The 71,524-nt window shown below is 46.3% G+C and overlaps 2 protein-coding genes across 2 annotated transcripts; one reads left to right on the forward strand and one right to left on the reverse strand.

The window, feature by feature from the left end:
* Positions 1–44,726: 44,726 nt before the first annotated feature.
* ZIC2 (Zic family member 2) lies at positions 44,727–49,293 on the reverse strand. The gene is given in 4 exon segments (XM_070943186.1): positions 44,727–45,411; positions 45,995–46,158; positions 48,221–49,277; positions 49,279–49,293. Coding segments are annotated over 4 exon segments (1,533 nt in total). The 3' UTR covers positions 44,727–45,114.
* A 12,136-nt stretch (positions 49,294–61,429) lies between these two features.
* On the forward strand, positions 61,430–67,625 carry ZIC5 (Zic family member 5). Its single transcript, XM_070943398.1, has 2 exons — positions 61,430–62,903; positions 67,174–67,625. Exons 1-2 carry the CDS (start codon positions 61,430–61,432, stop codon positions 67,623–67,625), a joined length of 1,926 nt encoding a protein of 641 aa, XP_070799499.1.
* Positions 67,626–71,524: the final 3,899 nt, after the last annotated feature.

The following is a 71,524-nucleotide window of genomic DNA, read 5'->3' on the forward strand; positions in this document are numbered from 1 at the left end:
CATGGAAGGAGCTAATTAAGACAGAAAGGAGGAGGAAAATATTATACCCCAATCTTCCCAACAATCATAGCCCTTTTAGTCCACACCATTTTGCTTCCAGTTAGAGCCCCTAAATTCCACTGAAAACAGTAGGAGATGTTAAATTGGCTTAAGCAGAAGCAAGACTGTAGCCAAAGACATAATGTTGCATTGCATAGCAAATTAAAATATTTATTTACATAGTCATAAGCTGCAAATATTTGGGAAAGCACAGAAATTAACGATTTTAAAATCAATTTTATTGTTATTTGCTTTTGCTGTATTATTTAATTATAATATTTCTCTACCAACTTTCTATGAAAATCTTCTAGGTTCAAGTGCTCAATAAACAAAACAATAAAATAACAGTTATGGAACAACATTGAGCAAACTATAATCAACATGAAATAAATAACAGCACTGATTTAGCATTGATAAAAGATAAATTGAAGGATTTTGGTGAGGTGTGCTTAATGGGGATGGGAGAAAGGAAGGAGCAGACTTGCTGATCTTCATTTACTATTTATTTTATCCAAAGATCACTTCTAAGAATATGCCGTCCCTGAGCATTATCTAAAAAAACTTTTTTAGCAAAAGAAAAAAAAATATTGCAGTGGAATAGGGAAGACCAATTACAATGTTTGTCAGTACCAGTAATCCTCAATTTACTATCATCCATTTACTGACCATTTGAAATTACATCAGCGCTGAAAAAAGTAACTTATGACTGGTTTTCACACTTAATAATCGTTGTAGCCTCCCCATGGTCACATGATCAAAATTTAGGTGCTTGGCAACTGGGATGTATTTATGACAGCTGCATTGTCCCTGGGTCCTGTGATCACCATTTGTAACCTTCCCAGCCAGCTTCTGACAAAGTCAGTAGAAACCAGATTTAGTTAATGACCGCATGATTCACTTAACAACTGTGGCAAAAAAAGGTCATAAAATGGGGCAAAATTCACTGAACAATTGTGTTGCTTAGCAACAGAAATGTTGGCCTCAATTGTCACAATTCAAAGACTACCTGTATGATGATATAAATACCATCTAACGATTTCCTACATTGCTTGCAAAACCATAATTCACATAAATCTCCTGAAAGCACAGCGTTGGAGATTGGGTGGGTAAAGAAAGTAATGTTTTGTTTCATTGCTCTGGCAATATAGCCTTTCCCAAATATGTTGGAGGAAGGCATCTGGAACCTACCTAACAACTCTGTAATGGATGCACTGTGTTAAAAGAGTTTTCATCTGGAAGAGACCTGGTCTTCTGTGGCCTTAGAAACAATGAGAACTGTATCTAGTATATACCGTACTTCACAACTAATACTGCTTGGTTCAATTTACCAGCTATGCTTCCCTGCCTGCATTCTGATGGAATTCTGTCTTATGCTCACCTTTCCTCTCTTGCAATGCCATATGTTTAATCAATAGAATTGAGGGAACATGCAAATAGAATCTATGTTGATACCGGAACATAAAATTGAGGCATCCATAGTATGTTATCTTTTAATTAGAAGCAAACTACTTTAGCCAACTCTAGTTGTTTAAAATGCATTTGGGTTCATAATATATAGGTTTTTATTGTATTATTTAGGCTAATTCTTCACTAGTATGTTCTAAAGGCTTTTAATAGTTATTCAGCACTCTTATGGAGGTAGTCCTCAATTTACAGCCACAATTGACCCCAAAATTTATGTTACTAAGTGAGAAATTTGTTAAGTAAGTTTTGCACCATTTTGACTTTTCTTGCCATGTTTGATAAGTGAATCACTGCAGTTGTTAAATTAGTAATATGGTTGTTGGGGTGTATGGGGTATTCAGGGAGGGGTAGCACTTTTGGTGTAGGGGCATGTTGTGTCCTTTTAGGGCAGTTTGTTTTAGGGCAGCTTTTAGGGCAGCTCGTCCACCTTTGGTCCCCACCTGTCACTCAGCCCTCACCTGTGGCTCCTAGTAGCTATAGCATGCACAATGGCCACACCCTAGGCAACAGGCTTGTCAAACCAGATTGAGAGTAGCCATTGGGTCATCGACCTTCGGTGAGATAGGGTCTATCCCGAACATGTGAAGACAGATTCTGGTGGATTGAGCGGATGAAACCTACTAGAATAGGATAACAGTCATAAAGGCAGTCTCCGCAAGCGAAGTGGTATGCTAAGAGCAAAGCAAGACATGAAAGATGCCCTAGTCAACCACTGCACCCAGCCCATCTCCAACTATCTCAACTCTTCTGCTATTGGAGCAAGATGGAATCTGGGAAGAGAGAGTGAAGCTGACTATGCGCACCTCTCCCTCACTTTAATCCAAGTCACATGCAAGTCGACAGCCCCCAATTCACCTGAACCTTCAAAGTCCTGTGGCGATGGGCGAGTGGCAAAGCAGCAGGTGTGCATACACTGGGAGCTGTAGCCACAGACCTGCACACAGGCAGCTCAGGTCTAATGGTCATCTTTTTGCTGACCAAAGCAACAGCTGGATTCGGTGTCTACCTGAGTGACTGAGCAGCCCTCTTTAGGATCGCACTCCTCACCTCCATAGTAAGAGGAAGGGGCTAGAAAACAATGAAACATTGTTGCTTCATAGAACCCTGGCCAACTTACTGCGGCTGGAGGGGATCCCATTGGGTGGGCATGGCTTGGTAGGCATGGCAGGGGAAGGATACTGCAAAATCTCCATTCCCACCCCACTCCAGGGGAAGGATACTGCAAAATCTCCATTCCCACCCCACTCCAGGGGAAGGATATGGCAAAATCCCCATTCCCTCCCCACTCTGGGGCCAGCCAGAGGTGGTAAATGCCAATTCTCTGAACTACTCAAAATTTCTGCTACTGGTTCTCCGAACTGCTCAATATTTCCGCTACCGGTTCTCCAGAACCTGTCAGAACCTGCTGGATTTCACCCCTGGTATGTACACTTCAAGACAACCTCTTAGCAAATCAACCAGAAAGAAGAACAGCCCTGGTCTCCAGAGAGGTTGCAAGATTTAACATCGATATTGCGGCCCTGTGTGAAACTTGTCTAGCCAACGAAGGTCAGCTCAGAGAAACAGGAGGTGGTTATACATTCTTCTGGTGTGGATGCAGCAGTAACAAATGCCGTGAATCTGGAGTTGGCTTTGCAGTTAAGAATCATCTTGTCCGCAAACTTGCCAATCTTCCCAAGGGTATGAACAACTGACTCATGACACTGCATCTTCCACTACCAAGAGGAAAACAAGCCACACTGATCAGTGCCTACACACCCACAATGACGAATCCGGATGAAGTAAAAGACAAGTTTTATGTTTTCAGTCATGCTGTCAGATGCCTTCCAGAGCAGTTCCTTGGGAGTTAGCCTGAGATACAGGACCGATGGGAAACTGTTCAACCTGTGAAGACTCCAGGCTGTCACCAAGATAAAGGAGACTGTGCTAAGTGACCTCCTCTTTGCTGACTACTGTGCCCTGAATGCTGGATCAAAGCAGGAAATTCAAGCCAGTGTGGACAAATTCGCAGGAGCATGCGACAACTTCGGCCTCCTCATCAACATAAAGACCGAAGTGATGCATCAGCCAGCTCCGAAACCCAACACCAAGAGCCCACCTTCACAGTGCAGGGACAAAATCTGCAAGCAATGGACCAATTTACATACCTTGGCAGCACCCTCTTCTGTGCAGTGACAATTGACACCGAGGTCAACTGCAGAATCGCCAAGGCAAGCTCTGCATTTGGCAGACTACTGACCAATATGTGGGACCGGTGTGGAATAAGCCTTGCTACAAAGCTCAAAGTCTATTGAGCAGTAGCGCTAACTACCCTGATTTATGCTAATGAGATTTGGACTGTATACCGGAGGCACACTAGGCAATTGAAACACTTCCACACGACCTGCCTCCATAGAATTCTGAGGATCTGGTGGCAGGACAAGGTGCCAGACACAGAAGTCCTCTCCAGAGCAGGCCTGCCATCAGTTCACACTATGCTGATGAAAGCCCAGACACCCTGGGCAGGCCATGTTGCAAGGATGCCAGACTTCCACATCCCCAAACAGCTCCTCTATGGTGAGCTGTCTCAAGGAAAGTGATCACGCGGGGGACAAAGGAAGAGACACAAAGACACATTGAAAGCCTCCTTCAAGTCCCTGGATATTGACACCACTTCCTGGGAAACCCTTTGCGTGTGCCATTGATCAACATGGCACACGCTGATCCACCAAGGCTGCCAGACATCTGAGGACAGAAGAACAACTATAGCACAAGAGAAGTGAGCACTTCACAAAGCCAGAGCTGCAAATGTTGCAACAATGGTGCCCACACATATCTGCCTGACATGTGTCAAAACATTTCATGCCGGTATAGGCCTTATCGGACACCTGCGGACAGGACGCTTCATGGACAGGCCACAGCCTGTTAGATGGTCCTCTTCGAATATGATGGATCAACACGGTTGTTAAGTGAATCTGGTTTCCCCATTGACTTTGCTTATCAGAAGCAAAAGGTGATCATATGACCTTGAGACACAGCAGCCATCATAAATGTGAGTCAGTTTTCAAGCATCCAAATGTAAATCATGTGACTATGGGGATTCTGCAACAGTCACAAGTTCAAACTGGTGTAAGTCGAGGACCACCTGTATTGGAACAAAATAGTTAGGAAACACTATAAATCACTGATTAGGAGATATTATACTGTAGCAATGTATATCAAGCAATTATTTTAATGACAAAGATACCAGTTTTATTGGAATGAACAAAAGCAAGATATACTTTCTAATGAACGGAAAACTACACATTTAACCAAGAAAAGTAGATCCAATGCACTAAAATACATTTAAATATTCACGATTTTTCCAAGAAAAAAAATGGAAAATACATATCCTAAAGAATAACAAGATTAGAGACTGATACTATGCTGATAACAGCATACCTGAAAAAATGCTGGTCATGTAAGCTTGGCGATCATTACTTAATTTGTTTAAGAAAAAAAGTTCTATTTCTACAGCAGAATACAAATTAGGGTAATTAAGTTGTGAGGGGGTGCTGCATGTTTAAGATGAAAGGTTTTCTTTACAAAAGCTCTAGCTTCACTTCAATTGAGGAATATAAAATCCTCCTTAAACAACATGGCATTTTCCATATTTCAAACTCATCAAAAACCTTGCCAATTTGTGATTTTTTAAAATGTATAGTAAACTGATTTTTTTTCTTCCCTTAAGACTCTTTCTTTATCCTTTAAACAATTAATACAGATGCAAATGTGTATACAAGTATAGGCAGGAATCAACATTGTAAATTGTTAGTTGGATAATGTGTAATAAAATGCAGAAAGGCTTTTATATTGCATACATCAAAGTGCTTTGAAGAACAATCTAGAGAGTTGCAAGCAAACTGGCAGGAAAAAAAAACATTTGTTGAATTCAACACATTAGGTACACAAAGCTTTGCACCACCTAAATGCAAAACAGCTGCAAGGAACTAACTTTTGTAGTTTAAAAAAAGAATGTAGATACCACTTAATTTTCCCATACAAAAGGGAAGGTAACCATTCCTTAAGTTTGGGCATTTAGATAATCTTATTTATGAGGTGGACACTTATCCCAGACCCAGGCTTCCTTCAAGGGAGGTGGGACAATTTCATTTGATTAACACCCAATATCCATGGTCACTATCTCTTCCCCTCAACAAAAAAGCCCAGCAACAAACCGGTGGAGGTAATATACTGAGGCAGAATTTAAACCTTTCATTCAAATGGGACTCTATCTGAAAAAAGTAAAATCCTTTGTGTAATTAATTACCTTGGCTAGAAGATTAATTATTGCTACAAAAATGAAATTGGTTGAAGAAAAGTTTGTGCCGTGGGTGCCTGGTCATGTTGTAATCCCTGTTTAAAGTGCCGAGTGTACTTCCCTGAGAGACGGGACCAGCAACTTCTCCACATAGTAGGGGAACAGCTGTCACCTTGGGGTCCGACAGTGCCATGCAGCATGTGACCGAGTCTACAAATAGCTTAGCTCCGCCCTCCAATCCCAGTGTTTCGACTCGGTCTGTGCTGACCAGTCGTGTCTCCCTGTGCAGCCATTTCAAATTGACCTTGCTTCAGCCTATTTCCTCTGGTTTTTTGGACCATCGGGTAAGCGATTCTGCAGTTTGTTTGCCTATTTACTGTTAGTGCGGCTTCCTAGCCGACGGAAAGAGACAGAGAGAGACTTTTCTGAGATCGCGAATCGGCCAGTTGGTCTGCGATCAACCTCCGTGCTTCTGGAGTGGCTCCTTGCTAATTGCCGCTTTAACAGCCGTTTGACCTGGCGGCTCTGCCTTACTTTACTGTCAGCCTGTGACTGCTTGGAATAATTGCCTGAGATCGCAATACTAGCCCTTGAGCTAGCGATCCCCTATTTGCCACCTGAATTAATTTCATTCAGTTTAACGGCGGAGGCTCGCTCTTCTGTCACCCTTTGAGCCGGCGGCCATTTTCTGCTGTTTTTTACTCATTCTGTCCCAGTCAAAATGGCGGCTAGGCAACAAGCTACTCATTCTATCTCGGCTACCTCAAAAAAGAGACCTGCCCTGGACGATCCATTGGAGGGCCCTTCTTCTGTTCAGCCTAAGGCCAAACGAGCGAAAGGCAGTAAGCCTCGTTCTGCCACTGTGAATGTGCCCTCGAAGAAGGAACAACGTCGCAATAAGGCTATTGAGAAGGCTTTTCGCAAAGCCCAATCACAGGTGGTGCAATCCACAACCCCAGCTCCAGTTGTCTCCTCAAGGGATCGCTCTCCAGTTCCCTCACTGACCGCGAATTCTATTAGGGAACTTTCTCCTGACGGTTCGGTCTTGGTGGAACCACGTCTTCAACCCAGTTCTGAGCCTCTTTTTCAGACTCTGTCTGCTCCAGAGGCCCCCCAAGAGCTCACCAGGGAGGATCCCGCCCCTGTGGCCTCTTCTGCTCCGTCTGCCCCAGCCATTCCAGAGGGTTTTGAATTCATGTTGGCCAGGTTCATTAAGCAAGGCCTGGCTCAGTGCCTCCAACAGGGCTCCACTGCTTCTGATCCCCCTGATCTTCATTTTCAACATCTGGATCAGGCTGGGGACTCGTTTTCAGAGCAAGATCTGAATGAGTCCATTGTGTCGGCGGACCAAGCCTCTCTCTCTGGACTGGATGAGGCTCCTGATACAGCCCTCTCTGATGATGAAGGGATGGTCCCTGATCAGACTCCTTTTATTGGCTTCTTTAAACCGCAGCTTTTTCGATCTTTATTGCGTAAGGCCATTGTGACTACTCGTTTGGGCACGGTCTCTTCCACTCCATCTGATTCCGTTGTTCCGGATCCAGCTTCAGCAGTTTTCGCAGAACCTACTATTGAACCGGAGACTATCCCGGCTCCCAAGCTTTTCTTGGATGTCCTTCATCGCCAGTGGAATCTTCCAGGGGCTGGTCCAAGTCCTAACAGCCTTGACAAGAAGCTTTATAATTCTGCTCTGGCTCTGTCAGATCTGTTGCAACCTCCATCGGTGGATGCCCCCATCGTTGCCCTCTGCAATTCTTCTCATCCTGCGGGTCCCCCGGAGGACTCGTTGCGTCCTGAGGATCGCAGAGCTGAAAAGACCTTGCTCAAGGGCCATCAAGCTGCCGCCTGGGCCATCAGAGCATCTTCTTCGGCCTCGTTCTTCAACAGAGCCGCTCTTTTGTGGCTTAAACAGCTCCAAGATCGTCTTCCGCCTTCTGATTCGCGCTCTCGGCAAGATCTGAATAAAATCTCCGCTGCTCTGGAGTATTCCGCGGATGCCACCCTAAATGCCACAAGATTTGCAGCCAAAGCTCTTAGTGCCAATGTGACTTCGCGTCGTCTGTTATGGCTACGCAACTGGAACGCCGATATGCGGAGCAAGTGGCAGTTAGCCTCTTCTGCCTACACTGCGGGATCCTTGTTCGGGCCTCCGTTGGAACCTCTCCTGGTGGAGACTAGAGACCGTCATAAGATCCTTCCCTCGGTTTCTAGACGTGCTGACTCTCGCTTTTCCGCTCTTCCCCGGAATCAGTCCTTTCGTGCTCCCGATTCTGGCTCCTACCAGCACTGCTATCACCGTTCCTTTCCGGCGAGATCCCAGTCCCAGGATGCTCAGGTTAGACAGGCGAGTAGATTCTTTCCAAAACGTTCCTTTCGGGGGGGAAGGGGTCGCTTCCAACGAAGATCCCGCTAGTTCGGCCCCTATAGGTGGACGTTTGTCCCTTTTTTTCCATCAGTGGGAACTTTCTATTTCTGATGCCTGGGTTCTTTCGACCATTAGGTCTGGGCTTTATTTGGAGTTTCTTTCCCCTCCTCCTTCAGTTTTTCTCCCTTGCCCTGTTCCCTGGGATGTCACTAGGAGGGCCTTGGTTTCTTCGGCTATAGCCCACCTTTTACAAATTAGGGCCATTCAGAGGGTCCCTCAAGGGCAGTGGGGCAAGGGGTTTTATTCCCATTTATTTCTAGTTAAGAAGTCCTCGGGGGGTTGGCGTCCCATTTTGGACTTAAAGGCTTTGAACCGGTACGTTATTTACCGCCGGTTCAAAATGAACTCCTTATCCACCATCCTGGAGTGCATCCGCCCGGGGGATTTGCTATCCTCTATCGATTTAACTGAGGCTTACCTCCACATTCTCATCGCCCCTTCCCACCATCAGTATCTACGCTTTAGTTTTTTGGGACACCATTATCAGTACAGGGCCCTTCCCTTCGGACTTTCATCTGTTCCGAGGGTCTTCACGAAGGTTATGGCCGCCCTCATTGGGCGTATCCAGACCCTTGCTATACGTTTGCAATTTTACTTGGACGACATTTTGGTTCAGTCTTCGTCCCTACCTTCCTCTCAGCAGGATTTGTCTATTGTGTTATCCACCTTGCAGGCTCATGGCTTCTCGATTAATTGGGCCAAGAGCCAGCTTATTCCTAGTTCCCGTATTGTCCACTTAGGGGCTACTATAGACTCTGGGTCATCGTCAGTCTTCCTTTCCCCAGAACGCCAAGTTAGCCTTTCTTCGCTAGCCTCTCAGTGTTTAGCAGAGGGTTCTTGTTCAGTTCTTAAGTTGTCCCGTTTGTTAGGGAAAATGGTTTCAACTTTTGGAATAGTTCCCTGGTCTCAATTGCACAGCAAACAACTCCAGTGGTTCCTGCTTCCTCATCAACGGGCCGGCCACAGCTCCTCACTCGTCCGCCTTTGGTTATCGCCTCAAGTGTCCTCGTCCCTGCGGTGGTGGACTTCCGACATCATTGCTCGGGGCAGTTTATTTCGCGAACCCCATCGTCTGTCCCTGGTGACCGATGCCAGTCTTCAGGGTTGGGGGGGGCGCATCTTCTTCAGCATCAAGCTCAGGGCCTCTGGACTGTGCAAGAACGTCGGAACAACATCAATTTTCTGGAACTGCGGGCCGTCCGTCTGGCCCTCCTTCGATTTCAGCCCCTTGTGGAAGGCAAGGACGTTCTAGTCCTAATGGACAACATCTCCACGAAAGCCCATCTGAACAGCCAGGGGGGGACTCATTCCAGACTACTTCTGACAGAGTCTCTGCGCCTTGGCTTCTGGGCCAAACGTCACCTGCGCTCTCTCAAGGCGGACTACATCTCGGGAACTTCAAACGTTCAGGCGGACGCCCTCAGTCGCCATATCCTAGATCCCGGAGAGTGGAGCATTCCTCAGTCCCTTTTCCAGGAAATCACGGACAGGTTTGGGATTCCTGTTGTCGATTTATTCGCCACCTCTTCAAACCACCGGGTCCCCCGGTTCTTCTCACGTTATCCGGATCCTCGAGCGGAGGCCACGAACGCCCTCCGCAGCCCGTGGCCGCCCGGTCTGCTATACGCATTCCCCCATCTGCCTCTTCTGGCGTGGGTGGTTCGGAAGCTCCTGGACGAGAGGGCGGAGCTCATTCTCATTGCCCCGCACTGGCCCTGGCAACCATGGTACGCAGATCTTTGTTCCCTGTCTGTGACGACTCCCTGGCGCATTCCTCGAAACCTTCTATCTCTCTCCCAGGGACCTCTTCTACATCCGAACCCTTTGAGCCTCCAGTTGACCGCTTGGAGGCTGAGCGGCACCGTCTAACCGAGGCCTCAGTCCCTCCGCGGGTCATTTCCATTATGCAAGCGGCCCGCCGCGGTTCTACTACGCATATATATGGGGCTACTTGGACCACGTTCTCCTCCTGGTGTAGTTGCTCTGGTTTAAACCCTATGACAGCCTCTGTAATTACGGTCCTGTCTTTCCTTTTGGAGGGATTTGACTCTGGATTGGCGCCTTCCACTCTGCGTCGCCAGGTGGCGGCGCTGTCGACGATTTTGACTTGTGGCTCCAAGGAATCTCTTGCCCATCATCCTCTCATCAAGACCTTCTTGCGAGGAGCGTCTAATTTACAGCCTCCGGTGGTCCATCGATTTCCGACATGGAATTTGAATTCAGTTCTCAGAGCTCTAACTGACTCTCCATTTGAGCCCCTCCGGGAGGTTTCTCTGCGTTTTCTGTCCTTCAAAGTTTTGTTTTTGGTGGCAATCACCTCGGCTCGTCGTATTTCCGAGTTGGGAGCCCTGTCTATACGCCAGGACCTTTGTATATTCCACAAGGACAGAGTGGTGCTCCGCCTTGACCCGGCCTTCCTACCCAAAGTCAATTCCCTTTTTCATGGGTCTCAGGAACTGGTCCTTCCCAACTTTTGTCCTCGTCCTTCTCATCCCCTTGAGAGCTCCTGGCATTCTCTAGATGTACGACGAGCTCTCCGCATCTACATTTCTCGGACAAGTTCCTTCCGTAAAACGGAGGCGCTGTTCGTGTCTTTCCAGTTGGAGTCCATTGGATCCCGGGTTTCTGGATCTACCCTGGGTCGTTGGATTTGGGCCATGATTGCAACTGCTTACCAACGGCTCCATCTGCCGGTGCCTCCTCGGATTACAGCTCATTCGACTCGGAGTGCGGCGACCTCGGCGGCCTGGGCCACCCACGCTTCGGTGGATGAGGTGTGCCAGGCAGCCACCTGGTCGTCCATCACGCCCTTTATCCGGCATTACAGAGTTGATGCGTTTGCTTCCTCGGATGCTGCTTTCGGACGTCGAGTCTTACAGGCGGTTCATCGTTCCTGACTCCTTCTTCCTCGGCCTGCGCAACTCCTTTCCCACCCGGGAGGACATTCAGCTCTGGTATGTCCCCAAGGTGACAGCCGTTCCCCTACTATGCGGAGAATGGACGTTGGACTTACCTGATACGTCCGTTCTCGTTGTAGGGGAATGGCTGTCACGCCCTCCCTTCTGGTCCCATGGGGTGGGAGGTGTACTAACTCTTTTTCGTTCCAGGGAGACACGTCAGTCTACATCAACGCCCTCGCCGAAACACTGGGATTGGAGGGCAGAGCTAAGCTATTTGTAGACTCGGTCACATGCTGCATGGCACTGTCGGACCCCAAGGTGACAGCCGTTCCCCTACAACGAGAACAGACGTATCAGGTAAGTCCAACGTCCAATCTCTCTTGATAGATCTGATGGGACAAGCTGGTGTAATTGGGGGAGAGGCAATTCCGCAAATAACTTGGTCCCACGCCATGAAGGTCTCTAAAGATCAAAACCACCATTTTGAATTGGACCTGGAAGCAGACTGGCAACCAATGCAGCTTGTGGAGCAGAAGCATACTACATGCTTTTTTTAGAACACACATAACTTGCCTGCGCCTCTGCATTTTGCACCAGCTTCCAGATACTCTTCAAGATACATAACATAAATATCTGATTTGAATTACGGTTTGTCAATGTTAATCTGTTGAAATTTAGCTACCCAAGTTCATTTTATTAGTCAATTTAGACTTGAAATGTTAGTTGCAATGGCCTTTAGTGTTTCATTAGCATGTGAAGGAGATTTATTTATTTATTTATTTATATATTATATTTTTTATTTTACCTTCTTTCCAAGCTGTTCAGAGCGATGCATCTTCCTCCTGTCCATGTTATCATTTAATAAAGTTGTATCTAATTACTCTGATTAGTCTGAGAAAGGAACATGGTTTAATATCAGCCACTAGAGTTCATGATAGACAAAATTTTAAATCCACATTCATGACCAGGTTCCATGATCAAGTCCCGTAATCAAGACCAATTGCTAACAGAGCAGGATGAATCCTGAAAATAAAAGCCAACACAATCAATGGGAAACAATATAGTTTGGAGATTTTTCTTCTGAAAAAGCTGTACTGGGGAAACTGTTGAGTTTTTAGAATTATATTTATAAGGAAGACACTAACTTGCTCTATCAGATGTCTATGAATTTATTTTCCCTCCACCATTAATTATAGTTAGTGAAGAAAATAAGCCAATGCAATATTTTTCAGTCTTTTTCCCCATGTGTCAATTATCCATCTATCAAAGAACCATGTTTGTCTTTTACAGATATTGTGTTGTAATAATTACCCTTGATGGTAAGTTTACAAACATAATTAAAAGTTCTGTGATTATTTGCAGAACACTGTTTGGACCCTGCTGATTCAAGGACACCACCCCTAGATTGGCTGGTTGCAATTGGTATGATCTGAAATGTTCTGGCCCCTGAAGTGAGTCAAGAAAATAAGTTTTTAGTTTGAGGTAAGTTGGATTTAAGTAATTGAACTCTTTTTTCCTTGACATGATTTTTTTTCAGATTAACATTGAAAGCTTGGAGCAAAATGGTCTTAATAAAATTATGAAAATGTGAAAGAGCAATTTAATTACCAAGGAAATACCTAAAAACACATTATAGAAACTGGCAAACCTATACTAAATTATTCACTTTTTAAAAAGTAAATATGAAAATATATTTACCTTCTACTTTTTAAGAGATTAAAAGCCTCTTTTATTATATATGTCCCTTCTCCATTCCTACATAGACATATGTAAAAATCCAAAACAGATATAAGCAAAAAATTATTCTGTTAGCTTCTATGGGGTTTTTTCCAAGTTTTTTCTGACTTACACGTTTGTTTTAGCTTTACATAATAGCAGCCAGATAACTAATAATTAATGTAATTAATTGTTATCAACTTAGAACACCACAAAGTATTACATCAATACTAATAGGCTGAGCTGGTAGATGAGGGAATTTCATATGACTGTTTCTTTGCATAATAGATCTCCCTTTTTCAGTGTCCTTAGGAAGCTTACAATGAAAAACATTAGATATAATGAACAAGCTGCACACAAAGCAATCTTCGCCATCAGTAAAAACATCCTCAAATGTGAAGATTGAGTTGATTAATATTTTTAATAGAAGAGGTGGTTATATGGCAGCCATGGTGACCATATTACCTTTTGCCTTCATAGGGATGATGGCAGCCAATATTTCTAAATAACAATTAAATGTTTGAAGTATTTTAGCAGTTATTAAGAAATACAGGTAAAGATGGTACAGTTAAATGTAGGTCATAAGTTATTGTGTAAGTCACATTCATTTTTAAATCTTTCATTTAAAAAGTGCTATACTATATGCTATCTAGTTAGATATATTTTACTTCAATATGTGCAAAAATTAAGTTTCATGGTTTTAATTAAAAACAAACAAAAAACCATTGCTGATATTTCATAATTTGAGGTTTAATATTTGAAAAATTACTAATTTAGGAATAAATATTAAATTTAGAATATTAGAGTACAACCCCAAGCCTGGTTAGGCTGTTTCAGTCCCATTTATTTAGATCTCAAGTACTCAAAACAAGAATTTGCTAGAAACTGACAAAACACCCATGAAACTGATGAAAAACAATACAAGCAATTAAAATGTTAGATAGAAGACAAACAGAAAAAGGACATTCAAAGGGTGACAGAATGAACAAATATGCAAATGTTAGCTGTCTACAGCCCAGGTGAATTAGAGTGCTTGCTATTAAAAGTGAATATGAAAATAAACATATGAAGCACCTGGAACAATGGCAGCCAGTAGCATATTGTCAGATCTACAATATGGCTATAAAAAAAAGATTTGATAGAACTCAGGGAAATTTAATACTGTACATTAAAGATGATCTACAATAAAATGTCAGATATCTGAAAGAAATAATCATAGCATAGAATCGCTATAAGTTAAAATCATTGAAAAGAATGTTATTAAATAATAATACCTGCTAATGGATGAAGCTAACATGAAACACGTATTGCATCCAATGAATATGTTTCAATATTTTTTATAACAGCAAAGGCCAACCTTCTTAGGAACGGGCAAACTTTTGAAGCCAAAGTATGAAGGATGGTGTTCCAGGATATTTTAGGAAGAAGTGATTTCATTGTGCTAGATTACTGGGACAAAGTCACCCAAAGTACAAGGCTGACTATGTTCCTGGCTGTATGTCATAACTAAGTCCAAGAGGACTATAGACTGCAACTCCCTTACCAGCTGAAACAACCAAATCACTGACTGGACTTTGGAAGAAAGAAAAAATCAGAGACACTGTGATCAGTCTCAACTAAACTTAATTTCACATACATTATAAACTGTAACATGAACCTTAAAAAAAAAAAAGAAATATGTTAAATACTGTTCAGGGATGGAGATTCTGCCAGACTTGCTTCTGATGTCAATCCATCTGAAAATGATTACGATGCTTCAAATGTAGCTATGATGAAGCCATGATGCTTCAATTCAGATGTATTGGGGTAGGACATGTTGTAGAAATTAGATGAAAAAAAGAAGGTAAAGGGGAGTGAAATTTAGTTTGTGAAGAATTGTGAGCATCAATGCAAGCCTTGTTTCCTGGGGGCTGTGGGAAAGTTAAAAATTGGAAGCTAGATGTCTAAAGCTGCGGGAAAATGCTTGCCAAGCCACTGAAAGATAAGAGTTGAGTAAGTATTTTTCTATTTTGAAAGGAGAGGGCTGTAAAATTTAGAGATGGACTAACTTTCCTGAAGACATTTTGGGCATATTTACTGTTCTCTTACAACTTGCAGCCACATGGAAACCCTGAATTCTTGCAGTGGCCTGATACATTCTCACAATTCATTTCTTCATCAAACCAGATTGAAAACAAATCATAGCATGTTGTGATCTGTGAACACAGTCTCTATGTAGATACCCAGTTACTATCATATCAAGCTATCTATGAAGCCTAAAGTTGCAGATAATAGCTTTGTCCAAATTTAAAATATGATAAGAGGAGTACAATACTGGTTGAAATAACAGTACTGTACATCCAAAAACACCAGCATTTAATAGGTAATGAGAAACAGATTTACAGTATAGTGGCAACTAAGTCTATCTGTACCATAGTATAAGTAACAAAACAATAACCAAAGGAAAGTCAGCAACTAGATCAATTCCTCTCTAAGTGGCCAGAGCTATAAACTAAAATATGTGTTTCCTGCTATAATAGGAGATAGTATATTATATAAATATCTATGATTGGGAGGCCATTTGAGCAAATCATATTTAGTTAAAAACCTTCAAGGTGAACTAAATCATTCATTTGGCCTCTGATTTGCCTGAATATTTTAACCATGGAAGCTGAATTGAGGGAGGTAACGTTGATTCTCTAAATACTAAAAAAAAAGGTGTATGTAGCATGAATAAATGGCTAATCAGTAAAGGCTGAGGTGCTCCATCAATATTCACATCACTTGACAGGAAATCCCATCCATAGCCATGAGGCTAATTATTTTGAAACCTAAGGGAAATGCAGTCCAAATAAGAGAGTGATCTGCAGTTAAGGATCAGTGAGCCAACTAATGACTAGTTAGGAGATCGCTCTAGAATGTTAATCAAAGAGACTTCGGGCTCAGACCTGAAGCACTAGAGTCATACTTTGCAGTGAATGGATGAAGCAATGTTACTTTCTTTGGCAGCAAAATTGGGAACTCTTCTGAGATTACTTCACTTACAATATCACATTTGCAAAACACTGAAACTAGGTTTAGGGTATCCCCCCCCTAAAAAAAACCTTATTGGCAAAATTTTCCCTTGCATGTTTCATATTCCTGCCTTTTCATCCTCTCCCAAAACTGTCGTGGGAACAAGGAAATGACCAAATTAATGTCTTTATCCTTAAAATTTACAGAAAATGATATCCAGGTAGGATGCTTAGCAAATTAACATGGTGGAAGAAAAAGACTACATTTCAGTAGCAATGTACATAATTCTTTAAGAAGTGTCTGCTGTAGCTTTACATTTTGCTCTATTCCAATGTTTTTCTCTCAGGAGCCCTTCCCACTCTTAAAAATTACAGAGGATCCCAAAGGAGCTTTGTATTTGTTACATGTATGAAACATTTATGCTATTATAAGATAAGGAGAATCCAAGACCTCGGTGCCTTCCGCCGTGCCCTTAAAACCTTCCTTTTCCAGCAAGCCGGGCTGGCCTAATTTTTTAAGTGTTTTTAAGTGTTTTGTTTATTGTTTTTAATTAATGGGGCCAAATTTATATATGTATATTTTAACTGTATTTTAATATTTGTACTTGATGTTTTTACTTGGCTGTTCACCGCCCTGAGTCCTCAGGGAGAAGGGCGGTATACAAATTCAAAATAAAATAAAAAAAAATAAATTAAAAATGAAAATTGACACACTCATTGTTGCTACCGCTTCTCAAATTGTTTGGTGGAATTTCAATATTGTATCATTTTTCAATAGAGGCTGGCAAATAATTTTAATTTTGCAGACCCCTGAAAGGGCTTTGGAAGGTCCCCATGAGTCCTAAAAACACTGCTCTATTCCAACAAGAGTTCAAAAACAAGCAGACAATGTCAATGGTTACCTCAGCATGCCCAATGTGCATTTCATCTAGTATATCTTTGTAAGCATGCATCAGAGTTGTGGCTCTTTCCATTTATAGTAATCACAAGCTTATGTGCTGGTCTGAATAGGTACCATTTTCTATCCCTACCTTACTTAGCTACAGAAATATGGACTACCTCTATGTAGTAACAAAGAGGCAGAGATTCCAGTGTCAAACCATTGAGTGTTTTTCTGGACATTTGCAGCCCATACTGTATATGGTAGGACATATTTGCAGATGATTAAATCTCTAATCACTAACGGAAATAATATGCGAAATTAATATTTCATTTATTATTGACACAAAAGATCTCAGTCTTTGTCTCTTCTTCCTTCCTGCTGTCTGTCTAAATGCCACTTGTTATGCTTTAATACTTGCAAACATAAAGGCATTAATCTTTAATTGGCAGAGTAATCAGTTCAATCTGAGTAATCAATTATAATTGCTGAAGCTGAAGGCTAAAGACCATTTTGTTTCATGAATAATGTTGCCTGAGGAATAGAAAAGAAAACATATTTAAAAGTCTATAAAAATAGAGCTAGCTTTCATTATGTTTTACTTCATTTAGTTTCTAAGCAAAAGAAACGGTTTTGAGATTTGTTCGTATACAAACATATTTAAATACAATTTCTTAATTGTATAATTAGTTTAAACATTATCAATTAAGTATAATTATTTAATTGATTAGAAGCCCTTGTTAGCATTCATGCTTCAGCAAATGAATTAGAAAGATATCATACTTGTATTATTCTCCATCTGGTAAAGTGTCAGCTTTGAGTGTTTCATGAAATAGGCTGTTGCCAAACTCATGATAACTCATGCCAAAGAAACCAGTTAATCCCTCTCTGGTGACACTTAAAACTTTTCTGTCCTTGCAGACTACTGTGGCTCTTGGTTTATATTAGTATTCTCGTTGTCTTTCAGAGAACTGCCTGGCCCTTTAGGGTGTGAAAAGTAGGGATGGAACAAAGGGACTTTTAATGTGGTCCTCCTCTCTAGCCATAGATATCTCTGGTCTAAATGATCCCAAGTTCACAGTGAAGCAGTTTTGCCTCTGTCCACTCAGGCACAGATGCTCTCAAATCGGTCACAACCTGACTCCTGCATGACCTCCATCTGGTCCAGTGGTTCAGCTGCAGTGCAAAAGAGACTTCCAATGTGGTTTGCTTGTCCTTAGTCAAAGATCCAGGAACTGAGTGACAAATAAAAATGAAATACTATTCTTTCTACTGAAAGTTTGCAATAAAGAGAAATGATTCAGTATTCTATTCCTGTATTTAAAGCTTGCAGAATTCCATCAAAGCTGTGTTGTTGTATCTTTGAAATATTCCAGGACCTCATTTGGCATTAAAAATAACCTTTGAATATAACACATTCTAATAGAAGAGAATGTATGTAGCTCAGATTGAATTGGGAAGTAAGAGTTCATTCTGAGCTTAATTCTTTGTTTGCAGACATTTCTTTACCAACTAGGTAACATCATCAGTTCAAGTGAGTGGGGGTTTGGTCCCTATTTATGTACAAAAACTTGCTCCATCTGTTTTGGTTGGGGGCATGTCTTCTTAATAGTTCTTTCATTAGGGTATTGCTTTCTTATTGACTGGTGACTGTTTGCCTGGTGTTAATCCCCACTTAACTGGATGTTGCCTGCTGCAGAGGATGTGTCCTGGTCTTTTTGTTTCCTTCTTAGCATTTTTATTCTCTCTTTTGAATGGTGGGTAAATATGTTTATTTTATGCTTCTATTGATGGCTGATTTGTCTGAAAGTCAAACTTCCAGGCATTCTCTAGCAGTTTTGGATTTAGCTTGGTTGAGGATGCTCCCACTTTCCCAGTTGAAACTATGGTTGAGTCTTCCCATGAGCTGTGAGATTAAGGAGTTTTTATTATGTCTTCTGACAGCTAGTTGATGTCCATAGATGCACTCTGCTAGTTTTCTGCCCGTCTGCTCTACATAGTGGCTATTACAATCCTTAAGAGTCTTAGACTGTATGTTGTAATTAGATGACTCCTGTTTTTCTTGGATTTCTGGGCCTCTTGATTTATTTAAGAGGTTTTGGAGACCTTTAGTTGGTTTATGTGCTAAAGTAATTCCATCCAATTGTAATAGTCTGTTGGTTGTTTCTGATTTGTTTTTGATGTATGGTTAGTGTATCAGTACAAACTCAGGAATTATTATTATTATTATTATTTATTGAATTTATATACCGCCCTACTCCCAAAGGACTCAGGGCGGTGAACAGCCAAAAGATAAAATACATATAATACAAACTTTAAAAAACCATTTAAAATACAATTCAATAATTTGGCCCAGAAAACAAATTTAAAACACCCCAATTTATAAGACAAATTTAAAATTTAAAAAACAGTTTAAAAGAAAAGTTAGGCCAGGCCAGCCTGCTGGAATAGGAATGTTTTGAGGGCACAGCGGAAAGCGCGCAGCTCCGGGATCCTCCGTATCTCTGGGGGGGAGCTTGTCCAAATGGCAGGTGTCCCCACAGAGAAGTTCTCCCCCTGGGGGCCGCCAGTCGACACTGTTTGACTGACGGCACCCTGAGAAGCCCCTCTCTATGGGAGCGTACTGGTCGGTGAGAGGCTACTGGTGGCAGAAGGCAGTCTCGTAAATACCCTGGTCCTAAGCCAAGGAGCGCTCTAAAGGTGATAACCAAAACCTTGAAGCGCACCCGGAAGACTACTGGGAGCCAGTGCAGCTCGCGCAGGAGGAGGGGTCACATGGGAGAGCCACGTCGCTCCCATAACCACCCGCGCGGCCACATTCTGGACCAGCTGGAGCCTCCAGGTGCTCCTCAAGGGGAGCCCCATGTAGAGAGCATTGCAGTAGTCCAGGCAGGAAGTGACGAGAGCATGAGTGACCGTATTTAACGAGACCCGATCCAGAAAGGGACGCAACTGGCGAATCAGGCGAACCTGATAAAAAGCCCTCCCGGCCACAGCCATCAAGTGCTCTTCTAAAGACAGCTGTGAGTCCAGGAGGACACCCAAGTTGCGAGCCCTCTCCGTGGGGGCCAACGAATGTTAAAGAAGTACTTGTAGATTTTGCATAAAACAGCAGGAATAATTTGGATTCACCCAGAAATTCTATCTCATATAATCATTTCTGTTCTCACAAGTAAGAGACAAGATTTTTGTTGATATCATTTAAAAACAATTGGGAAGTCAAAACACTGATCTACTATACATTATCTGGAGATCTACCAGCAAACCTTCTACTCACTGCTAGCATAACAGATGGCAGTATGGAAAATGTCACATTGGCAGATATACAGTCTTAGTTGTTGGTGAAAAATACTTTTTCTCTGTCTACCAAGGACTGTAGATGATAATGCTTACCCCTGCTTTATATAATTGGTGTTGGATTAATTAGACTTTTAATTCTCAGTCATTTAACTATGGTATGTGCTTTTTAAGCCACCGACATTAAGAAAACTTGGAGCACAACTGAAATGGGATGTACAGGTATATCTCTGAAAGTATTTCCATTCATCCTTCAGTTCTGGTCATGAAAAGAAATTCCTGGATTAAGCATGTGCTAAACCATCAGATTATTTAGAAAGTATCTACTTTCCTGAATCTTATTTTGCTCTACATACTGGATCTTGCCATCCTAATCCCTTTTCCTTTTAAAGTGGTTCTGGAATTATGATCTTTTTGTCTGGGTACATTGGAAACAGTGGGAGCCCAGTGTGGAACAGTGAGAGCATTATGAAACAAAAGAAATGTGCTGAGTTTTGATATATATTTATATCAAATAAGCATGGGAATCTTTTTTCCATGGAAACCTTTCTTTTTTTTAACATATTCCAATATGGCCTGACCAGGCAACAAAGGAGCACCATTCCATTCTGTTATTGTGGAACAAAAATTCATAGCAAATTATGAGTTTTGCATGTTCTCGAGCCTCCAGGAGACCAAAAATGGCCTCCCCAGGTCCTGGAGGCCCTCTGGAGGCCAGAAATGGGGCCATTTCTAGCCTTCCCAAACTTCTGGTAGGGCTGTTTTTTTTGCCCTCCCTGAGCCTCTGTGTGCACCCTGCACTTACCTGCATCCAAAATAGGCCACGTAGGGACTCCTGGAAGGAGTGGGCAGGGCCAGCCAGGAGTGGGATTTGCGGGTTCTCTGAACTGCACAGAATCTTAGCTAGAGGTTCTCCCGAACCCCTGTGAACCCCCAGCAGCGCCCCCCCCCCGCTCTTGGCTCCATATACAGTAAGTTTCTAAAATTAAGCAATACATCAATGGCAAGACCAGAAAAAGTCCAGTAACTGATATTAAACTTTTCTCCAACTTCTATTTCTAACCATTTTGTTTCTGTTACAAGTCAAACCCATTGCTATTTTTAAAAACCTTTCAATTAAACTTACAATAATAATACCCAAAAAATGACAAGCTAGGAAAAGAAAATGCATTGTGCTGAGTAATCTAGTTGTTACTGCATTTGCCAAAAAGAAAGACTAAATTTACCTTTCAAACTGAACAGTTGTCTTGATTGAGACTATGAAAAGGGAATCCCACCGAAGGATTTATCCAATGTCTATGTAATGCCCTTGGCATCAGAGCCTTTATGCCTTGCTATCTCAATTTCTCATCATGACTCTACCAACATTTCAGGATAATTTGGCCTTTCAAACCTTTTTTAAAGCTTTAGAAGGTTGGCAATTACCACTTACATTTATTATTGAGTTACAGATAGATAGAGTCCTCAGTTCAGGGAAACTTCCTTTGGAAATGGCTTATATTTCAAAGCTCCATACCATGGGTGAAGAACTTGTATGTAATGGATCATTGGTGTCCAGAAGTCTAGCCAGTATGAATAAGCATGAGAGGTTATGGGAACTGTAGTGTAACACATGGAGGACCACAGGTTTCTGCCCTAATCCATAGCATAGATATTCCACAGCCAATATAGTCATGGATGTCTTAGAACAAGGCTTAGTATTCTGTTGCCTTCCAGATGCTTTAAGGTTTCGTTCCCATTAGGTCCATCTCATAGCAAAGGATTGTGGGAGACATAGACCTAGAAATCTAGAAGTGACCAAGTTGTCTCTTCTTTTAAAAAAGCACTTGTTCAGTTCTTATCTCCAAATCAGGGGTGAAATGCTACCAGTTCGGATTGGTTCAGGCGAACCAGTAGCGGAGATATGGGCTGGTTCACTGAACCGGCAGCAACCGTTGGCTGGCCACGCCCCCAAACAGGTGTATGGCCTGCAGTTCTGCCATGCTTCCCTGCCTTTCACGTGGCATTCCCAGCATTCCCGTGGCCAGGCAAGTGAAAGGCCATGTGGAAGGCAGGCAGGCATGGCAGGGCTGTGGGGAAGGGAGCTAGCAGCCTACTCCCTTCCCCGCAGCCCTGCCATGCTTGCCTGCCTTCCACTCTGCCTTCCCGGCGGTCCCCCATGCCCGCTTGCCTTCCGAAGTCAGCATCCAGCCCAGCCCAGCCAGTGGGTGGGCAGGCAGCCCTTGGTGGAAATGCAGATGCTGAGCTAGGGCTGAGAGGGGCGGTGGCAATGCTCCGGGAGGGCAAGCGGACATCCCTGGGCTGCTGCACATGTGCCCACCTCATTTCTTTAAAGGCAGAGCCCCCCGCTTCAGGGCAATCCAAAGAGGGGAGTGGGATGCTGCAGAAAAGGCAGCCTTCCACCCAGGGCTGTGTGCTTCCCGTGCTGGCTCCACGGGGCTTAGGGCTCCGAAGCAGCCCACTGGCTTCCCACCCAGCCACCTGCCTGCTCTCTTCGACCACTAGCGCTACTCCGGGAACTCGGCCCACAGAGTCCAGTGCTCCGAAGGAAGGAGGCTTAGCCAAGGCACCACTTCCCGCCAGCGAAGAACCGGAGCAAGTGGCATGGAAGCCTCCGGCGACCAGCAGGGCGGCAGTCCCATACGTGGGGAGAGGGCCAGGCCCAGCTGTGCCACCAAGGAGTCTACAGCACTTTCCTGTTGGCCTGGGTGGCAGTGCTTACCCAGCCGCACCAGTGCAGTAGCCCTTCATCTTGCTGAAGACCAGGTTGCTGCACTTATAGTTGTGCAGCCAGCTGGAGCGGGACATGGGGCAGGCAGAGAGGCCAATGCAGCCCCGGCCGAGGCAGCCCTGGCTGAATGATCACAGTGCCTCCGCAGCAACAGATGCATGGCAGCTGCCTTGCCCACCTTCGCCTCCGTGCACTGCAGTTGGAAGGGGCCGCCACTGCCGTTCTCCCTCCCCGCCTGGCTGCACAGTGTGCACACGTCCGCCTGCCCTCCCAAAGCAACCCCACCACTGTTCGCTTTCATTTCGTGGCGGGAGAAGGAAGAAAGCGAATGGCGGCAGCACAGCACATGCAAGATGCTCCCCTTCTTAAATGCACACCGTTGTGTGTTTGTGAGTACCATCAAGTTGGTCGCGCCCACTCAGTCACAGGAACTCCCCAAGCCATGCTCACAGAACCAGCAGGGAAAATTTTTAGATTTCACCACTGCTCCAAATGCTTCTCTTTCTTTTGCCTGAAAGAAAGTAATGAGATTTTCTTGATCATTTAAAATGGAATCTTGGGAGGGGGAATCACTGGAATGTCCATTTCCAGCATGTAGTGCAAATACTTAATAGAATAGTATTATAATAGTTCCCTCTTAAAACCGTTTACAGCAAAGCCTTGCCATCTATTTGTATATAACATGGCTATCCCCCTAGTAAAATTGTGTTTCATTCTACACAGGTGTTTAATTAGCAAGCTTAATCCTTCCACAGGTTTTGGTTGAAATACAGTATTTTAGCATATACATAGCTGGATGTAGTAGATGCCAATTCTTTCAACAAAACTGTTTCTATTAGTGTTGTTAGTATCATTGTCTGCACAGAGTGACTACACAATAGCGTCTTTGTGGAACACTCAGCAGAGATATTTACTCTTCTAAGGACTGTTTCCTGTGTGGGAGTTCCCCCAGTGCTTTAGAAAACATAATCTGGGTAAACAAAAATTAAAGAAAATTGAAGTATGAGGATTCCTTAATATTACTTAACTCTGGAGGTCGAACATAAACACTTGAAAAAGGTTACTACTAATTCTCTCAGTTGTAAAATAAAATCAACTTGCAAATGGGGAAAAAAATGGTATTATCATGGAATTGCCACCAGTGTGATGATTTACATATCAGAAGAAGAAAAGATTGTTTAAATTTTTAAAATTAAAACAGAGTTCAAGCCATTATAGTCCCATTGACATTAACAGGACTAATTGTTTTATTTTATTATTCTACATTAACATAAAAGTAGCAGGGCTATGAATGGAACATCCAACCATTGTCTTAGGAGGAAGAGACCTAACTGTGGTACTGTAGATAGCACCTGTGGCTGTGACTGATCCAAGGAGCTCTGGTTAAAAAAAAGATAAGGAAACAGGTGGTTTGCATGATCTCAGCCCGAATCTGTTGCTGATTAGAGAGGAAATTTTGGTCTAAACAAATCAATAATCTATAAAACAACTTCCAGTGATACTAGATTTCATATCTGAAACTATGCTGTTAAACCCAAGTTGTATCTTAAAGCATTGTGTTTACTGGCAGAGTACAGTAAGGCTTTGTATCAGTTGCATAGCTCCAGCAAGCTTGAATACTAAAATTGCCAGGGGAGATTGGATTAGTGTCCATGTATTCTGTTATATGGTCTTTGATATATATCAAATACCACTGATTGCTTCTAAGCAGAAAGGGAAAATTACCAGAACTTCAGCATTCAGTTGTCCACTCATACTACAGAAACTCAACTTTCTAGTGGCCTGGTATGACGATTTAAAGACAGTTTTTCTAAGAACAAACCTGTATTAAAAACAAGATACCCAAAAAAGAGAAACCTTTAGGAAAGTAAATAATGCATCCAATAATAGTAAATTTATTTAATAAATGGCACCCTTGCACAGTCAAGATAATAAATAATTACCGGTATATAAATAATAAGACCTTTTAAGATCTGATGCCATAAAAGAATCCAGTCACCATCATACCCTGGTACAATAGAAGTCTGAATGAAGTTTAAAATCAGTTTATGTGGTCATTTTTTCTTCTCTTCTTAAAAAATGATCAGTCATAAGAATAATTTTGTTTCACATTTATTATATGTAGGGCCAGTTCTAATTTTAACTCCTTCAAGACATTAAAAAAAGTAAGCATATATAAAATTGTATATATAGTATATATATATAATTATATAACTACCGGTGTATATAATAATAAATATATTACTGTATATAGATTATTTTACCACATTTTAAAGAAAAAAATAGAATTTCCAAAGGTGAGGTGGATTCTGCTTCCATATTTTCTTCTTCTGATAGTTGAGGAACTTATCTTTTAAATTCCAATTCCCCATTTTATATTGAATATCTGACACTTCCTGATTTTAGATTCAGGAAAATGTTCTGAAGTTGCTGCCTTTATATTTAAATATCCAAGAAAATGTTCATAAGTTGCTCCCAGTGATATAACAGTAATGATTATTTTAATAAATAGTATTGTTCTATTTCCAGAGATGTGAGATTAACCTTCTTTGAGGAAGGTTAAAGCAAGGGATCAGTTAGCACAACTTTCCTTGGACTATCATTTAAATGAACAGATGTTGGGTAAATTACGTGAATTAATATTCCTCAGAGACACTTTTACTATTTTTAATGGGATTAATTACCTACTAGTCTAGATAAAATCTATCACCTCACCTTCATTGCCTTGTCTGTTGTTCACAGAGAAGCAGCAGCATACAGAGAGAGGCTTAAATCATCTCTATTTAGACAACACCCTCTTCATGGCCTACAACCAACTCATCAGAGATTAAAATTCAGGAAAAGCTTCCTTGGGTCAACAGAAGACTTACTTCAAAGAATTTGAAAGCAGAGAGACCTATGGAAAGCTACGAAGAACCAACATTGGATGGAACCAACAGAGGAACTGGCACCTGGGTCTGGCGAAAGCTGGGAAGTATGGAGACCATTGAATAGACCGCGCACAGGTACAACAAGATCCAGAGACCCTCTGAACAAATGGGGATATCTGGTGGCTTCTGCCCTTTGCAATTGTTGTGACATGCAGACAGCAACACATATCTATATCTGCCCTTTGTGTCCTGATCAGTGTACACTTGAAGATCACATGGCACATGGCAGCATGACAGAACGCAATTAATCTTGCTAGTTTCTGGGCAAGATCTGTTTAACTTGTACACATTTTAACCTTGTATTTTATATTTTCAATTCTATGTCATATAGTATGCTTTAATTGTGATGCTTCTGATATGAATGAACAAAACAATGGCATTAATTCAGTGTGGCTTCAAGAAGGAAGAAGTTCACCTCCATGTGAAATTCAGGAGATAAAATAGATTGATAAACAGACAGACAGACAGACATGTGCATACATGATTCATGGTGCTTTTTTTAACTGTACAAGAAATAACAGAATTTAAAAAAATAAACGATGGGGAGAAACATAACAAGATTTGTTGGCTGATGAAAAAGATGGTTTGTAGATTATCAGCCTTCTAAAGACAGTAATTAACTCAGGAATAGATAGCATTTAAAATCCAGTATAAGATTTAAAGCCTTGTGAAATATAGTTCTTTTCTGATATTGAAAAAGATTTACCTATCACCAATCTTCATTAAAATTAAAATATTTCCCTCCTAGTCAGGGCAGCGTCCTCAGGAAAATAAACGTGTCCTATCACCCACTAAATCACAAGATTTTAAAAAGTTGACCTTGCTTCAGCAAAAATATTTTTCAGACCATCAACGCAATTTTAAGACCAGTCGGGTACTTGATTTCACGCCTTCTCGTCTCCCGTGTATGTTTGGAAGACAAAGCAGCATACTGAGCTGGCTCTTCACCTTGTCGGACCCCGTGCTGGAGCTGTTTTTTCACTCGGATACCTTACAGCCTGACTAAGCATCCTGAGCGCAACAAACGAGGCCACCTGTTGCGCAGGATCGAGTCCGCCAAGGGCGCACCGGCAGCGACTGGGAGGAGTCGCTGCTCTGATGCGCAGACTGGAGTCTTGGAGGCTGTCCTGGAAAGGCCGGAGGGGGGGGCACATGCTCTCTCAACGCCCCCCCCCCAACATCCATTGTCGCGTTTCCACCAGATTTGCACATCAGTTGCGGGTTTTCTGGCTGTAGCGAAGGTAGCAATCAAACCGGGGGAGGGGGGGGCCTTCTGGCTTGAGCGCTTTTCAGAGGTCTTTCGGAGACGTCCCGTTTCAAAGGTAAAAAACTCTTAGCGGAACCGTCCGAAATAAGGATTTTGGCACAATCTTGGATGGGCGGAGAGAAAAATCCAAAAACCCGAGGAAGAGAATGTATCTGACTGGAAGGTTAGGTTGAATTAGCTTCTCGTGCTGTTGAAACTCAAAAGAGAGTTCCAAGATTTTGCGTTTGTTGGAAAACGGAAAGATGATCCGTTTTTCCTAAATCGGTTGGTCCTCGGAAGGTTTGGCTTTGGGGAGCCTCGGACGTTTTAGTATCCTAAGCGCGATTACCTGGAATCGCGGCTTTTGCAAGCCTACATCCTCTGCGCGGCTCTCTCCCTTCTGAAACAACTTGCCTGCTCAGTTATTTCCCAGAAAGGGCGTTTCTAAGAAATTCAAGAGAGGATGGGGGGAATATGCCCCATAACAGCGCTTCAGACGGTCGGTTGTTTTTTTTTTTTTATTATTTGATTTATATGCCGCCCTTCTCCGGAGACTCAGGGCGGTTTACAATGCGCTAAGCAATAGCCTTCATCCTTTTGTATATTTATACAAAGTCAGCTTATTGCCCCCACAACTGGGTCCTCAATTTACCTACCTTAGAAAGGATGGAAGGCTGAGTCAACCTTGAGCCTGGCGAGATTCGAACCTGCAGTAATTGCAAGCAGCTGGTCTTAATAACAGGGTGCTTTAGACCACTGTACTACCAAGGCTCCTTAAGGTTTCCCAAATCCAGATGGTTAAAACTTCTGCCCGATCTCTAGAGGACTTGTGGGGTGTGAATTCCACTCCCTGGGATGTTTTATCAGTGCCCCTTTAGCCCTCGAGTCTTTTCCTTGGGAAGGAAAAAAAAAAAAACCAGGTGATTTTTAGCTTGAAATGCGTCTAGAAAATCGATTCACAAACCAGCGTGGTTTCCCACTCTTCACCCTTCGGAAGCCAAAAGCGGGAGGGAACCTGTTGGCATGTTGACAGGGGAGCAAAAAGAAGTCCTGGGACCCTAAGAGAAATGGGAAATCGGGGAACTATCCCCGAAGGAGAGAGAAGGCAAACGCTTCTCGCCCGAGGGACCTTGCAGAGGCTATTGATGTCCTCAGGAATCTACTTCTTCTCGAAAAAGGCTTCCTTTTTGTAGCTGGGCGAGGTTGGCTTCAAAGGAGTCTAAAAGGAGGGGTCTCCAACTTTGACAACTTTAAGCCTGGAGGACTTCAACTCCCAGAATTCCCCAGCCAGCGAAGCTGGCTGGGGAATTCTGGAAGTTGAAGTCCTCCAGGTTTAAAGTTGCCAAAGTTGAAGATCCTTGCTCTAAAGCGCATCTTATTCTACCACCTTTCTTTTGCGCTCTTCCCCTAGCGCGAACGCCGTTCACACACACGAGAGTCATAGAGAGAGACAGTAAGGACAAGGGTCATAGGTATCCGGCGGCTCCATCACATGTGAACAACCCCTTGATATTCAGGGCATGCACAGTTGCTGGCTTGTTTCGAAGAAGCAACAATCCCTCCCCACACACACACACACACTCGCACCCTTTCCCAACTACAGACCGACAAGTTCGCCCTTTTGCAATTCTTTGCGAAAAACAGAAAAAGAGTCCGGCCACAAAACCCACCCGATCCATCCCGGTCTTGGCGGGAGCAAAGCGGCAAGAGATTCCTGATCCAATCAGGCTTTCCTTGACCCGTTAAAGCCCCCCTCCCCATCTCCCCTATCCCCACTCCCCACCCCCACATACACACACTCTCCAGGTCGCTCCTCAATGGGACACCACTTGAACTTCAGTCGCGCCGGGGCTTCCGTGGCTTTAATTGAACCCAGCGCTTTCTTTCCTCTCCACACCCCAAACCATTCAAACCCCATCCCATAATAGACCTCGCCCGCTCCCTCTGGTTCTCCTGGCAGCTGGCGCTCCTTGGCTGTTGTGTTTGCGCAACGGACTGTTCAAGAGCTGGCGAGGGGGGAGGAGGAAACTCCGATCGGCCCACAATAGACCTGGCGGGGACAATGGAGGCACCTTGGCAATGAAGCCAGCCCACGGAGGGAGTCGTGGCTGAGCTCGGACGGGCCCCCCAACTCGGGAAGCGCTTCCTTGCGCGGCTCTTCCCCTGGGGGGCTGCGGCTTTCGCCAAAAGCTGCCCCGGTTGACCTGCCCGGGGGCTTCCTACTGGGGGAAGCGGAATCGGAGCAGCCGAGGCAGGGCAGGGCAAGGGGGATCCACGACGATGCCCTCAGAATGGGACGTGGGGGTGGGGGGATCTTCCTAGGAATCAGAGAAGCGAGTTTGCGTGGGAATCGTTCCCGGGCGCCAGTGAGACTCCCCCACCCCCACCCAAAAAAAGGCTTTAGGATGACATCTCTGCACGCTCCTCCACCGGGAATGGGCCCAACCGAATTCGCGAGGCTGCCCAGAATGAGATACTAAACAGGCCAAGAGATCAATCAGGTTGAGAATTTCACATGCTTCCTATACGAAACAATGATCAGGACATCTCCTGAAACTTCCGCCCGCCAAGCCACTTTCTGTGAGCCACGTTTGGGCATTCCGAAGGCAGGAGAATTGCCCCCCCCAGCCCCCTCTCCCCCCAGTGAAGGGTAAGCTCCCTGGCGACGGTTCGGCTTGGATTTTCTCGGAAGAGAACAAAATCGTCGAAAGTTTCGGCAGCCTTTCAAAAGAAACCGGCCGGTGTTAGGGATCCGCTAGGATCGAACTGGTAGTGACCCAAAGACTAGCTTCGGGCGATCGTGCAAATTAAAACGGGGTGGGGGAAGGGTGGGCTGTTTTCCCAAGTGATGCTGAAAAGCGAGTCTTCGCTCTTAAAAAAGGGACCACCGAAGGCGAAAGCCGCCGCTTTGTTTTTCCTTGTAATGGAATCCGCCTTCAGGAAAATGTGGTGGTTTTTTTTTTTTGTTTTGTTTTTTGCAATCGAAAGGAAAAGGACAAGAGAAGAAAGGGAAACGGGAAGCCGCGACTTCCTTTCTGATTTCTGGTGGAAAACTCAAACCTTTCTCTTCCATCACCCACCCACCACCCCTTTAAAGAAGGCATCCCGATACGTCGCATTTTCCGGACTGGAGATTTCTTAGTGGGCCCTCTGATGAAGTCGACGAGACCCCCGCTTGAAAACACAGTATTTGCAACACAAAAGACAAATTTGCAACAATTTCACCGCTGTCAATTTTCCTCAAGGCCAGGGTTGGTTAGGATCGGGCGCAGAGGGGCGTCTCAAAGGAAGCCGGTGAAAGCGCTTGGTTTGCACGGAATGCCTTTTCCTAAAGCATCGCGCGATCCTAGCCGCCTTACTCCGAATATCCTAACTTCCTATCGTTGGAGGATCGGTGCAGAAGAGATTTCGTAGTTGAGGAGGGAGGCCAAGTATTTTCCTTCCTAGCTCTCTCCAAGTTTTCACACTCTCTCTTGGCTAAAGCCAGGCGGATTTGACAAACAAATGCCTCTCGATCTGCCAAGGTAGAGGCTGAGGAGGGGGCGGGGAGGGGGATATTGAGTATTCCTGCCTTCCAAGAAATCTCCGCCAAGGAAAATAATGGCACGAGTCCGGCCTGGAGGACAGCAAGCTCTCTCCAAGCCCCCTAATTTCGGCTTATGATTACTCCAACTGGGGATCCACGTGGCAGAGGCGTCTCCTTGATCTAAAACAGACACTTATAAAGCGAACGGTGAAAGGGATCCTCTTGCCGTCTGCCCAGGAATCCCAGGCGAGAGATCCAGCCTTTAGAAAACCACTTCCAACTTTCCTTCAATACAAGAGACCTACGACGCGCTCCTTAAAGAGGAAACTCACCTATCCGAAAAAAAACGTCACCCAAATGTCCATCACCAAAACGTTGGCGTGGGATTAGAGTCTCTATTGAATCTCTTAAAATGAGGATGGTTCCCGAAGCCTCCGATGGTGCTTGAAAGTCTATCATGTAGTAAAGGGTTTATTCATTCAAGAATTACTCTCAGATAAGCTTCTGCAGCTAATGAATCAAATTGAATGGCATCTTTCTGAACGATGTCCCTGCATAGCAGGTCTTTTCATTGCTCCCCAGAAATTATGTCCTTCCTTCCCACTTCAGTAATCTGTAAATTCTGCTTCCTGACCTTTATATTGAACCCTCTGGGGACCACTGAATTTAGGAGAGCTGCCTGGGACACCAGGTGAGACATTCCTGTGAGCAAACTACCTGCAAGAGTTCAATTGGAGGCAAAAGGAGCAAATATTTGGCTCTTGGGAAAATGCAGCACCTTACCTACTTGTTGATACTGGCCTACCAAAAAAGGCCAACGCTGCATTCTTTCTCAAGGAAATGGGATTTACTTTCCAAGTGGCGCCAAAGCTTTGGGGCATAAACACAATGGTTTCCCAGTTCTAAAATGCTGGCCCTAAAGAAGTGATGTGGCATGGAAGTAGGAAGTAGCCTTGAAGTAGATTTATTTCATCTGTTTGGATTCTGTTTACCACTCTCTGCCTCCTCTAACTAGCCACTTGCCAGTCCTCCTTGAGGTAACAGTAAGCTTGTCCTCATTGCAGCTTCCTGGACATGATGATGGGCTGAGACTAGAAGACTTTAAGTCCAGGTGACGATGCTGGAGGACATGGACTACAGTAGTCATCAGGGAAGCAACTTTCATAAAAGCAGGAATGAAATCCCAGGTATCTCCCTGCTCCATCATCAGTTCAGACTGGCACTGGGGAGGAAAAGGGGGAAACTTATGGTTAGAAGAAGGAAAGCACTTCCAGTCAACCCTTTTATAAAAAGCCATTCCCCCCCCCCATTTGCTGTTATCCTATTCAAAGTCTGGGAGTGATGGCAATCATCATCATGCCCAACACCACACAGAAAAGGAACATTGGGAAATAAATTAGAATAAATCAGTTATGTCAGTGACAAAAAAAGCCATACATGTAGCTTAAGGAAGAGTAGTACATGTGTTGTACTATTTTGCCTTAATGCTGCCTTTGGTATATTGTTGGACAGCTTTCCATACTGTACATGCATTTATTTACTTTTTAAAAAGCAACTATTCCCAACTTGGCAGATGTTTTGGGCTATATTCCCCCCCCCCCCCGTCACCCACAATAAAGTGATTAATGGGAGTTGAAGTCCAACAAGAGTGAAGTTAGGGAAGGCTGACACAATACAGGTAGTCCTCAACTTATGAGCCCAATGGAGCCCAGAATTTATGTTGCTAGGTGATAAAATTGTTAAGTGAGTTTTACCCCATTTTATGACCTACTTGCCACATTTATTAAGTGAATCACTGCAGTTGTTAAGTTAGTAACACGGTTGTTAATTGAATCTGGTTTCCCCATTGACTTCGCTTGTTAGAAAGTTGCAAAAGCAGATCCCATGACTCTAGGACACTGCATCCCTCATAAATGTGAGTCAGTTGCCAAACATCTGAATTTTGATCCCGTGACCATGGGGATGCTGCAATGGTCATAAGTGTGAAAAATAGTCATGTCACTTTTTTCAGTGCCATTGTAACTTTGAAGAGTTACTTAATGAACTGTTGTAAATTGAGAACTACCTGTAATAACAAAAGTTCACACTAACTGAAAAGTTTGTGAAAGAAGGTTTGTTCTAATATGCTAACAAAATGCTAACAATAATTTTTTGCTGGCTCATACTTCTGTGAGAACCCAGTTCCTTTGCTAGTTCAGGAACTAAAGTAGTATAAGATCCTAGAAAATGGGTTAAGACTATCCTTACATGAAGCATGTTGTGTGAATACAGGTGCAATGCTGCTATTTTGAAAGTGAGGTCTCCATTATTTAGGCCATTTTGTAACATTTGTTTCGAACATAGGATGACTGTTTCCTATGTTCATGAAGATAACAGACTAGGAAGAAAGATGCCTGAGATACGAGCCCAATATCTTCCTCTTTCCGCAGAATTGTTGCCCAGAACTTGATATTTATGGGAAAAAATACAAAAAGTATCTGTATTAGATACAAGGAGAGAAAAACTGGATATTTACCATCTAAGTCTGCAATCCCTCAGCTGTTCCAATCCATGAAAGCTAAACCCTATTTTCATTTCGTTCCTGAATGCTTAGAAGTGACTCACACTTAATACAATGCATTCACAGCTTCTTTCCTTCTTCTTCCTGATAACTCCATGTCCATTCTTTCCTTAAACTCACTCTGTCCCTCTCCCTCTCCCTCTCCTCTCTCTCTGTCTCTGTCTCTCTCTCTCTCTCCCTCTCCCTCTGTCTCTCTCTGTCTCTCTGTCTCTGTTTCTCTGTCTTTCTCTCTCTCTCTCTTTCTCTCTTTCGCTCTCTCTCTCTTTCTCTCTTTCTCTCTGTCTCTGTCTCTCTCTCTCTCTCTTTGTCTCTCTGTCTCTGTCTCTCTCTCACACACACACATCAAGTTTGACTGAAAAGAGGTCGCATTAGGTGGGTCGACTGCTTTCAGGGGAATCTCATCTGCAGCTCATCCTTTGGAAGCAGGTTGCCTTGACCTCTCTGAAGAACCATCAGCCAGAAGAGACACTGGCCCTCAAAAGAAGGCCAGGCGAGGGGAGGCTAAGGACCCGTTCCCAGAGCCGGATTGTCGGGAAGTTTTCAGGAGCCCAAGACTCCAGGCAAGGCTGGCCGTGTCCCGTTCTCCAGGTAGGGCTGATGGGAATCTCGGTCTGCCTCTCCAGGTATCCAGATTGCCCAGCAATATAAATTTCTGAGAAAATAAAATCCTGGAATGCCGTTTTTGAGCGCAGTTACGCCCAGGTTGCACCCTGTCCTGCTCGCTGAATTTTGAACCACCTTTCTGGTGGAGGTCACCTGCTTCAACCCCAGTCTGGAGGACGGCAAAAGTGAAGGAGTGAAAGGATGTTTCCGTTTCCGATCTCAGAAGGAGGGCAGGTCGAAGAGAGAAGACGACTTTTTCAGGGGGGGGAAAGAAAGCCAGGAGGAGCTGAATCTGCCTACAGATTCAAAACAAACCCAGGATTTTCTTAACTGCCTCAGCCCCGGGGGTGGAGGTGGGACACAACTTTCATAACATTCAGCTAGCCTTCCCAGGTTTAAAAAGAGCGAGCGAGCGAGAGAGAGAGAGAGAGAGAGAGAGAGAGAGAGATCGACTGGAATGTTCCACTATGTTCCACAGTTCAACACAGTTAGAAAAACTAGGAACTTGACCCGCCCTTTATTCCAACTTAAAAAAACATTCTCAGCGTCGATGCTAGCAGTCTCTCTGCCCGTTAGAAAAAGTTGAAAAAAAATCACGTCTGAGCCCAATGCGCTCGGGGTTTTGTCTTTTTCACAAGGGGAGCAACAGTTCAGCAAAATCACAACCTAAAAACATTCATCTGAGTGCCAAGCTTTTCCATTTCCCTTCTTTCTCCGGTGAGAGCCCCTGCTTGGGCGAAATGCGGCTGCCGGCTTTGATGTTGTCGGCCACGGCCGCACCACAAAGGTCTCTGCAGTTAAGTGTTGATCAGGCAGAAAAGATCCTTCTTATCTTGTTGCGCGTATCTAGCTCGGCCCCTTTATTGCTCTGTCCTGCGCTATTTAGGGTCGGATTAAACCACCTCCTTTTAATTTTGACTGACTTCTTACTTGCTCTCGGGACCCCTTTCACCATTATACTCTCCGCCGTGGCATTCAGCTGTCCGCCTCCCTTTCCCGTTCAGGGAGCGAGTTGCGTTGGGCTGGCCCGATTTCCTCTCAGCTTCGAAATCTGGGCCTCGTTTGCCTACTAAGGCACGAACCGGCAGCGCCTGTGATCCGAGGCTTAGAAGGAAGCGATAACTGGGGAGAAACCCTCTTTGGGCTCAATCTGAACTGGGGCTGGTGGCTACTATCCTCCCAACCGAAGACTGGAACTCAGTTGGCCATGGAAGGAGCCTGATGTAAGCTCTAGTCCTTTGAACCATCGAGTCTGCTTCTTACAATACCGGTAGTCCTCAACTTACCATCACAAGGGAGCCCAAAATCTCTGTTGTTAAGTGAGACATTTGTTAGTGAGTGTTGCCTCATTTTACGACCCTTCTTGCCCCAATTGTTAAGCGAATTGCTGCAGTCCATAAGTCAGTACAACTGTTGTTACGTGAATATGGCTTCCCCGTTGATTTTGCTTGTCAGATGGTCGCAAAAGGAGATCACATGACTTTGGGACACAGCAATGGTCGTCAGTATGAATCAGTCTCCAAACATCTACCTTTTGATCCCACGGATCGTGGGGATGCTACAAAGGTCCGTAACTGTGAAAAAACGGTGGTAAGTCACTTTTTTTCAGGGCCGTTGTAACTTTGGTCACTAAACGAGCTGTTATAAGTTCCACCTGTATCCCCACAATACATTGGTGTCCGAATTCAGAGGCAGTCTCAAAGCTGAACCCTTGGGTCTTGGGGCCTCGCAGCGTTTGCCCTGAGACTCCCCCTTCCCGGATATGCCCCACTGATAAGAGGGGGGGGTAGTGCTGGTGAGCGAAAAGGTCCCCCCTCCACTCCAAAATGGGCGAACCGGTGAGCCGTGGGAAAAGAGCAGAACAATCCCCTCGATCTATGCCAAGCAAGAACAAGTAAGGGAAGACCCGGATTGTGGGGGCAATAAGCTGACTTTGTATAAAAAAAAGAACACCGCTGGGGGGGGGCGAAAGCCCTAGTAAGCAGGTATATACAAAAGTATGAAGGCTGTTGCTTAACGCATTGTAAGCCGCCCTGAGTCTCCGGAGAAGACATATAAATCGAACCAATAAAGAAAAGAAAAGAAAAGAAAAGAAAAGAAAAGAAAAGAAAAGAAAAGAAAAGAAAACCCCCTGTCTGCTGCCCTGCTTGCTTTCCTACGACCTCTCCTTCCGTCCCTCTTTCCTCCCAAGTGGAAAAACAAAACCTGCCCCAACTTAGATTTCAGTCTAGTTTCTTCATCCCCGCCGCCCGCCCCCTTTGGATGGCAACCGGCAATTGCTTCGCTGGCTTCTTACAGCCTTTCGCTGGTTCTGCCGAGTGGAATCCAAGGATTTAAAACGCTTTTGTTTTGGGGCAGTGGTCAATAAACAGAACTCTTGGGCTGGGAGTTCCCTTGTTGTTGCTGCTGCCCTTGTTATTTCCCACAAACAATCTCGCGACTTATAGGAAAGCTTGTCAACTAAAGAGGCATTGAGTCAAACGCTTAGATCTGCCTTGAGTAGTAAACATTTGTGCAAGTGACGCCGCCAAACGCGGCCAAAGCATCCAGATATGACCCGGCTGCATGGATGTAGACAGAGCAATATAAGCAAGGAAAGCTTCCTTGGCGTAAGCAAGGCACTGAGACTCGGGGGCTGCAGACCTAACCGCTTATAACTTGCAACGCGTAGCGTGGATACTCGGAGACGTCTCAGTAGGTTCAGTCTCTGTTTAGGGAGGACTGTCTTCACCCTCATTTCCTCGGACGCGAGTTGATCGGCTGCCACCGGCCTGACACTTGAAAAGAGGCTGCGTGGGGATCTGGTTTCAAATCGGGGGCTGGAAACGGAGATTTCTAGGGCTCCCCGATGGCACCCACTGCTTTGCGGCAGGCAGGGGTAGGCTAAAAGGAAGCTGCTCGGTCGCCTGCGGTCCTCGAAGGAGGGAAGAGGCAGCCCCTCTCCCACCAGTCTTTCAGGCAGCAGCTCGGGGAGTGGCGAAAGAAGCTGGAAGATGATTTTATTTGCCCCCAGAGCCTTCGCTCCGTTCAGGGCGCGCCTTTCTTCGGCCTTGGCGATCTTTTGGAGGTGGTTTTTGGGGGCGATTTCGAAATGGACTTCCCCGTTGCCCTCGCCGTCTCCGCTTGCCCGGCGTCTGCTCGCTTCCCTCCCCAAAGGAAGGGGGGAAAGCCCCAAGAAAACAGCCCCAAAGGGGTAGCTTTTACTGTCTTTTTCTTTTGTCAAAACCAAACCAGTCGGTCGGTGGGAAGGATCTGACTTTGGAAACTTTTCACTCTGTGGGACCTTCTGCAACTGAAGCTAGGAAGGCGATCTACTAACTAGGAAGGAGTTAGGAAGGCGATCTACTAACTACAGAAGACAGGTCTTCTCGAAGGAAAAGGCAGGAGGTTCAGGTGCATACATACGTGTAGGTAACAGACGCACGCGCGCGCACGCCCTGTTCTCCTTTCAAGAAGGTCCCTTATCAATGAAGCTTCCATCCAAACTATCTCTGAGGCTGTGGCGAAACAGCCTTCTTGATCAGTCTATGGGTCATGTAATGATTTCCAGCATCTGACAGTGTGGCAAAATCAGGGGTAAAATCCAGCAGGTTCCAACAGGTTCTGGAGAACCGGTAGCGGATATTTTGAGTAGTTCAGAGAACCGGCAAATACCACCTCTGGCTGGCCCCAGAGTGGGTTGGGAATGGAGATTTTGCAATATCCTTCCCCCAGGAGTGGGGAGGGCATGAGGATTTTGCAGTATCCTTCCCCTGGAGTGGGGTGGGAATGAAGATTTTGCAGTATCTTTCCCCTGTCAGGCCCACCAAGCTACACCATGCTCACCAAGCCATGCCCACAGAACCGGTAGTAAAAAAATTTGGATTTCACCACTGGGCAAAACCACTGTTTTTGCACCAGCCACGAAGCTGGGAACCAGTCGCACTGATTATATAATTGGTCCAAAGGGGATACACTTCATTGATAGGATTTCACGTCTTAAGGAGTCATCCCTTCCTTGATGTGCTTGCAGTATTCTTGACAAGGACAAAGTGTGCATGGCTACAGAGATGTTAAAGACCAGGACTTTTGAAATTTAGGAACTGAACTTGGGTAACCTTTACAGAAAAGGCTCAAGGGTTCCTTGGATGACCTTGGTCTAATCGGGCTTTCAGACTGAACCATTGCTTCGGTAGTCACTGGACATGTCTACACGAGCGACTTCTAGTGTCAAAGCCAGACAATCAACTGCTACGATAGTAAGGAAGAGGGGCTTCTCGTTGCAATGAGGCTAGAAATCCCTAGTGTGGAACCAGCTGCTGAAAGACCAAGAGCATCAGGCAATCATGGCTGGGGCCATAAAGATCTTTCTCTTCGTAGCTGAGTCACAGCAGTGCTTGAACGGGTCCGTAATAAATCATTAGTGGACGTGGCAGATGAAAGATTTGTATACCAGCAATTTCTAGCATTAGTAGTTCATCGCCGGGAGGATCTCAAGCCACTTCTGCTCTGGTGATTTAGCCTCACAAGGATCCCTTTATCGTTTTGCTAGTGCAAGAAGCCAAGTTGGAATGTCGGCCTGTCTTCCAGGGTAACCCACCGACTTCCAAGTTACAGGGTTAGAATCAACCATAACCAGCGTCTGTGGAATATATATTGATTTGATTTATATGCCGCCCTTCTCCGGAGACTCAGGGTGGTTTGCAATGCGTTAAGCAATAGCCTTCATACTTTTGTATATGTATACAAAGTCAGTTTATTGCCCCCACAGTCTGGGTCCTCATTTTACCTACCTTAGAAAGGATGGAAGGCTGAGTCAACCTTGAGCCTGGTGAGATTCGAACTGGTAGTAATTGCAGGCAGCTGATGTTAATAACAGTGCTTTAATCTGCTGCGCCACCAGGGATCTCCCACCCACCCACTCTCCCGCTATCCCAACCAGCACCTTAAGCCGAGTCCATATGCCCAGCAATGATTTTTTGGGGGGAGGGGGCAAGCAGGCGGATGAGCCTCCAGGGATCATGGCTTACTACCATCCTGGTCACCCAGTTTGGCAGATTGAAAATAGCTCTGCTGCAGATTCGCCCAGGGCCTGCGGGGCCCCAAGAAACGTCGATGGCAGCCAGTCCCGTACCGTTCCCAGGCCAAAGAGCCGCCAAAGGATGTCCTGGGGCCGGCGAGGCTTGTTTCGGCGGGCTGCTTTTCCTCCCTAGACTTCGGAAGTCTTTGAAGCCTCGCCAAGCGCGCACATTCGCCCTTTAGCCTCCTTCCCTTCCCCTGTGGCTGCTTGCGAGGAAAAGGGGAGGAGGGGGGACCGGGGGTGGTCTTGGGACGGGACCTTCGGCTCTACACGGGGTTGCTCTGCAAAGCTGCCCTTTCTTTCGGACGGCTTCTTCCAAGGAAGCCAAAAATTTCATCCCTTTCACCCACCCACCCACCCCTCGCTTTCCTCTTCTGCAAACCGAGACCTTGCAAAGCCACAGAAGCTCCGTCTCTCCCCAGGTACCTTCCCCTTGTGGTCAAGAACTGTTTAGGCGGAGGTCAGAAACAGGTTAAACCGCCCGCCTCGGAGCATCGGCGGCTGGAAGACTTAAAAGAGGAGCTAAGCGGGCTTCGTTTTCGTAGAATACCCCGGACTAGTTTATATTCGCCAAAAGATCTTCCAGTCCAACATCCCCGGAAACAAATCTTGCCGCCTTCAAGACTAGAAGTTTAGAGGAAGGTGGGGTGGGGCGGGTGAGGTTATGTGGTCCATCTCTGGATCCCCTGCTTACCAATCAGTCTTAAAACAGTTTTCGTTGAGTTTTTCTTTCTTTCTTTCTTTCTTTCTTTCTTTCTTTCTTTCTTTCTTTCTTTCTTTCTTTCTTTCTTTCTTTCTTTCTTTCCTTCTTTCTTTCTTTTTTCGTGGTAGCGTAGGATCAGAGGTGGGGGATACGCCTTCCTGGTGCTGTTCGCCCTCTTCAAAGTTTCACACACACACACACACCGGACTCTTTTTGGCCGTGTGGAGAGGATCAGCGGGGGATCGACAATTTACGCAGTGGCCGAGCTTTCCAAAGAGCAGAGGTGTCTTTCGGGGCGGCCTGCTCCGTTCCCTTTCTGCGGAAAAGGGATACCCGTCCAAAGGAAGCGAAGCAGGGACGCCAGGGCGCAAGTGTTAAGCCCCCTCGCACCGCGAAGATGCGGGCTTTACACAGGCTTAAGGCTGGTCGGATCGCGCTCTAGGGAAGCGCCTCTGTCTTTGGCTTGGGCAACCCCGACGAGCCAAAGCGCTGAGCCACGGCGAGGAATCCATGCTTCGCCCCCCCCTCCCTCCTCGCTCCATTCCTGCCCTTAGAACCATCCCATCCCCCCTTTAACGATTTTGGCTTGAAAGGAGAGGTCAAGGGCCCAAAGCGCGTTTCCTCGGCGGGCCTTCGCTGCTCTGCTTTGCAAGCAAGGGCGCTTAAGAAGGCGGCGGCGGTATAAGTGACTTGTGCTCAGGCGTCCTTGAAACGGATGCTTGATTGATGCCCTTCTCCCAACGAGAAGGCTTTTAGCAGGACCTCTCCAGCCGCAGTTCTGTAGCCCACTTGGAAATAAAGGCTGCCTTGAATCCCATCCGGATGAACCCAAATAAATCTGCAAGGAAAGGAGTTTCTTTTAAGCAAACCCACCGGTGTTAAATAAGCGGCCTTTTTACAGGCGGTTCTTTGATCTCCAATTAAACGTGGTTGTTTTTCTTTTAGTTTTAGAAGTTCTACCGCCAATTGAGCTAGAGAAAAATGACACATCTCCCTCCCTCCTTCCCTCCCTCCCCGACACGCAGATGACCCACAGCTCCAAAGACTGATCTATATGGATTGGGGCGGGGGGGGGGGCGAGAAGGGAAGGGGGGTAATGAAGAAGAATGAAAATGAGAAAAACATCACTCAAAACTCAAGGAAGGTTATGAGGATACCTGAACGTTCGGGCTATTTTTTTAAAAAACTCGTGATTTGTGACGGCCTCTGTGGCTATTCGTGTAGCAATACAAAATCAGTTTAAATTACTGATATAAGGAGCCAGCGAAAGTTGGATAAAGGCATATGACGCTATTGATTAAATAAGCCACGATCTGCTTTTGACTTCCTTTCATAGAGGAAAACTCTACTGCTTGGAAACATCCAACCAACTACCTGCATACTGTTGCTACTGCTTCCTCGTTTATCAGTACAACATAGAGCCCTGCCCCTAAAGAATCCATAGAATTAACTGCTGGGAAATTAAGTACCTTAGCCACCACTATTTAATAATAATAATAATAATAATAATAATAATAATAATAATAATAATAATAATAATAATAATAATAATAATAATAATAATAATAGCAGCAAAACGGGACAGACCTTGGCCAAATCATGACAAACGGGAAAGACGCATCCCGGACTACAAGCGAAGTGGCGCAACCCGATCGTTTTCATCCACAGGTCTCCGCTCCTCTTGGAAGCCCTTTGCGCTGCCATTTCACCCCGATTCCAGAATTGCACGCCAGTTTTGTCTGGGATTAACTGCCAAGGCAGCTCTCTTGCGTTAATCTGGGCGATCGCGGCTTCCAGATTTAGACGGTGGCTTTAGAGTAGACGTTGGCTTTACCTTGGCACTCAGATGCGAATAAAAGTCCCCAAGTTTGGGATGGGATGGGGTGTGTGTGTGTTTGTGTGGTCTGTCAAGCCTTGCCTTGAAGGTCATTTGCGCTCTATTCTTTACAAGTTTCTATTATACCCGCTAAACCGGTGTTCCCTCCGGCATTATTCAGGCGATACCAGCCCTGAAGACGATCGTGGTCTCTTCCAGAGACATTCCTGGTAGGAACAAACGTTGGCCTGAGATCTCGGCCTCGGCGATCTCCCCACTCGCTTTCGACACCTAGGCCGAAATCCAGTCCCTGCCCGCCTTGGGAAAACGGATGGCGGAGCAGCCAAGGTCAGCTCAAGTTCAAGTTCAGGGTTGCCCCCAGATGAATGGGGCGACGAGGGAAGGGGCGGACGGGACTCCGATTCCTCCCTTCCCTTCTGGGGTTGGGGGGAGGCGGACGGAGGTCAAGCGGAGGGACCGGGGCTTTGGCATTTGGGAGCCGCGCCGGAGCAGGAGCTCTTCTTCCTTGGCTCCAGGCAGCTTCTCCATCGCCTCCAGGAGCCGAATAACCGAGCTTCCAACCGCGACCGGGCTTGGGGGAAAGGATCCCTCCTTCGGCATCCTGCGCTGGACCCTGACGGCTCCCTGGAGGGAAGCAGGGACGGTGACAGGGCGGATGCCGTCCCCGCCAAGGCTCTTCCAGCTGAAGCGTCCAGCCCGGAACAAGGACTCTCGCCCAGTCCGCCTTTTGGGGAGGTGGGGAGGGAGCGCTGGAATGCGGGCTGGAGGGAACTTTCGCCTCCCTTAACCCGGATCGGCTTTGGGAACCCCAGGCTTGGTTTAGTTAAACGATCGCGGCGCAACCACGGCCTGCAATTTCAGCTCGGCCGGCTCCGGCTCTCCCGGTTTCTCGCAGAGGCAGTTTTCACCAGCGGGCGCCGCTTCTCCTAGGGATCCGCGTCCTGCGCTACTCACGGTTTTAATAAAACTAAGAAAGGAGGAAGAGGAGGAGGACGGTGGGCCTCCTAATCTTAAGAGAGGAACGGGAGGTTTTAATAGTCGTTTGATTGCTTCAATGTTTTGTTTTGTTTTTTGCATTGCACACTCGAGAATGAATGAATGAATGAATGAATGAATGAATGAATGAATGAATGAATGAGAAGAAATGGATCCAGCGCCTGAGAGTAGAGCGGATGACTCAACGGGAGAATGAAATTAGGGTGGCAACCTGAACAGGAGGTGTGGGGAAGGGGAGGAGACCGTGGATTATCTCCGGCCTCCACTTTCCACTGCAGAAAGTTGGATTTATCTACAGGACCCAGATAACAATATCATGCCTTTTTTTTTTTTTTTTTAAAGCCGGCACGGGAGTAAAGTGGAAGTAAGTGGAGGTTTTATACTCAAGCAAATCGATCCGCCTAGGATTCCAACTCGGACTCTTCTCTTCCTTGCCACGGCTGAGATCGTTGTTTACGAGCAACCTGGAGTGGAGGACCGGAAAGAAAGAACGCCGCGTCTTTTGGGAGTTGTTGGGCCAGGATCACGAGTCGGCAGGGCTTAGGAAAAGGAAGGAACTGCTGTGGTTGCTTTCAGTATCCAGGCGGTTGACATTGGGAGGTTTTGGGGGAAAGGCCAGGCTTTCGAAGACTTCAAGCTGTCAAGCCCGATTCCACTCCAGATTCCTCGAAAGAGGCTTTTTTTAAAAAAAAGCTTTCCTGAGTGAGGATAGCAGGTTCAGATCGGAGGACAAAAATGTATTCAGCCTCACCAAAGCCTAGCTGCATCTAAGTGGAAGTGAATTTAGTGTGTTTTTTTTTAAAAAAGAGGGGGGGTCTTTAAATTTCCATTCACGTAGAGCAGGATTTTATATTTTATAGTGATAACGTGAAGAGGGTTATAGTTGCTCCAGCATATTAATTCATATATACTCCTTGGCCCTTATAGCTAAACACGTGCTCCTGCAGTAAATTGCATGCACTTAATATCCCCAGCTAGAATAAATATTGACTTTCAGTCAACAGATAATTTAAAATAAGAATAATAAAAGAAAAAGAAATTATTGTTGGAATTAGGTAAGAAGTCCTCGATTTTACTGAGATGTAGCAAGAATGTATGACTCTCCTTTAAAAATAAACCAACAGCCCAACTTGTTAGCTTCATTACACATTATCATGTAAACATATAAAAAGCAACAGAGAAAACCCACCACTTCAAGAAGTTAGGGGTATTCTTAGAGAGAATAAATGCATGGCTATAAACCAAGAGGCTAGTAGTTCAGATATCATTAGTTTGGGCCCAGAGAAGTGTAAAACTGAATCAAATGAAGTATTTCAGTTAAAAGATACAAGTCATTCTTCAAACGTCTCTGTTCATTTTAAACTCCTCTTTATTTCCAAAGGGTGAAAAATGAAACCCATGTTAAGTCTTCTGCTGAGCTGGCATTCAGACTGCATAGGTATCCCAGGGGCCTTTCTCCAAGTTCTGTGCAAGGCAATCCTATGTGTGTTGATTGAGTAGTCAGAATCTGTGTTCTAACTTACTCTCAAGTAAATGTACATATGCAAGTTCATCCTGCAATTCTGGGGAGGGGTTATACTATTTGAGCTTTTGAAATGTAAAATAAGCTTTACAATTAAAAAGGAAACTACCAGTATTTCTTTTGTATAATTTTGTATAATTTCTACAATTATGGTTGATTTTAATTGCTTTTAAAAATCAACTTAATAGTCTTACTCTAACCAAGTATGAACACGTTTAATTTATTGGGATAAGGATAAATATATATCTGGATTAAAAATATCATGGACTGCAGTTTCAACACATTTTATTATATTTCTGTATGCATTACTCTCAAAAAAAATCACAAGAAATGATGAAACCACATAAACCTCCAAATAAAAAAATTCTGAAACAGTTTATGCTCACAATTGTACATATTTATAGTTAAGAAACATTTTTTATAAATACTGTTTCCTCTGTAGCAAGTTAATACCATAATTTAATTACAAATGGATAAATATGGCAATAGGTATTTACACAAGGAAGGGTGTTATTACGAAAAAAAATCCCTAACAGCACTACGTTTATTTTCCCTGCCCCCACCCCCATAAATTTCCAAACAGGAACTAGCAAAAAGCACTAAAACATCACATGTAAACCCAGCTAACAGAAAATACATTCACAAGTGTTGGGAGAAGGGGGAAATTTATCTGGGTCGTTTTGAAAACAACATAGAGACTTTGGCACTTTTTAAAAAAATCTTTCAGATCTATATTTCAATGAAGTTTACAATCAAAGTTGCCTCTTTTAAAGGGAACACAATATTCAATACCACAATTACATGGGGGGGGGGGAAACCATTTGCTTTCATGTTTTTCCCTTCTCCCCTTTTAAAATTGGTGAATTCAAGAACGAGGAACGGAGAGAAGAGAAGAGAAGAGAAGAGAAGAGAAGAGGATGCTCGAGGCAGAAAGAGCTCTGAGTGAGAAATGATAAAGGAAAAGCAATCCATAGCTCACAAAGTGGACCAATTTCTATACAATAAGAAAAGGTTGATTACCACCTTGGATTCTTCTATGTACACTGGGAGAGATGGACGAGCTCTGATCTTTTGTTCGCAAGGCGCTTGGAGGACAAATCTCTGCATACGGAACATTTGCAAGTGTGGAGGCAGCGGCTGTCTCTAGGTGTGGAGAACCCTTTGCTGCTTTGAAGAATTCCTTCTCCTTCCTCTCCTCCTTATTCCTTTTTTTTTTTTAAAGAGCCCCTCTCCGCATTTTTCTCTCTCTCTCTCAATCTTTCTCTTTCTCTCTGCTTCGGAATGTTTCGAATTCAAGCAAAAGGAGAAAAAAGAGAGTGAATGAGAGACAAAACAGAGAGTTGCAAAACGGACTCCGACTGCTTGGCCCCCAGGGATCCAAGAAGAGTGGCAGCAGCACTGGGCGTCCTCAGACGTACCACTCGTTGAAATTGGAGGTGAGGCTACTGTGGCTCCCTCCGCCGCCACCGCCGCCGCCGCCGCCGCCGCCCGAGCCACCCGTGCCGCTGCTGCTACCGCTCCGATGAACTGCAGACGCCGCCACCGCTGCGGCGGCGGCGGCCGCAGCAGCTGCCGGAGACAAGTTGGAGGCGGCCGTACTTTGGGTCTCTGTGCTGGGGGACACCAAACCGGGAGGGGTGGAGGATTCGTAGCCAGAGCTGGCAGCAGGCGAGGAGTCGGAGCCTTGTGGGGAAGATTCATGAACCTATAAGGCAAAGCAACACAATTACTATTATTAGATGTTTAGATTGGATTTGGCCTTTTTAATCCACCTATCGTGTCTTTCCCAAAGATGTTTGATGTAAGTTATCGCGGTTGGATGTAAACTGAACCAAAAGCTGCCTTTTACAATTGATGATTTTGTCGATGCCGTGTTCAAGTGGGGCTTGATTTTATTATATTAATAATTAATACGATTTTTCTCCGTTATAAATAAGAACGTTAAAACGGGAAGAAGTCTTTCCAGAGCTAAGGCTGTGAGTCCCCACCGAAGTCCTCCTTAAAAAGGGGTGATTAATTTCCGTCCTCCCAGACAGCACAGAGAACCCCAATCCTGTCCTGTGCAAGCTAAAGTTATATAAATCGTGACGCAGAAAAGCAGGCGTTTCTGATTCAACTCGAGGGCTCCCTCTGCCCCAGGCGAAAGCCCTCATTTCAAGGGGGGTCTCTGGCTTCCCATGAGCCCAGGCCGCCTCCTTGGCCATCCCTCGGCTGCTCCTCTCTCTTGCACTTGCTCTCCCTCTCGGGCCCCTCTTAATCCCCTTCCCAGGCCGGCGCCCACGGGTTACCTTCATGTGTTTCCGCAGAGAGCTGGGGTGGGTGTAAGATTTGTCACACATTTTGCACAAGTAGGGTTTGTCCGAAGTGTGGACGTGCATGTGCTTCTTCCGGTCGCTGCTGTTGGCAAAGCGCCTGTCACAGCCTTCGAACTCGCACTGGAAGGGCTTTTCCCCTGCAAGAAAGAAGGACAGAGGCCGGGGTAAATCGCTGCAAAAAAGATCAGCCCACCGAAGCCGGATGCATTATTGAAGGGATCCCCTTTCAGGCCAGAAAAATCTGTGATGAGTGAGTGACTGCAGAGAAAGCAGAATAGGCCAGGCCTATAGGAAGACGTTATTCAGTGATCAAATGGCCACTTTATTTCTAAGCACCTTAATTTGAAAATCCCGGATACTTTCTCGCGCTAAAAAGGGTAAAAGGCGGCAGTGTAGTATGGCGGGATTTAGGTAAAACATGACAATCAGGAAATTTGAGAAAGTTCCGGGAGCTGTAAACTTTGTCTTCGAGGCAGACATAAACAGACAGAGAGAGATCACACGTGCGAAAGACAACCTGTGGCCATTGTTTCAAATCCTAAATTCCCCGGGGAAAGCAAGAGAACGCGGCCTTGTTTCTATTTCGGGATACAGCTTAGAAGCAAAATTAGCTTCTCAGGTCAATCCAGATTTAATAAAACTAACCAGCACGGCGACCCAAGATCTGAAAAAGTGCTGTATTTTTTAAAAAATATTTTTTGGGGGGGGCTAATGGAAGGGACATTGGAAATTAATCCTGGTAGATCTGCCTGGGATGTTGGATGGCAATGGGGAGGGGGGGAAGTATGTGGGAAAGGACTATGGAAGGAAATGCCTCCAAAATCTTTTCTTGGAATATTCTTCGACCTTTTTCACCCTGTTACCAGATTTCCGAGTAATTTGTAGGTGTGAGAATTCAAATACCACAACCTCCGCTCCCCTCCCACTAAATCGGAGGTGGGAGAGATGAGCAATTTCACAAGAAATTCCATTAGTACGTAAATTGTTCCTTAAAGGCAAACCGCTCAGTGCCAAATCACGGCCATCTCCCTGCAAATCAACGTCTCGGGTTTGTTAAACCTCGTTAAAACCTGTCTGGCACCTCGGTTAGTCCTTAACACGTCAACAACACAACCAGAAAGGCCCAGAGAGGTCTCTTCGTTAATACTGATGTCCGGAAATCGCTCAAATATTTGACTTTTTTTCAGGGACGGGAAAAGAAAAGAAAAGAGGAAGGAAAAAAAAAAGGAAAAAAAAGTCTGGGCTCAAATGTGACCGCGAGAAAAACCCTTGGAAACTGACGCCCTTTTGAATTTCATCGCTTGGATTTAGCTGCAAAATCGCGGGTCGTTTTGGCCCTATAAATCAGAGGATTCTAAGCCTGAAGGTTACATTTTCCGGCGGTTGTTTGCATAATATAAACAAGATAATTCAAAAACGCTTCAGCGGCTGCGACTGAGACTTTCAAAATGAGAAAGTGTTATTTCTTATCCCCTTAAAATGAAATGAAAAGTAACAGCATCGCTCTGCGGAAGGGGGAACGTCTTGCTCAAATACAGAACTCGTTTGGGAAGAAAAGCAAATCTACTTTCAGTTTTTACAGCGCCGTATCTTATTCATTCTCTTGGATAATGCAGTTAATGCGCGTATTTCGGTAACTTTCCATACCTCTACATATTTATCCAGCAATAAATCGGATGGATTTCTAAGTCAGTGTCCTCGGAATTGTAATATTTATTGTACAAGTAATCCTCGAAATCTCCGAGTTTCCCTTTGTTGTTACGCTCAGAAAGGACGGAGGGGTAGAGCTCGCTTTTGCCGCCTTACTCCCCACCCGCATTTCCAACTCTAGCGTGGCCGGTGCTTCGGTCTTCCAAGGAAAATCCCTGGTTCCTAACTAGATTTATTTAAACTCACGTTTGGTTTTACTCCGAAAGAGAAGCGCAAAACTCAATAGCGAGACTCGCGTGGACCTTTAAAAATATTCCTTTAAAAAAATATGCCAAAAATTAAAGCTCCGTAAACACAGAGATAAAATAAACTAAAGGGTTTACCAGCCGTGGTCCGTGTAGACTGAGGAGCGAGGCGAAGGAAGGAAAAAAGAAAACAAACCTTTCTATTTGAGTTTGAGCGGATTTTTTTTAACCGATCTGCCCACCCCGCGGCCACCATCCATCCGCCCCCCCCTCCCCGCTTTCTTCCTCGTCCGTTCCGACTGACCTGTGTGCGTCCTTTTATGGATCTTGAGGTTCTCGGAGCGGGCGAAGACCTTGCCGCATCCCGGGAAGGGGCAGGGGAAAGGCTTCTCGCCCGTGTGCACGCGGATGTGGTTGACCAGCTTGTACTTGGCCTTGAAGGGCTTCCCTTCGCGCGGACACTCCTCCCAGAAGCAGATGTGGTTGCTCTGCTCGGGGCCCCCGACGTGCTCGACGGAGACGTGGGTGACCAGCTCGTGCATGGTGCTGAAAGTTTTATTGCAACTCTTTTTGGGGCTGCTGAGCTGCTCCGGGTCGATCCACTTGCAGATCAGCTCCTGCTTGATGCATTGCTGGCGCATGTAGCGGAAGAAGGCCCCGGGGTGGTGGTGGTGATGGTGGTGGTGGTGGTGGGCGTGCGGGTGGGCGTGCGGGTGGTGAGCGTGGTGTGCCGCCATGTTCATGCCCATGTTCATATTCATGGGGCCGTATTGGCCGTGCAGCTGGGCCGCCGAGTAAGGATCAGTTCGGGGGCTGGCCACCTGCCGGTACTGATCCGACCGGCCGAAGACTTCTCCGGGTAAGCCCAAGCGCATCTGCCCGTTGAGTACGTTGGGGGAACCGGGAGCGCCATGCTGATCTCCGATGCCCGGGAAGAGCAGGTGGCTCTGCGCCTCCGCGTGCGGGTGGTGGAGGCTGCCGGTGGCCGCCGCTGCCGCCGCCCCAAAGAGCCCGTGCTGTCCGCCGCCGCCTGCCGCCGGCTCCCCGAAGCCTCGGCTCCGAAACAAGAAGTCCCGCGGGGAGTTGAAAGGCGGCCCGGAGTAGGAGCCGACATGGGCGGCGTGCGGGTAAGCCGGTGCCTGCGAGCTGAAAGCCGAGCCTTGTCCCGGGGAGAGCTCGTGAGCCGCCGCCGCCGCCGCCGCCGCGTTGAGCTTGAAGGCCCCCAGGTGAGCCGCCGCCGCCGCCGCCGCCGAGTCCACGAAGCTGTTCTGCAGGCTCAGTTCGCGCTCTTGCATCTCCGCCGCCGACGGGGGCGGGTGCCGGGCGAACGTGCCCACTCCCAGCGCGGGGAACTGCGGCCCCCGCATCCAGCAGCATGCCGCTCGAACCCCCCTCCAAGGTCCGGGGCTCTGGGCTGCCGCCGCCGGAGCGAAAGAAAGAACGAACGGGGAGCTGCCGAGGCGAGTCCAGGCGCAGGCGGCCACCCGAAGGGTATTAAACGGCTGAGGCGGGGGCGGGCCGTCCGTCCGTCCGGCAGGCAGGCAGGCAGGCAGGCAAGCAGGCGGGAAGGGCAGCCCTGAAGGGACGAAGGCAAAGAAGGGTCCGGGGAGAGGAAGGGGGCGAGAGAGAAAGGCAGAGAGAGAGAGAGAGAGAGAGAGAGAGAGCGGTGGGGGGGGGGAAGGGAGGGGGGGGGGTCTCGCTTTTCCCTGGGAAAATAAAAACACAAGGAACAAACCCCCGGCGAAGAGATGTCAGCGCCACAGTCACACCAACAGCCTCTCGCACACACAGGCGAGCCGCTATATAGTGAGAGCCGCGCGCGCTCGTTCGCGCGCACGCACGTACACACAAGGGAGGAAAAGAAGTGCGCGCGCACGCGCGGGCGGGCAGGCGGGCGAGCGAGAGTGGCGGCTTTCCCCTCACACGCCACACACGCTTCCCCGAAAACAAACACGCCGTCCGCCTCAGCCGCGCTTCTCCTCCTCCTCCTCCTCCTCCCTCCCTCCCGCTCTCCCCCCCCCCCCACACACTCCCGCTCCCGGCCCTGCTTGGGGATCACTGCCCTCCTTCTCTTTCGCCGCTGCCCGCCATTCGCTTTCCCTGACCGGCTCCCAAACTTGCCAAAGGCGCCGCCGCGGCTTCCTCAGCGAGGAAGGAAACCGGCCGCCTTTTTTCTCGCCACAACCACCCAACCGCTCGCTTTAAGTTGGGGAGGGAGGGAGGGAGGGAGGGGGGCGGGGGGAAGGAGGGAGGGAGGGAGGGCGGTGAGGGGGATTGAAAGAAAAGAAAAAAAAAGGTGGGGGGGGGGAGAAAGCAAAGGAGGAAAGAAGGCAGTCCGGAACAATAAGGCAGGCGGTGGGAAGTGCCCCAATGTGCGTCCCTCAGGCCGGGCGCGGGTCCCACTCAGGCATGGCTAGCGCCCTCCATGAACAGGCTCCAGCCGCGAGGGGGAGCGGGCAGAGCCGGTCCTTTCTCCTCCTCCTCCTCCTCCTCCTCCTCCTTCTCTCCCTTCTCTCTTTGGCGCGCGCGGAGGGGGGGGGCGTCCTCCCTGGTCTTCCCTTCGCCTCTCCTCCTCGTTTCCTTGTTGAGGTGGGCGCCGCTGCGGTGGCTGGTTTTTATCCCCCGCTCTCCACCCGCGTCTCCTCCCAGCCTCTCCCGCTAGCTGTTAGGCTGGACTGGCAGCTCCTCTCCCACCGCCCCCTTTAACAGCAGCCAGGCCATTCTCCAGGCGCCCTCTCATTGGTCGCTCCGGCCCATCAATCCGAGACTTCCCCCCCTAGATGGGCTAATCGCCACTCGCGAGTCCCGGGCTCCGATCCGCCTCCTCTCTCTCCTTCGCCCCGGGTAGCGGGCAGCGCTCTCCGAGTCCCGGTGGGCACCTCCTTCCCCCGAGCCAAGGCGAGAAAGAGGCAACCTTTGGATCAGAGGGCAGAGAGGACAAGCTGGCCGGGAGGGGGAGGAGGGGATCGGAGACCGCTGACCGCAGCGAGCGCCGGGCAGAGCTTGGGGCGCGGAGAAGGGAGCAAAAGCAGAACCTTCCCGGGGACTTCAGTCTCCCCGCAGAAGAGAGGGACCCCGTCACCCTGAACTTTCAAGGGGTGGGGCAGGAGGCTGGGGAAGCGGCTGACTCCGAAGGAAGAGCCGCTAGTAGGAAATGGCTCGGCGGGAAGAGGCAGGCAGCGGTAGCCCCTTCGGAAGATGCCCTAAGGCTTGGGCGAAACCGACGGGGGTTCCTAAACCTCTTCCCCGCCCCTCCCTTCCCAGGAGAGAGGCTGCGCGGAAGACACGGGTGCAAATAGAGATGTCTGCGCCTTGTGTCAAGGAAGAGAGAGGGACGGTTGGGGGTGGCCAGGAGGGGGGCAAGGCAGCTGGCCGCACGTCGGGGAGGGCAACGCGGAGAGGCAGGCAGGCAGGCAGGCAGGCCCTGCAACCTGGCCTTGAGAGATCCGGGCGCGCGTGAAGGAGCGAGATGGGACGAGCGGGGTCAGAATCGGCTGTCGGTTCTTGGGGGTTGAAATCGACCAAAAACATCCTGTGAAAATTCCCAACCTTCGCTTTTACTAGGCACGTAACTGGATACGCGTTATTTTGCGTAAATGGACCCCAGAAAACAACAATCCTAAAATAACAGTAACAAGAAGTAATGGCGCCATCTTCTTTCTTCCATTTAGCAAAACTAATAACCCGCTTGTGAGGCTCTAGAAAATCCCGAAAGCAGTTCTTCCTTTTAAATTGTATTTGTTTTATGAAGCTACAATTCTACAATTGCAGAATTCTACAACTCTTCTGTTCAAAAAATAATTACTATTATTATTATTATTATTATTATTATTATTAATAATAATTTATTTATTTCTTAGCATGGGCCTGTTTTTAAACAGATTTTGGAAGGAAGATTAGTTAGGCGGTAAATGCTTAAAATATATTGTGTGGACTTGTAGACAGGACGTCATACAAGATTTAACACTTTTGGACAAATCCTTTTGTTTTACTTATGCTTTATTTCGCCCCCCTTCCCCGCGTACACACAAACACAAACACACGCAGAAAATAATTACGAAATAAAGAAGTCTTTTACCCCCAGCTACCCAGAAGTAAACCCGGACAGAGGTTGCTTCTTCGCCCTGAGCCGAGGCTTTGACAGCCGAAAAGAGCTTTGAAGACGAAGCGCTGCTTCTCGCTGCTTCCCCGCCTCGGGAGGGCGAAGCGGGCTCGCCGACCATTTCACTGGCTTTTACCGCGTCCCCGGGCCAGACTAGCTGCCCAGCGCCTCCGCTTCTCTGACCGGCTGGCGGGAGGAGGCGGAGGAAGAGGAGGAGGAGGAGGGCGGAGAGGGCAACCCCGAGAGACGCGCCCTCTCGTTTATTGATCTGGCCAGCCTGTATTGCGGAGCCTCGCCTTTCGTCCCTTTTTGGAATCGGGAGCTCGGGCGGCGGGCAGAAAAGCTGGGCCAGAGGTGGTGGCGGCGGCGGCAGCGGAGAAGCCGGTCTCGGCCTCTTCCAAGCTCCCGATATTCGGCGAACTTGACCGCGGCGCAATTGTACAGGCGGTGTACGCGGCCTGAACCCGTCTGCTCGAGGATCCGTTCCACCCGGTGTTAGGGAAGGTAATGGGAAAACGGCGTCTTGCTTCCCTCTGTTTTGTTCAAAGAAGGGAAGGGAGTGCGCCCACAATGGTTGTAAAGGTGGCCTTCCTTCCTTCCTTCCTTCCTTCCTTCCTTCCTCATAGCGGCCTCCTCCCTCTTGATTGTCCAGGACGGTTGGGTGTCTGGATAAAATAGTTCCTTCCAGCAGGAAACTCCGTAGGCTCAAACTCTGCGCTTTTCTTCCAAACTTCGTTTCTCCTTTCTTTGCAGAAAGTTCAAAGCTTGACCGCCAACCTTCTTTCTGCTTCTCCCCCTCCCGCTTTATTTGTCTCCAAACCGCAGAACCTTCTCGTTCTCCCCCCCCCACCCCCGCCACCATGTCACGGCGGTGACCAGGAAAGGGGGGTGGGTGGGAGAGAGAGAAGCTCCTAGAAACAAGCCTGCCGTCTCTTTCATGGGCCATTGGCCGAAGTGCAGCCTTCACAGCGCCGCCTTTACCAGGAGAGAAAGCAGCCGGCAGGCAAAGTTCCTTGGGAAAGTGAGGTCCGAGGCATTTCTTGAAGGTCTGGTGTGCACGGTCTGGGAGGCTTCTCAGGAGCAACTCTTGGGAAAACATGTCCCTGACTTGTAAGTTTATTTCTTTTCCCGTTTCTGCCTTTTCCTTTTCCAGACTGAGAAGGTGGCAGCATTGGCTATATTTTGTGGTCTTACTATTTCCCATAACCGACCTCTTTGAGATTCGTTGCTCCTTGAAATTGACGTCTGGAGTCACAGGAAGGGAACCCATGAGATCCTTTTGCCTCTCGGCGGGTCTCTGCAGAACCTCCCGCTTCCTTTGATGCCGGAAAAGATTTCCTTGGGCCAGAGGATAGCCTCCTGCCTGTAGATAACCGTACAGAAAAAGTATATACAAAGTGTGGAGAATCCAACTTTTGCTTTGCTGTAAACCTTTTCTCAAGGAGAGCTCCAATTTTTTATTCTTCCCAAACCTGCTTCTTAGTATGCTTCTCTTAGGCCTCCCGGTTTTCCCTGAATTTACTTAAGGCTAGACAAATGTAAACCTGCAGCCTGAATTAGAAATTCTAAGGAAGTGTGTGGAATGTAAATCTCTTAAATCTTTTTCAACCTAGCCAAAGATAAAGTATCTTAAAACAGAATGCTGCTTGCTTGAGAATTAATTCCATGTTATTTAGGGGCTCCTCCCCACCCCCATTGAATGTGCCTCAGATTAACATGGCCTGTCTATTGTTATTAGGCTGGTTTCTTTTCCATTGAAACCCAAACTTTTTTAAAAAAAATTCATTCTTAAGATCCAAATCTGTCAGATAATGCGTTGAGCGTCCATGCTGGATTTCTTTATTCTTCAGGTTGATTAGAGTTGTTTCTAAATAAAAGTGTTTAGAGTTTGCATGATTTGTGCGGTGTATTTGTTTTAAATAGTGGTGGGAGCAGAATTTTGAGAAAGGGAAAAGAGAGGATGAGTAAGATTTCCTGATAACATTCCATTTTTACATTATAAATTCAGCCTGTAAAGTCAACCCAAATTACTATGAATTGGTGGAGGAGGGTCTGCCCCCCCCCCACCTATTTCTTCAGATCTGCTTGCCTGGGATTGTTGTCTGTATCACAGGCGTTTACAAATTCAGCAGGCTCATCAACAGGAGGTTCCCAAACTCAAGATCAACCATTTCTAGGCCCTTCAACCTCTGACCTTTGAAGACCAGAAGAAAGAAGGATCTGTAGAGGGCAGCGTCCTTTTGTAATCTACACTTTGGAGTGGCCACCATTGGAACCAATGTGATCCTCTCCCTTCTTTTTGTTGTTGTCAGGATTCTGACAGAAAGCCGAGGGAGAATATCTTACATATCATGACACTCTCAGCCAAAGATATATATATATATAACTTTTGAAAGACTGGGCTAAAAACAACATGCGGGCACAATAGCAATAGAGGTCAAAGAAGAAGCCATCTTCACCTTCCCCCTTCAATCCTATTAACATTTATCCTTCGCCCTTGGCTAGAGACTGTGGCCCTTTGGAGCACAAGGCTTTTGGGGAAGAGAAGAGTGGGGTTCCAGATGCCAAGGTACTGGGCTGCTTAAAATCCACCTAAGCTCTGTGTGTCTGTGTGTCAAAATGTCAATAGAGGAAAATGCACAACTTTGATGAAATTCATCACTTTTGAGTGGAAGTACAATTAACCCAATGACTACATCTTTTTTGTTTGTTTACAAAAATCAGATCCTTTTAAAGAAGCATGTATAATGAAAGAGACTCAGAGGTTTTCCTTGGCATGTCTTGCCCTGCTTTTTGCGGCCTCTCTCCAGCTGTGGGGCTGGCCAGCTGGCCTTGTTCTGGGAATGCAGAACAAGTGGCAGCTTGAGGATGCCTTTCCCTCACTTGCTACAGCTGGGGTCAGATCCTCCCTGCTGCCATTCATAAGGAAGGGGAGCATCCGGGAACCATATTGCTTATACTTGGGGAAGACGTCAAAATCTCGCTGCTTGATTTATCTCAAAAAAGCTTCTTCCAATCGGTTGTTGAAAAATAAGGGAGGGCGGAGATGCACCTCTATCATCACCAGCCATTTAATTTTGATACCATTTGCTCTTCTAAAAGTAAAGTGCAGGCACACAAAATGAGACAATAATAGAGACAGAGTAAATCTGGGATACAGAGAGGCAGCCGTTACAAATGTTGTCTTTCCTGTATCCCTTTGATTGTGACAGTTTAATTTCAGATTTGCTAAATGGATCTCTAATTGCCTAAAATTGGTTTGGATTGAGGTGATAGATAAATGATATAAATATATCCATATATATTCTCTATATAGAGAGAACCAGATAGTATTTATTCTGTAATCCCATACATTTAACAACCCAATTATGTTTTCACTATTAAAAAGAGTTATAATATTCCTTTTAATTGGGGGAAAATATATTGGCTGCTAATCTGAGAGGATGCAGCATGAATTTAACTTTTTGGCTGCAATCTCACTGAACTATAGTTAAGTCTCACAGAATTCTTTAGATTTATTTTTGAGCAGCCACACACACCTATTTTAAAATATTATAGAGAGCTTCAAGGTATTTTTTTTTTTGTATCAGCTGGTTCAGAATTAAATACAATTATATTAGCTTCATTGTAAAGCAATGGCAGCCATCATGTTTATCAACCATATTTAGGAAAAATTTTCAAGACCAGACCCTCATTTTTGAAAATACAGAAATCTCAATTTCACTTAATGTATTCAAAGCTGAAGAGGGTTTCTCTATGTCTTTTTTTTTAACCTTTTCTGCAGCCCAATAAGCATCCTCAAATTTCTGATAGGCATCAAGGAAGCAGATTAGAGCTAAGAGCAGGGAGGGCATAACAGAATTGGTATTTTCACTTCATAATATGTTAAAAATAGTTGCTGGTGATATCTCTAAATATATACCATATCATCACATGGATATTGTTTGTATGTGCTAGGCCATGTATCCCTCTCCCTAAGGGGTTGAGAAAACAAAAGTAGAACATGTACAACACATTTTGATGGAGTTTATTTGGAAGTATTTTTTAATAATATATGTACTGGACTTTACTTGTAAACAAATGGGTATGTAACTAAAGCTTCACAACTGATTCTTAAACACCTACTCAAGCGAAAACCTTTTTGATTTTCCTCCCACATAAATAAACGTATCATACCCCTTCCAAAATCCCAAATCTACTTCAAAAATTCCGTAGTAGGTAAACCTATCGAAGTAAGGAGGGGGATTTTTGCTCACAGTCATCCCGCATTTGTTCTTTCTGGGTGCGGTCCAATAGATGCAATATAGTGCCACGGAACAGGAAACCCCGTTTTAACTCGAGGTGCTGCTTACTTTGAACAGGATGTGCATAGGATTGTAATGCTAAGTGCGGTTTCTTGGGGTCGCTGCGTGCATTCCAGCTCGGCTTTGCTCTGATAAATCCCTGCAGCTCTCTGCCACTGGCATCTAACCTGCAAGATCGTGACAGATAACAACCACCACAGCCACAACCACTGTACAAATTAGAATCGGTAAGTATGCCTGTGTGTGTTTGGAATGGAGGTGGAGACACGTTCCTTTGTATGAGAGGAAGAAAAGGAAAAGGGGGTTGCTTCAGCTTAATTGATCCAGAACTGAGACAAAGCATAGGAAACAGCAGTTTTTAGCCGGGGAAATCTATTTGCTTGGCATACTGATTATTACTTGGATACATCAGCCATTGATTTGAAACAGCTTTTGGATCTCGCTGAGGGACCCACCTGAATACCCCACATTTGTTCTACCCTGAAGAGTAAAAAAAGCCCAAGGGCCTTATAGTAATGCATTTAACCCGTTCTTAACTCAGTGACAGAAGATCAAGTGAAACGTAACCCTTTTAGAACGTAAAATCAAAGGGCTAGAAGTCTTCTAGTTCAATCCTGCTCAAGGCAAGATCCTGGTCAAATGGTTGTCCAGTCTATTTTTGAAAACCTCCAGTGATGAAGGACCCACAACTCTGGGAGGCAAGTGTTCCATTGATTAATGGTTCTCCTTCCTTTTTCCTCCAAATACACTACAGAAATTTGCTGAATTAACACTGCAGGGCTCTATTTACGATAGATAAGCCTTACATTTTCAGTAGCAGAAAATATTTTGAATGGAAGCTGGGCCAAAAAGGGGTCAGAATCAAGAACCAAACAACCCATGAAGCTCAAAATCCACACGAGGGATTTATAACGTCTTCTATAGCAATGGAAAGCTTGTCTTCATTAGTGGTAGATAGATCGCCATAGCAACGGCTGGGCGTTGCAGTAAAATCACTAGTATAGAAATGGGCTGGGACAGCTACTTAATTTACTGGTTTCATTGGGACAAAGTGTGTATGCCACAGGAGAGGTGCAGGATTCTATTTCCTGTGGAAGAAGGGATGGGGGTGAAGACATTAAATTTACTAACAGGTCCTTGTGGAAGAAAGAGAAAACCAGTCTCTTCCAAACTCCTTTATTTGAGAGGAATGATATGAATTTCTTGAAAATTATTCTGGAGTCAGGATCTAAAAAAACCCGTTGCTGAATTAGTTGTTCTTTCCACACAATAAGTTGTCCTCTTCATAGGTCTCTCTTCTGCTCGCCTAGCCGATTCCCATGTGTAGATTTTGACAACGTACTTAACCCGATTATTGAATTATTTTTTGTGCTCTGCATACATAGCACATTGAACATAAAGCGACCAGTGGGGTGTGTTCACAGAACATGTCAAGGTATGGAAGGGAGGGAGGGAAAGAAGGAGGGAAGGACTTTAATCAAAATGAAAACTAACCCAACTTCAACTGACTTCACCCAGTGTGTTGACTAACACAGCTATAGAGTGAGTGAGTGTGTACGCACGCGCGCCTGAAGAATGTGGTGCCTGTTCGGCTGGCAGGGCTTTTTAAAGGATCTTGAGAAAAGCTGTTAATTGCTCTCTCGTTTTAATTATTCCCCAGAAGGCATTTTTCTCTATTCTGGAATATCGTCCCCACCTCCCGAATATCAATAACATGTGTGCACTAAAGACAACTACTTGCAAATGGGTTTCGAGATCATTATCATATATTTGCATAATGCCACCGTCAAACAAATGCCTTAAACAGCAAGCAAACAAAAACACGAACTCTAGAGAGCTGATTTACGAAACGTGCCGTGGACTGAAATAGAAAGGAGGGAAAGGGAGGTAAACAAAACAAATAAACAAACTAGAAGGGAGAAAGCAGAGAGACTCATTACAGTAATTGGTTTGGGGAATATACTATATTTGGCGAAATAAATGGAAGAACAGGTGTTTCAGAATTACAGTAAATACCCCTTATATACCGAAACCATGAATTAATTTCTACCTATTTCCTCTGGTAGGTTTTGAATGGCCCACAGTAGTAAAACATGAATGTTTCCCCCTGTACAATTTCGAAGAGGGAATCCTGGCCAGACAGGCCCGGTTTTGCATAGCAGTTGCTTCATAATAACGTCGCGGTTCGTTCCCTGCTTTACCGTATTCAGAAGCGAGCTATTGCTTCCCACTGCAGGATTGCGGAATAACGTCTATCTAGTTACCTACTATCTTGCGCAGACGGGACGCTTCCCTGGGTCCACTAACGATCAGCGACCATGGCGGCGATGGAGATAATAACAGGGATGATTATGATGATTATGACGATGATGATAATGGTTGGGAGGGAACAAGTGCACTCATTTACTGCTTCGCCCGAGATAACAAAAATGATAGTCTGGCTCACAGGGTGGGCTTCTTAGCCCTTAGGATGCCTGGCCTAGGGTGGAACGTACAAGATGCGAGTCTCACATCCTCAAGGCGTACAAAACGCGTGTTGACTGAGTCAGGCCTCTTCAAAAACAGCGCGTGTATGCCCTGTCTGTCGTTCCACAGCAGTTTTTCCATCCGATCAGTCTGACCAAGAAGTTTTCGCTACCGTCCGTAATATTGTCCCAAACCGGACGACCACTCCCACCTGCAAGGTTACAAACCTCACTCGTCCTTCCAGCCTTGAAGCATCGACTGTTTGGAGACACACACACACACACACACCAAAAGAATGGATCGGGGAGAGCAATTTGGATTAAGACGCTCGAAATCGAGAGCAGTTCCGTATCATGATGTTGTTGTGCTGGACAAGACGGCGAACAGGGATATCGGTTCGAGGCACCTGCGCGCAGCTGCAGTCCTGTAACTCAGGTCTGCCGTTGTGATGAACCTGGGCACTTGCGTGAAAGAGTTTGATTTTGAGAATTCAAGTAAGGTCTTTTCCTCCTCAAGCACCCATCCTAACAGGCACAACGGTGAAAGAATCACCGAAAAGGGTGATCTATTCTCGACGCTTGGAATCCTAAACACGCTTGATAGGGAATAGAGTCCCTTGGATCCGGTGGGTTTTATCTGGAAAGAAACAGGGATGATATTGCTCGGGAAGATATTTAATGAGAAGCACACGCGTTACTCGCTGGGTGGCCAGATCCTAACAGATGCTTGTAATGACTGACCCGGGCGGCCCTTCCTTATCTCGCGACCTGAGGGCAAGTGAGAAAGTGGGGGCGGTTCCTGGTAGAAGGGGGGCTTCTCCCTCCCACCCTCTGTAGGCTAAAAACTCAAGGAAAGTCTATTATTTTTATTGCAAGGAGAATTGAACTTGGCATGGGACGCTTTCCGCATCGTTTCCGGCTGTGGCAAATTAGACGCAGGTCCTTGGCCAAAAAAAGCCAGCCTAGTGTAGCGCATCGAACCAAGGCCAGAGCCCCCGCCGAGCCTTTTCGCGCGCTACTTAAGTTAGACTAGTAACTTTTCTTAAAGGAAATGTTACTGCCCGTTTGTGAGGCTCGTTCCCGCAGCAGCTCGTCATCCCCACGCCGACTGTAAAAGGCCGCTTCCCTTCCGTTTTCCGAATCGCATCCCTCATCTCAGGTTTTTAGAGCAAGTACTTTCCGTTCCCAAATGTAGAGACTTGCTTTGGCCATTCCCACAGGCCCCCACCGGGAGCCGAATGGCATTCATTTCATTACAACATACGGATTTACAAAAATTAATCTATTTGCATCAATGTAAGAAAAACGAAGGGGAGGGGGAGGAGTTAGAGTTTTGGGTGCCCGCCATTCCCTCCGCTGTTTCTTTCTGACCAGAACTAAGTCAATGGGGTTTTTTTTTCTTTTCACCTGCTTCTGAAAACGCTTCGAGCGCCAAATATACTTCTTGAAAGGGCCTGGCAAACTTTATGCGGTGAAAAGAGCACTCTGAGATCTCAGATTTCCCTCCCCCCCCCAAAAGGAAACGGTTCGGAGAAACAGAATCGAAAGTTGAAAGGGGAAGAGACCCGAAAGGCGCGAGATAAATTTGGACGTAGTAATGATTTAACATTTGCAGAATTAATTCAGCGGGCCGGGGGGAGGAGGAGGAGGAGATGATGTGGGGAAGAACTAAATAAGGGGAATCTATTTTCTGAGACTCGATCATTTGAGACGGAATTCGGGAAAACGAATTCTCTCTGCTCCAGCGATTACAGCAATGAATGCTTTGTTTTCTCTAAAGAAAGGGACGTTGGCAGTTCTCCACAGCGGCTCACCAGCCCTCTCGTCGCCTCCTCTCTCTTGCAAAGCACAGGCTTTTTCTGGAGCCACGAGGCAGCCTTGTGGGTAGGTCAGTGCCTGGGTCCCTAATGAGGAGTGCCGAAGAACAAACGGAGATCCACGGGACCTTTCCAGGGCCCGCGTGGGAAAATTGGACGTCTGCTCGGGTGGAGCGGACTCTCTCGGGGATTAGCGCAACGACTTCTCAGTGGAACTGGAGATCGGACAGTCTCAGCGGGATGGCTCGGTAGGGAAACTTCCTTGGAATTGGGAATCTTCCCTTTTCCTACAAGGATAAGACGTTCTCGCCGAAGTGTCAATGATGAGCAGCTATTAATGTGGATTGTTCTAACCACCATCCTCCTCCACGCGCCCGTGCATCGCCTTTGCCAAGAAACAACCTGTTGTAAAAACAAGACTTTGGACAGGCGCCGCTCCCAAAAGACCCAGCGCTGAGCTTTGCAGGCTTCGGGCAGGCGGAAGGACCGTTCACCCAGCGCCTGGTTCAGCTGCCAAGCCGGCGCCCTACAGGTGGCAGGGAAGCCCCGGCTCCTCCCCATGCAACTCTGGACGAGAGTCACAGCCGCCTCGGGCCGACGCTCGCTTGGCGCTTCCTCGGCGACGAGGCGCGAACTTTCCCCCTTCTTTCTCTCCCTTTCTCTTTTCCGCCGAGGGCAACTATTTCGGGGAAGGGAGGGAGGGAGGGAGGGAGGGAGAAGGAGCTGGGGAGCAAGTGCGAAAAAAAAAAAAAGAGGGGGAGGGGGAGGGGGGAGAGGACGCAGGCAGGAGCGCGAGGGCGGTTCCCCGCTGAGCGCCCGGCCTGAATGGGAGCCAATCGCGCTGCCCTGGCCTCTGCCAATCATCGGTCTCCCTCCAATCCCACCCGCGCACATTTCCAAACTCTGGTTCCCAACCGCGCCGCTCAAATGTGCCGAGCGCTCTGCCAATCGCTGGAGGCCAGAGCGGGGAGCGGATGGAATGAGCAGCCGAGTTGGGAAGCGGAGGAGACAAAAGAAGTTAAAGAGCCGCTTAATCGCTCCATGTTTGGCAAGGCGGCGGCGCTGGTGACGGTGGCGGCGACGGCGGCAGCGGGCAGGGGGAGGAAGGCTTCAGCCCCCGCAGGGTTGGCCCAGGCCCGGGCTACCCCCGGGCGGCTCGATGGGCCGTTGGGCGGCGGAGGCGGCGGCATGGAGCCCGCGCTGAGTTGCAAGAGGAGTCCCAGCCTGCGCTTGGCCGACTCCTTCGGCGGCGGCGGCGGCGGCGGCTTCCATCCCTTGCACCCGGGGGACTTGGGCTCTTCGGACCCGGCTGCTACCGCCCCCTTCGGGCCCGAGCACGTGGCGGCGGGCGCTCTCAAACTCAGCCCGGCCAGCCCCGAAGCGACTTTCGCCGCGGCCGCCTCTTTGCAATCGGCCGGGAGCGGAGTTGGCGCCAACGGTGCGGCTCCGGCCTCGGCTAGTCAACCTTACAGGGCGGCGGGCAGGGAGCTGGCGCTGCGGCGGGAGCCGGCCTTGCGGGGGGATCTCCAGCAGCCCCCGGCGGCCGCCAGCTCGCCCATGTTCATCTCCTCGGCCGGCACCTACGGCGCTGGGGGGGACCTCCACGCCGCCGTCTTTCCGGGCCTGCACGAGCATCCCGCCGGCACCTCCGGCGGGCACCACCCGCTCAACGGCCAGATGCGCTTGGGGCTGGCCGTGGCCGCCGCCGCCGCCGCCGCCGCGGAGTTTTACGGGCGCATCGAGCCTTTCCGCCCTTCGCCCGCCGCCTCCGAAGCGTCTTACGGCCCTGCAGCGCACGGCTATCCGGTCAACTTGGCGGCGGCTGCTGCGGCCGCCGCCGCTGCTCTGCAGCAGCAGCACTCGCGCCCGCCTGCACATGCGCACCACGCGTCGCCGCCGCCGCCGCCGCAGCCGTCGCACCACGCGGGCGCCGCCGCCGCCGCCTTCCTGCGCTACATGCGGCAGCCCATTAAGCAAGAACTGATCTGCAAGTGGCTGGAGGCCGAGGCGGGCGGCGGTGGCGGCGGCGGCCCGCCACCCTGCTCCAAGACCTACAGCACCATGCACGAGCTGGTCAACCACGTCACGGTGGAGCACGTCGGGGGGCCTGAGCAGAGCAGCCACGTGTGTTTCTGGGAGGAGTGTCCCCGCCAAGGGAAGCCCTTCAAGGCCAAGTACAAGCTCATCAACCACATCCGCGTGCACACGGGCGAGAAGCCTTTCCCCTGCCCCTTCCCGGGATGCGGCAAGGTCTTCGCCCGCTCCGAGAACCTCAAGATCCACAAGCGGACTCATACAGGTGGGTGGCCTTCCCCGGCTGCGACTTCTCCGCCTCCCCACCCCGACACCCCCTCCTTTCCCTGCGTCGGTTCAGACATGTGACTTTTTATCATGAATAAGTAATTTCTTGGGCGCGATCGCTCCGCACCGCCGCGAGCGAAAGTCTTCCTGATAACATCTATATTGTGCCGTATCTCCGCGCGTGTTAGAGGTGAGGTAAGCAGCTCCAGCTGAGAGGCTTGGGCAGCTGGCGAGCTTTCCAGCTCCACAACACTCTTCCACAGGCAAGGCGAAGAGTCCTGGGGAGGTCTGGAAAAGACACCAATGTCTGGGTAAGTGAGAAAAACCACAGGAGGCCCCAGGAACCAAGAAGCGGCGCTCTCTGAACTTTCTCTTCTGAAATCCAACGTTGTTGGGTTTTTCCACTGTGTTCTTTAGTGTAAGGGTGTGTGTGTGTGAGTGTGTGTGTGTGAGTGTGTGTGAGACATGTCTTTCAGGTGAAATCCAGAGTTTGGTTGAGCTGTAAGCCTTCGGTTTGAGTTTTTTTTTTTTTTTTTTACGTTCAAAATTTAGGCATAATTCTTATAGTTGCCTTTGTGGTTCTAGTGTGCTTTGGAGCCGTTGGATAGAAAGAGATGCACGTATCTATGCTGTCCGAGGGGAAATTGTTTTTTTTTACAACGATCTCCAAAAGTGGAGAAGAGAGCCTGGAAGGTGAGACGAGTGGGCCTGTGGCTGCTAAGGGAGAGGATGAGGCTTTTTTAGTGGAACTGGGTTTTAACGGCGCTGTTAACTTTTACGGCTCGGTTTTGATCTGCGACAAGCCTTTTGATTCTCCTTAAAAGCCAGTTGGGATTTATAGTGGCCTGTAGACAGATATTATCCACCGGAGACGTTTTATGGGGAAGGTGGGCAGCACAGGAGGGGAGTTCACCTAATTGTTTTCGTGATTTATTGTGTGTGTTGCTGCGAAGAGAGAGCGAGGCGGACAAGGTGCAATGCGCTCTTCAGCCGCCAAAGCGAATGGCCCCAGGCGACCAGAGCGGTCGATTTTTAGGTGGCGAATCTGCCCAACCAAACCCATCTGGCTGCACGCAGCTGCCTCCTGTTCTTGTACAGACTTCTCGGAGTCCTGTAGGGAAAGGCGTGGGGACGGGGGGGGGGTTGCGTGTGTCCCGCAGGTTGGAGAATAAATAATTCTCCTCTCCCTTCCCTCTTGAGTGCAGAAGTTCTTCGTTTCTGGTTTTCTTTCATGCTGGTGCTTGGCGGAGTGGGTGGGGGTGTCTGACTGGTCTCTCCTTACCCGCACTTTTGGGGGGCTTTTCCCCCTTGCCTTCGGCCGCCGCCGCCGGATAGGCTGCTTTTCCAGGTCTCTCCGCCCCGGGTAGCTGTCGCTGAAAAAGAAACTCGGTTGGGAGGCGATCATTTTGGCGCCAGGCCGCCTGCATGTAGGGGAACCGGAACGGAGGCGAGGAGGAAACTCGAGCTTGGCTGTTTGGAAATGTCTGAGGACAGCCGGCAAAGGAGCTGACCGGCTCTGGGGGACCTAGTCGCGGTGCGTTTTTTCCTCTTCCAAGCAGCCTTCCCGGAGACGAGAGCCAGCCACGATCTTCTGCCCCGCTCCAAGGAGGGAGTTTATGCCTTTGGTTGCAGGGTGTTCGCCGGCCTCCCGGGCTGAAGCAGAGGCAACGCCGCGGGTTAGGCGGACGGAAGCCGTGCCTGGGCCAGAAGAGGGGCCTTTTCTCCTCCTTTCCCGGCTGCTGGCCCCGAGGAGGAAGAGGCGAAGAGGTCGCTTCCGAATTAAAGGCGAATATACGTGTCCCAGGATAATGTTGGAGGATCAAATCCGGGTGGGTCACCGGGATCAGAGGTTTTGTCTTCCGAGCTTTCGGGGAGTTGTGCTGGAACCCATCTTCAGGGAACTTCTCTCTAGCAGAGCGTGTTCTGTTCTGTATATTTATAGGATGCCTGTTGTATGTGGCTTTTTAGATGCTTGATGCGGGGTGTTGATGGTTGGCTTTTAAGTTGTTCCTTTGCTTGTGCTGGCCAGGCTTCGCGTTCTAAGTACTTGATAAGCTGGTGGTAAATGAGCACGCCTGTTGACTGACCAAGGGCCTGTTTCCCAGGCTTCGATCACTTCCCTGGCTTTTTTGTGCCTGCTCATCCAACAATCTTAGTAGCTGCGAAGTTGAACGTGTTACATTCAACTTTGCAGCTACAGATACTAAGATCGCTTCCTTTGAGTGTAAGCGGGAGAAAACTGGATTTCATTTCCAGCTTTGGATTTCCTCAAGGCGCAGGAAAAGCAAGGCTCCGGTTCTACGCCGTCCCCTTCATCCTTCTCGGGAGTTAAACGTCGGTTCCCTTTCCAGGAGAAAAGCGGGCCTATTTGCGAGCCTTTCTGCAAGCCGCGAATTCTCGGGCGGCCCCGTCGGGAACGACGCCCGGGCCCCACTTCCCACAGCCACCGGAGGACTGAGCGAGAGTACCGCGGTGCTGCCGTGAACTTTCCTCGGAAAGGAAGGCAAAAACCAATATCAGGCCGGCGGAGGCGTCTGGCGTTGGGATATTAGATCTTTGTGCCTTTCCCTTGAAACGTGGCCCGCTTCCCAAGCAGGATGGATTGAAAGCCCGAGCCAAACGCGCCAGGGAAAACTCGCGAATGCGGCTGGGTAGGTGGGTGGGGGAAGCGAAGTCTCGACGTGGGAACATTTTAGCCCCTGTGGGAGGATCTCGCCAAGAAGGCTCCCGAGGGCGCCTCGTATTTCAGGGAAAGTTCAGGACTAGCTGGTCTCGACTCGCCTTCTCCCCAGGCGCTGCCGAAATCCCTCGGGGGCTGACACGGCCCAGGAAGCCGCTACAAACCACGCAGTAATATTAGGAGAGTGGCATCGTTGGAGAACGTGCGAAAGCGCCGGTTTGATTTCCACTTGCTCTTTTCTCCTTGGAACTCGGGAGGCCGTGCTCGAACTAAACAGCCTCGCTCGCGTTCGGCCCCTTGCAGGAAAATATTTGCATTGGAAAAGGGTTTTCCGAGGAATGTAGCGCCTGAAAGAGCAGATGGTGGTTGTTTGCAAGAGTAAATAGGAGAAAAGCCTGGAGTTCTAGCTGGCATCCTCACCCGGCAGAGAGGCCCGTTGAAGGGTGGGACTTCCTTCTTGTGGCAAAATCCACCTGGTGAAAGATGCCACTTTTGCCTATCGCTGGCTGCAAGATTTATATTTTCCCTTCTACCCATAAAATAGCAAAAAGAGGCTTCCTTTTTTTTTTTTTTTTACTATATTAATAGTGTTACCAACACAAATGTTTAACCTTCCAGAGCAGGTTTTGTGGGATCCATCTAGATAATTCAATTGCACCAAGAGTCAGATCTGCTGATTATTTTGCTCTCTGCCTTTTAGAGGAGAATTCTTGTCACTTCTAAACAGGGGAAACTTAGAATTATGTCTGAATAGACAGCCTGAAGTTGCACTTATTATTAAGCTGCAATTAAGCCCACTGAAAGGGAGTCACTATAGATTTCTGACATCACCCACTCCCCTGGAGGTGAGATCCTTCCTCAGCAGCAGATCCCTTCCTTTTATGAAGGTACTTGCTTTGCTCTTTTAGTGGATAGTTTCTCCAATCATTGGCAAGCTGTAAAGCAAAGCATGACAGAGAGGGGAAATTAATGTCTTCCTATCTGAGAATGCAGATGGCCTGAGAATTTAGTGGCTTTTTAAAAAAATTACTCAATTATATGTTTAAACAGCTGCTCTTGAAATAAATTATGGCCAAATATTTTCTTCTTTCTGAAGATAGATCAATTTCCCTGGGTAGCTTTTACAAGCCCCTCCCTCTTTTAATCCCCAATTTATAATTTTTAGTAAGAATGCAGAGTGGGGATGAGGAGCAGTTTTTCTCTTGTCCTGGAAGTGTTTATATGAAAGTCGTGTTGTATTTAGATCATTATTTAGAAAATGTTCCTGGATGGTATGGATTGTGCTTTGAAGCAAATCTAAACCTTGTCATGCTGGCCTGATCATTGAGAGATGGTGATGATGATGATCCTGGAAAAGTGTGCACATGGCAGCAGGGTGGGGGAGGGGGATGAGAAAGGAGGAAGAGGGAGAAATGGCAATATAATGTTCCATTTTTTCCTCCCTCTGTTTTGCAAGCTGCTTTAAACCTTCTTCGCTAGAGTTTGGCTCCATCATCCCAGTGTTTGATTTGACATGTAAATGCAAGCAGGTTGGCTTTCATCCTTTCTTTCAGCAAGGAGACCTATGATAGATGTTTTTGTCTTTCAGGGGAGAAGCCTTTTAAATGCGAGTTTGATGGCTGCGACAGGAAGTTTGCCAATAGCAGTGACAGAAAGAAACACTCCCATGTCCACACCAGTGACAAGCCATACTTCTGCAAAGTCAGAGGCTGCGATAAGTCCTACACACACCCCAGCTCTTTGCGAAAACACATGAAGATCCACTGCAAATCCCCACCACCTTCTCCTACCCCAGGATCTCATGGGTACCAGCCAGTGGGGACAACCCTGGGTGCTCCTCTTTCCCCACTTCAGGACTCAGGAAGGGGTCAGCCTACCAACCTTTCTCCTCAGGTCACCAATCTCAATGAATGGTACGTTTGCCAGGCCAGTGGGGCGACCAACCACCTCCATACCCCATCCAGCAACGCCACCTCTTCTGAGGAGGAAGATGAGGAGGAAGAGACCTACGGGAACTCTGAGTCAAGAACTATTCATTAGAACTCTGGAATGGCATATACACAGTGCCATTTTTGTTCACTTGGTCTATTTATTAACTAAATGAAACCCTATGGTGTTTGTATATGTAATTAATTTAAGTCATTGGACTTATCTCTTTTTTATTTTATTAAAAAGAAGAATCTTTTTTTTAAAACCAATTTGAATTTCAAGAATGACCCAACACACATTACTTTTCTGCCCCCCCCCCCCCAGTCTCTTAAGGATAATAGGAGAGGTTCAAGGCATAGCTTGATTTGCAATTTATGCATAGCCAGTTTGACAGTCCCATGAAAATGTTTTCCAAAATAAAGCCAGAAATGTGGTTTATGAATGCAGTATAGGTGAATGGAGGCTCTTAATGCCAGGAGTAAGCTTTATAAGCTTTGAAAGATTTATTCTGCTCTACATTTGTCATTTGTTAAACTGCCAATTGATTTTTTTTTTTTTTTTTGGCATTCATATAGTAATCTCTGTATTTCGTTCACTGCCTTTGAATTTTTTTTTAATTTCCTCAAGATCTCAAAATGGAGCGCATGAATAAAATCCTTGAACTGATGTTTGCATCAGACTGACACTAATGTTGAAACTCTGGCTATTCCTAATTATAATTGCTCCTTGAATGCTTGCATAGAAGATTGGGCCATATCTTTAAATGGTGTTTACTTCCAGGTAAAGGTAGTTGAGGGAAGGAGTGAGTGTTACAATCCCAGTTAAATAAGATTTCACAAGAAGCTGAATTTTCTCTTTTGGTTCCTTTATGCTAAATATTTATATTCAGAATAAACAATAATCTGCATTGATCAATAGGCTGGCCTCAGGACATCAATATGTTTCCATATCTTTAGGTCTTTAGTTTTACATGTGTTCATTTTTTAAAAATAATTCTAATTTTTAAAACTTTCCTGAGCTCTAATTTTAGGACTGAGGGAAAAATAAAATACTGCTGGTGTCAGTGTAAATGCTGCAATTATTTATTATTGTTTTAGGCATTCAAGGTACCTGAAAGCAATTTTCTCACTGATTTTGGTGTTATTTATAGGCAACTATTTCAGCAGGACTCGTTTGTAAATTCTCTTTTTTAAAAATAATCCACCTATTGGATTATTATTTAAATAATCCAATGCTTATTTCTTAGTTGAGACCATGAATCTAAGTATATTTACTTGTGAACCAGTGACACTGAATCAAAGTATATTAGATTTATGAGAGAACAATGTTTGGAAATTGAATCCAAAGTAAAGCATTGGATCACACCTCTCCCTCTTGTCCACCTCTTCCTTTTGAAAGAGCTATAATGCTGGAGAAACACAATCTTTCTTTCTGAAAGAATATTTTTTACATGACCCAGCTTTTCATCCTTGTTTATACAAAGGTTTTATAAGCGATTTCATATTTTTCACCACCTGTAATTATATGCAATGATTCAGTGACCAAAGTAAATTGTCATAAATGGATAAATAGAATGGGGTGGGGGAAAAGTAAATTACCTTTGGCCTCACTGCCAAGCTATTCAAGGGAAAGGTCATGGAACACTGACAAATTCTGATGTGGTTAGTGAAACATTTCAAATGCAAAATGTTGGTTCATCATAAACACCCTACAGATATTCTAAAGAGCACTAATTTATCCTCAGAGACCACTGAATAAGGAACTGGTTGCCTACCAATTTCCAGGGCTTGTAGAAACGAGTGGGATTTTTTTTAAAAAAATGTGCCTGTATTGTAATATGTAGTCTTGTCATTGTTATAAATTGTATGTGGAAGTGATTTATTTTGTACAGCTAAATTAATTTATTTTTTTTTTAAATTTTTAGATATCATTCCACTCCCGCACCCCCTTTTTCTTTTTATAGCATACAGAACACACCAAAGAAGACTATTATACTTTTGGTGAAAGCTGTCTATAATTCTGTGGTTTGTTTCGGAGGAAGCCTCACTCTATTTTTCAAGTTACTTGAATGAATAATGTAATGTGAAAACAGATCCTTTCTGCATGTCTGCTGTGCAGTGTGTCGGTGTTCAGTAGTTTATAGAGATACTTGTTTTTTAGTCCAGTGCATGGTGCTGTCCATCTGAAAGTTTTTAAATGCCCTCATCATATTATTATACAAAGGAAAGACAGGACATTTTAATATCTATACCCATAATTATATAAAGAGAACTTGAATACAAACCACTTTTAAACTTATGTTTGCTTGTTTTCCATTTCTTTATTTGGAACCCATTCAGATACTAAGAAAAATACAATGGAAAAGGCCTGGACTTTCACAAGGTAATTTAAGTTTTGGCAGTCTTTATTTTGGGGAAAAAATGTCTTGCTGATTTTAAAAATGCGTTGTTTTTAATTTATACATTTTATTTTCTTGTCCTCCTTTTGGAAAGAAAAATTGCACTATTACCAGCCCTTGTGTTTTGCTTAATGTGAAACTTAACATCTTTAAAGGTACACAATTACTAGGAAGAAGATACTTTGTTCCAATGGACTTACTTCCAAATAATTGAGGTTATCATTGGGGCTGTAGTATTCTTTCTTTATTGTGCCATGGCTTTCTCACAATTTTTTTTTATAACACATAGTACCTCCTTCATATCTGTTAACCTGATCATACATAAGTAAAAAGAGTTTAAGTGAAATAAAAATATTCTTCTTATATCTCTCATCTGTGCTTTATTGTTGGAAGAGAGATGAAGAGGGCAGATGATAATATGAGCTGCTCTTCAATCTTTTTCCCACCTTGGAGGAAAAAGTAAGGACAAATATGAAATGGGATTAAAGCGTTCCTAACCAATATTATTTCAAAGGTCTGTGGTGTTCTTTTGTAAAGCAATTTGGTGCCATTTATGTAACCAACCTAACCATTCAAACTGCGTTTTAAGCAAAGAATGAGTGAAAAATCTGGTATGAGCAACATACCACTTGCTACTTAAAATGTTACAATAGGTTTCCATCTAACTATAGTGGGATCCTAAACAATGGGAGATCACTCTTAGAGACTCTTGGAGAAGTTTGGGGATTGATTAAGGTTTTATTTTGAGGAAAGAGGAGGGATTGGCTAGAACGTACCCCTCTCCCTACAATTTGCCTTACACAAATAAGCTTCTCCCAACTTATTTCCTAAAGATGCCTAGTTCGAATGTTTCTGTAATTCTGAGGGGAGGGCTTTTTTTTTTCAGCTGAGGCGTTGAAATGGCCGAAATTAAAAGAGATCTGTAAAGAAGATTTCATGGAAAAAAATTTTTAGAAAGGGAGGGGCAAAATGCTAAAGGTTGGGAAGACATGAACTGGGCGTCCTGGGTGAGGCTGCAGTCGAGAGGAGTCGTCTGTGGTGAAAACGAGGTTAGGACAAAGTCCCACCCACCCCCGAATCATTTATGGGAAATATATCAGAGATAAAGGTATCTGACAATGAGGAGGCTAAAACAAGTTTTCTCCTCCTTGTTTTCTGCTGGGGGGACGCCCCTCCTCCTGTCTCCCCCGTCCCCCCACCCCCGTCTATAGAGTTGAAATTGACTACAGCTCATCGTGCCCCACTTCAAAGTAATTCTGGCCGGAGCGGAAGGCTCGGTGCTTGGACAATGTTCATGGTGGGTTAAGCTTTCTATGGCGATTGGCGAGCCATGCTTTTCCCATTTGAATATGGCTTAGACAAAAGACACTTATTGACAAGGAACTGGCTACCTTCAAAGTCTTCGTCTCTTGTCGGCGGGGGAGAAGCGGTGGCTCGCTCGCTCGCTCGCACACAAACCAACCTTTAAATTAGCCGCGATCCACTTTGTCTTTAGACCGGCGGGGGAGGGGAAGAGAAGGCACGCGGGGCGTTGGGGGGGGGGGAAGGAGAAGTGAGCCTCCCGCCCGTTGCCAGGCCCAGAGTTGGTTTTGTTTTCATTTGGTGGGCCTTC

The sequence above is a fragment of the Pituophis catenifer genome, unplaced genomic scaffold, assembly GCF_029215685.1.
Source record: "Pituophis catenifer annectens isolate HBS135680 unplaced genomic scaffold, rPitCat1.0.hap2 SCAF_4, whole genome shotgun sequence".
NCBI classification, from domain to species: Eukaryota; Metazoa; Chordata; class Lepidosauria; order Squamata; family Colubridae; genus Pituophis; species Pituophis catenifer.

Coding starts and splice junctions, on each gene's coding strand:
- ZIC5 (XM_070943398.1), top strand. CDS start 61,430: ATGGGAGCCAATCGCGCTGCCCTGGCCTCTGCCAATCATCGGTCTCCC. Junction 62,904..67,173: donor CCACAAGCGGACTCATACAG/GTGGGTGGCCTT, acceptor TTTGTCTTTCAG/GGGAGAAGCCTTTTAAATGC.